This window comes from Rattus norvegicus, chromosome 9 (assembly GCF_036323735.1).
Source record: "Rattus norvegicus strain BN/NHsdMcwi chromosome 9, GRCr8, whole genome shotgun sequence".
Taxonomy (NCBI): domain Eukaryota; kingdom Metazoa; phylum Chordata; class Mammalia; order Rodentia; family Muridae; genus Rattus; species Rattus norvegicus.
This window is the reverse complement of record NC_086027.1, coordinates 83,790,655-83,851,602: the sequence shown is the minus strand read 5'-3', so window position 1 is coordinate 83,851,602 and position 60,948 is coordinate 83,790,655. Positions and strand designations below refer to the sequence as shown.

Sequence of the window (60,948 nt, the reverse complement as noted above, 5' to 3'; positions counted from 1 at the left end):
ACACTCAGACTAAGTGGGACATCTACACCACAAGGCTCAGGGATCGTTGCAGAAGAGGGGGGCTAGAAAGAGTGTAAGAGCCATTGGTGTAGGACTAGGCGTCCTCCAAGCTCAGCAGGGCAACGACACAGATGAACTCACACTGTGTGTAACACATGCACAAGCCCCAAGCATGCTCAGCCCTCAATGCAAACCCAGCATGGAAGGCGGAGCAAGCACGAGGTCACCCTTAGCAGAGGAACTGTTGGCAGTTGAGAGCTGTTGGAGATGGAGAGTCAGGGTTTGGGGGGTGCAGGCCCTGGTCCACTGACCACGCCGCAGTGGATGGCCATACAGTCAAGAATATGTAGGCAGCACAAACTGAATTTGATGGAGGGGATGGGGGGGGGGACAATGACACACAAATTGGGTGCACAGGGAAGCGAGGTAACTTTCGGAGGAATGATTAAGATCGAAAAGTATTGCCTAAAGAACTCAAAGAACGGGGTTGGGGATTTAGCTCAGTGGTAGAGCGCTTGCCTAGCAAGCACAAGGTTCAGTCCCCAGCTCTGACAAAAAGAAGAAAAAAAAAAAAAAAAGAACTCAAAGAACTAATGAAGGATGATCTCTGTATCCAACTGATGGTGTGACTCAATGGAATCTGAGGTGTTAAAATCATCAAATAAAAGGATATGAACGTTCTAGGGTGTCGATGTATGGTCCATAATGGTTTTTAAGGAGGAGCACACCAAACCACTTTGGCCAGTACTGTCCTGGAGTATGGATTTTCTCTGAATTTCCTCAGATGATTTGTTTTCTCTTTTCTTTCACCTTGACTACACTTTTGCTCATTTTGTTTTCCTTTAAATTTTTCTTTTGTGTCTATGCATTGTGCATGGCACTTTGCTACATAAAGACATTTTTCTTCTTTTTTTTTTTCTTTTCTTTTGGGGACCGAACCCAGGGCCTTGTGCTTGCTAGGCAAGCGCTCTACCACTGAGCTAAATCCCAACCCCCGAGACATTTTTCATACAAGTAGGTGTTGTATTATATTGAGCGTCTGCCCAAAGCCCACTTTCTGTCTTTTTTTTTTTTTTTTTTTTTTTTTTCGGAGCTGGGGACCGAACCCAGGGCCTTGCGCTTGCTAGGCAAGTGCTCTACCACTGAGCTAAATCCCCAACCCCCAAAGCCCACTTTCTTCCTCTCTCCCACCATGGTGGTTCCCTCTGTTCTACACAGTTTTGTGCCTATTTTCATGTATTCATACATACAGACATACAGACATACAGACAGACATAATACACACACACACACACACACACACACACACGATTTTATGTATCTATAGAAATCTAGGAAAAGAGACAAAAATCTATGATATTTATCTTTCTGAGACTGGCTTTTTTTTTTAACGTGATTCTCTCCAGTTTTCCTCCAAATGACATAAATCTTTGATTTTCTTTAGGGCTGAAATAATTCCGCTGTATCCACATACCACACTTTCCTTACCCATTCCTCTCTGCTACATTGGTTCTATAACTTACACACTGTCACTAGTGCTGCAGTTAAACATTGATGTGCGATGTCTCTGTGATTTGTGGACATCAGTCTTTGGGAGAATACAAAGAACTTTTGTACTTGACCTGTTGAGAGTAAATTGACAACGTGACACCCCACAACCCAAAACACTTTTCTCTGAATTTCCTTACTGTCTTGGTCCCTTTCAGGTCCTGTAACAGGATACAAGAAGCTAGATGGTTTATGCACAACAGAGGTTCTAGGGTCTGGGAAGCCGCACGGTCTGGACAGACTCAGTGTTTTCCTCATGCACAAGCATCTTCCCACATTTCTTTACACAGAGGAAGGGAAGATTTTAAAGACATCTTTCATAAGGGCACTAATCTTATTTATTAGGGCCCTATCGCAAGACCTAATGATTTCCCAGAGATACTGCTTCTTGATACAACTGTCTTGGTGATCAGGGTTTTAATGTATAAACCATAGGAAGGGATGTAAGCAACAAAGACATTTCAGAGGAGATTAATGTTGACACGCTATTTCAGTAACTTGCAAGATATTTTTATATTTTTTTCAGTTTCACCTGTCATCCCAGCAATACCCTCTCCCCATACCTGGGAAACCAATATGAAATCCACATTGCATTTAGTCGTGTGTCTCTTCCCTGATGATCTTACCCTTATTATTTGATGAAGGTGGTTTCCGCTAGCTTCTCTGTTGTAAAGTTACTTCTGTCTTTCATTTTTCCCCTTTGAGACTGTATTCCATTCCTCATAATGTTTGAATTAATTAATTTATTTGTGTCATTGCATTTATGGGTTCCTGTTTTAGGCAGTGTGTTATACTCGGTAACTATCTTTATTCCCATGTTCAGATTGTCCCAGATTTAGCCAATGAGAGCGCCTTCCAGCTTGTTTCTATGGTCCTTTGATAGAATAGATATAATTCTTTGAACACTTTAAGATATTTTAGGCTTATCTTATAATTTCCCTGTCTTAGATCCGGAACAAACCATTTTTTTTAAGAAGGCTGGTTTCTGCTAGAAGAGGGAGAGAAAAACGGAAGAGACTGAAAAACAAAGATTTAAGTATTATATGTTCTCACGGGCACAGCAGTGCTGTGACTTCAGGCCCCTCTAAGTGACAAAGCTAGGAAATACCCACATATCTCCACTCTCCCTCCCCCTCTCAGTGTGCTTCTCTCTCTCTCTCTCTCTCTCTCTCTCTCTCTCTCTCTCTCTCTCTCTCTCTTTCTCTCTCTCTCTCCCCCCTCCCGTGTGTGTGTGTGTGTGTGTGTGTGTGTGTGTGTGTGTGTACCTCTCTATATCAGTATGGGCACCTTGGAAACTTTATGTTTCCACTAACACCTTTTATTTTTCCAAGACAGGGTTTCACTGTGTAGCCTTGGCTGCCCTGGAACTCCCTCTGGAGATCAGGCTGGCCTCAAACTTATAGAGATCCACCTCCCTCTGCCCCCCGAGTGCTGGGATTAGAGGCATGCAACACCTCGAATCCTAACCAGCACTGCAGAGCATTACTCCTGTCTCTTCTGTACTATGACTTCCTTCTCCAGCAGTGAGAACATAGCCCCCATTTTCCTAGGTATGTTTGCCCACTACATCAATTCCTTCTATGTTCCCTGTCTTGTGTTATCATCAATTGTCTTCTTCCCCAACCTTTCCACTTGGGTTCTGATGGCATAGATCCTTTGAAAGTGATAAAGCCTTTCTCAGATTCTGGTAGGTTTAAACTCTGAGGAGCTAGAGTGCCAACTGGTGGTCAGCAAATCCACCTGAATCCAGTGGCTTCTGAGTTTGTTGTCTCAGGCCCAAAAAGAATAAGGAAACCTGGACAAAAAGAAGAGTGAATGTAGACTTGTTAAAGAAAGGTGAGGCTGAGCTCTCAGAGCAGGAGGGGCTATGTGGGAGGAATATTGCCATGTGGTACTCTTTGATGGGTCTTATGATGGGAAATGGTTAGAGACCGGGTAATGTCTGCTGATATTAAGAGTCCACACGCTCTACGCATGCATGCTCTGTAGACCCAACAGTTACTCATCAATTCAAGGGAACATCATGTGCTATGTGGCTAGCCCAGGATTTGCCATGATCAACCATGACCCCTACCCTGAGACAGCCTAAAGGAAGCTGTCTTCTGTGTCACTGACCCCGGTGCTGTTGTGCACAATGGGGAAGCTCTCCTGTCTTCTCAAGGAGTTAGATTCTCCATGCCACAGAGGGTCACCTCATCTACACACACTGATACCCGTTCCTGGGCCCTGCAATCTGTATTGAACCCTGTCCAGAGGATGCCCTCTGTACCTAGTGCAGACTCCTTCCTACACCAAGGCTAGGTGTACGCCTTGCTGTGGAGATGCTGTCCTCACCCACACTCAGGCTCAGACTCCGGGTGCGCCCATCCCTACATTAGGGTTTAGGACAATAGGGAACCTTCGTAAGCTTTCCTCACGATCAACAGAACCAAGAAGAGAATGTTGCTATCTCTGTTTCTAGTGAACATTACACTGAGATCAGAACTAAAAATAACAGACACTAAGATGGAATCAGGAAATAAAATGTGTTCATTATCCAGAGACTGCATGACATTGTTCAAAGAAAGTTAAAAAAAGACTGGAGAAAAATCAATAAATGAGTACAGCAAGATCACTAGATACAAGGTCAACATTTTTTAAACTGTGTTTATATATATTATAATAAAACACTTTAAAAAAAATTTTTTTGGTTCTTTTTTTCGGAGCTGGGGACCGAACCCAGGGCCTTGCGCTTGCTAGGCAAGCGCCCTACCGCTGAGCTAAATCCCCAGCCCCGGCACTTTAAAATTTTAATAACATCACTTATATAGCATCAAAATATGCAATACTGGCCAAGATGGATGTTGTGTGTTATATATTTGGTTGTGAACCTAGCCTTTAACGGCTGAGCCATCTCTCCAGCCCGATGTTGTGTGTTATAATCCCAGCTACTCTGGAGAATGAGGTGGATGTTGAGAGGGCTGAAGTTTAAGGTCAGCTGGAGAGACTTAGTAAGATTCTTTTTCAAGATACACACACACACACACACACACACACAGACACACACAAATAGACACACACACAGACACACACAAATAGACACACACACAGACACACACACTAAGGAGAGGGGTAGACGGGATGCACTTTAGTGGTGGAGTGTTTCTCTAGCAAGTGTGAGGTTCTAAGTCCCTTACCCTCACAAAAAAAGACAGATCTAGAAATAATATAGCAAAATACACAGAAATGCTGTCAAAAAATAATAATCAAAAAAGCCTAGATAGAAGAAAAAATGCTAATAGACAACACAACTCCAATGTTAATTTTTCCTAAATTTATCAGTAGATTAAATGCAAATGCCAAATAAAATCTCAGGGGTTCTTTCAAGGGAAATAGGCTGATTCTAAAATTTCCTGGAAATCAGAGCTGAATTGCAAAGATGACATTGATAGGAAGCTGGATATGGTAATGCTTGCTTGCAAGCTCAGGCCAACTACATAGCAAGACCCACTGAAAACGGAGGGAGGGAGGGAGGGAGGGAGGGAGGGAGGGAGGGAGGGAGGGAGGGATGGAGGGAGGGAGGGAGGGAGAGAAGGAGGAGGAAGGAAGAAAAAGAGGGAGGATGGAGGGAGAGAAGGAGGGAGGAAGGGTTGGAGGGAAGATGAGAATGGAAAGAGAAAGTGGGAGAGAGAAATGGTTTATCTACTTACAAGTCAATAATAAAATGTTTTATTAGTGCAAGGGATATTAATGCAATGGAGTAGAGAGTCCAGAAGTAGATGTCCAGATCCGTGGGCATTTGTTTTATTGCCTGGTATGTAGCAAGCACCTGTAGCACTTGGGAGACTGAGGCAGCGGGGTTGTAAGTTCAAAGTCATACAGTGAGAACTGTCTCAGAGAAAACAGCCAGTCAGGGAGAGGACTCAGTGGTAAAGGCACTTGCCACCAAGCCTGGTCACCCAGTTTTGTCACCAGAACCCCCATGGTGGAAGAAGAGAACTGACTCTTGTGAGGTGATCTCTGACTTGCAGGTGCACGTCATAGCATCCTCCCCGGGGAAATAAATACATGTAACAAAAAATTTTAAAATATGCTATTCCAGCACTCTGAGAATTATTGTTTAATTTAGTTAACTGTTTTGCAATGGGTGCTGCTGGAACAATGACAAGTTTAATTTCTACTGCACACCACAGGCAAAATCTACACATAGATCATAGAATAAACCTCCCTGCCCTCCAAAACTGAACCCAGGGCCTCACACTTCCTAAGCACATGTTCATCACTGAGCTCCACCCTCTACCTTGTGTGAAACTTCTGTAAAATAATACAGGGAGATATTTTTATAACGTGGAGGCCTGAGCTCCACCCTCTACCTTGTGTGAAACTTCTGTAAAATAATACAGGGAGATATTTTTATGACGTGGAGGAGACAGAGACTTCTTAAATGATATAAAATCATTAGCTGTCTGTGATTGGTAAATTGGACTACAGAACTTTCATTTGTCACAAGTCACAACTGAGGGCTGGGGATACAGTCGAATAGAGGAGAGCCTGCTTAACCTGCGAGGCCCCAGGTTCAGTCGTCGGGACTCCTGAAATGAGTCCTTTTTTAGAATTAGAAAAAGAATACCCATGGGCTAGAGAGGTGGTCCAGTAGTAAAATACTCACCACACAAGCGGGGACCTGAGTTCATATCCTGACACCTGGATAGAGATCAGGACATGGTGGTATGTCTGCAGTCCTAGCACTGGTGATGTGGAATCAAGAGGATCCCTGGGACTTGTTCTTCAGCCAGACTAGCCAGTCAGAGTCTGGGTTCAATGAGAGAGAACTTTCTGCAAAGAATAGAGGCAGTGGGCCAGAGAGATGCCATCGTGATTTAGAGCACTTGTTGCTCTTACAGAGGACTCAGGTTCAATTCTCAGCACTGGCATGGTGGCTCGCAACACCCATAATTCCTGTTCCAGGACATCCGGTCTCCTCTTCTTAATAGGAATGCACATGGTGCACATACATGTAGGCAAAACATTTATATGCATGAGATACATGAAAAAAATAAGGTGGCAAACAATAGAATGCTACCCAACATCACCCTTGGCAGCATGTGCACGTGGACCTGAATGGATGTCAGTGAGCACATATATGTGCATCCACCACATATGCAAGTACACACACAAATGCACACACACGCACACATATGCACACATACATGCACACACACACACACACACACACACACACACACACACAAATAAATCAGGAAGGCTGAGCATAGTGGCACACACCTTTAATCCCAGCACTCAAGTTCCAGGCCAGTCTGGTTTGTTCCAGGACAGCCAGAGCTACACAGTGAGATCCTGTCACTAAGAAATGAAATTAGGAAAACCCAACCTAACTTTTATAATGGGATGAAAGTCTTGACTAAATTCAACATTTTACAAATGGAGATGATGTCTAAATGGCCATTAAGCTTTTTAAAAGGTACTAAATTCACTAAGATTAAGGAAAAAAATCTAAATTTAAACCACGATGAGTTCCACTGTTATCTATCCATTAAAATGGGTAAGATAAAAACGGTTCAAAGCAACGCCGGGGAGAATGTGAGCAGTGAGCTGTGAGGACGGCTGGTGAGTGTGAGCTGACACTGGGGACACTCTGGGAGTGTTCACTAAAGCTGTTTGTGTGCACATCCTGTGACCCAGCATTTCCCTCCCGAGTGCACCACCCACAGAAGTGCATGCATATTCACTACAAGACATATGTCAGGATGCCCTTAGCAAGGATAGATGTTCTAAGTAGCTCCCCACGAGAAATTACTCTGGTGCCAATGACCTTAGCTGCCTATTGCTACATGTGACAAAAATCAGCTCAAACCCCAGTGGCTTTAGATGATAGCTCTTTTATTTTTATTTTGTGAGTATGAGTGCACATACATGTATGTAGATATGTACGCCATGTGCATGCCTGGTGTCCATGGACTAGAAGCCTAGTTCCTGGACGTCCTGGGCTCCTGCTAACCCCAAGCCCTTTGCACACATGGTTTCTTCTATCTGTAATGTTATTTTCCTATCTCATCTAGTTAACTCCTGCACATCCTTCATAGGGGTCTCTTGTTGCACAGGCCTTCTCTTGAAAAAGAGTTTTCTTAATAGCCCTTATCCATCACACATCTCTCCTCTCTAACACTGTGCTGGTTTGGTTGAGATGCCCCCCACAGGTCTCTGTATCTAAACACTTCATGTCCAGCTCACTGCTGCTTAGGAAGGATTAGGAGACTGGCCCTGTAGGAGGAGGTGTGTCTCTGGGGGAAGGTTTCAAAAGCTTCCTGCCCCCTCCAATACACTCTCTCTGCCTCCTGCTTGCAGATCAAGATGTGAGCTCTCAGCTGCTGTCCCAGTTGCCTGCTGCTAGCCTTTGCCACACCATTGCAAACTCTATCCTTCTGAAATCAAAAGGCCAATTAAACTTTCTTGTATACGTTGTCTTAGTCATGGTGTTTCGTCACAATAGTAGAAAGGTAACTAGGAGCTCAGCTCAGTTGTAAGCGTATGGTACTGCACTAACTGCACTCCCTCTCTCCTGTAGACTGAATCAGTAAGCTTCTGTCCTCTGGTATACCCCACACACTTAGAAGAGTACAGCCAGCAAGAATTTGCTTTTCTTGAACTAATGCAAGTGAGTCCTAAGAGGGTCTGGAGGCACTGGCAGGGTAACTTCAGTCATGAGGATGAGGTATGTGGTGATTTGAACGAGAATGGTCTCCAGAGGCTCATGTATTTAAATGCTTGGTCCCCAGTGGGTGGAACTGTGTGGAAAGGATTAGGAGGCGTGTGACTTGGGGGTGGGCTTCACCGCAGCTTCAAAAACCCTTGCCTTTCCCAGTGTTCTGTCTCAAACTTGTGGATCGGGATGCAATCTCTCAGCTACTGCTCCAATGCCATGGCTGCCCACCAAAATGGTCACAAACTAACCCTCTGAAACTGTGAGCCACAAATTAAATGTTTTCTTTTCGTGGCTTGATGCAAAGTTCTCACCTTTGCTGTCATAGCCAGTCTGGATTATCTGGGTCCTTCTGTGTGTAGATGCCTGAATGTCTCCCATATTACAAAACTTGATTCCAGCAAAGGTAGCATGGCCCTCTTGCTCTCTGACTACAGAAGATCTGACCCGTTCGTAGCTTGATCTCAGAAGAACTTGCATTCAAGGAGGGGGGAAGAGGGGGAGGAGGAGGGGGAGGAGGAGGTGAGTGAGGGGGAGGAGAGGGAGGAGGAGCCAGACAGTTTGAATCTTGCCAACTTGCATCTCTGCAGATACCCTCACACACCCTCACACACCTTCACACACCTTCACACACCCTCACACACATACCTTCACACCCCCTCACACCCCCTCACACCCCCTCACACACACATACCCTCACACACACATACCCTCACACACCCTCACACACCCTCACATCATCTTATGACTGGCAGGATCCTCTGCAGCTGGGGTGTGTGTGCTCACGTGGGGCAGACGAGAAGTTCTGTAGGTCAGAGGCTTCATACTCTTTTTTTTTTTTTTTTTGGTTCTTTTTTTTCCCCGGAGCTGGGGACCGAACCCAGGGCCTTGCGCTTCCTAGGTAAGCGCTCTACCACTGAGCTAAATCCCCAGCCCCAAAATGTGTATCCCAGGCTGGCCTCGAACTCCAGATCCTCCTGCCTCTGCCTCCTTCAGCAAATCCTACCGGCCTGTGCCACCAGAACCGGCCTCATACTCTTTTCCAAATCATTCTAGACCCAATTCAGAGGTCTCCTCAGACCTTAGACCTATATTGAATCAATGGAATTCTTGTCACGTATCATAAGGAGTCTTAGAGGTCAAGCAGCCCAGGGTTCTAAAGTTTCAACTCTACATAGGACCAAGTTCTTTCTATCCTTCATTCATTCTTCCTTTCTTCTTCCTTTCTTCCTTCTTTAATCTGTTTTGTTTATTTTTATGTTTTTGGGGAAGTGCGGCTCAGATAGAGGTCAGAGTTAGTTTTGAAGAGTTGGTTCTTTTCCACCTTGTTTTTTTTTTAATTTTTTTTCTTTTTTCTTTTTTCTTTTTTTTTTTTTTTCAGAGCTGGGGACTGAACCCAGGGCCTTGCGAGTGCTAGGCAAGCGCTCTACCGCTGAGCTAAATCCCCAACCCTCCACCTTGTTTTTTAAGGCAGAATCTCGTTTCTTCTCTTACTGTGCGGCATAGGAAAGCTTTGAATCAACTCTCCTATCTCTGCCTCCCATCTCCATAGTAACACATTTAAATAAATAAATAAGTAAATAAACAGTCTCCACTTCTTTTCTTCTTTAATAAATTATTCTGGATGAAACATCAGACGGAGTATCCAGGCAAGGCTGCCTTCAAATTCTCTGTAATACAGGATAATTTTGAACTTCCTGCCCCACTGCTTCCAGAATGCTGGGACTGGAGGCATGTGCCACATGCCCAGTGCATTTGGCCTTGGGACTGAAGCCCAGGGTTCGACATGCTAAGCAAGCATTCTGCTGCTGAGGCCTATCCCTGCCCCTGGAAACCAATCCCAGCACAGAGTTATGCTAGTCCTTGGGGCTTTTTCTATACAGAATAATATTCCATTTAAAAGAGTGTAATGTACACAGCTGGTCCTCCCGTGACAAACATTGCTGTCCAGTATTTACTCTGATGAACAAGGATGTGATTTGCACATAAGACATTCCACATGAGTGCATGAGGCTGAAGATCAAATTCTGGAAGTAAAATTCCTGGTTTATATTATGTGCAATGTTTCCTATAGAGTTGTATCAATTCGCAGTCCCATTCCCCAAATGTGCTTGACTCTTCTTTGTACCTTAACCGGAGTACAGAAACGGTGGTGGGTGTTTCCAGAGTTTCTGCATCAGGACACAAAGATGAAGGTCTGGTAGATGACTCAGTGGTTATGCATACAACATCGTTGCAGAGGAACCATGGCAGGCAGCTGCCAACTGCCTGTAACTCCAGCGCCAAGGGATTTAGTCCTCTTCTGGCCTTTAATGTCACTACACTCAAATGCACAAATCTCCACACAGACAGACAATGCATGAGAGTGCGTGCAAACACACACACACACACACACACACACACACACAAATAAAAATGTACATAAAACCTAAAATAATAAACAAAATAAACAAAAGGTGTGTGTGTGTGCGTGCGTGCGAGCATGTGCGTGTATACATGTGTGCAGGGTCTCACTATGTAGTCTTGATATCCTGGAACTCACTATGTAGACATGGCCTTGAACTCACAGAGAAGCTCCTGCCGCTGCCTCCCAAGTGCTGGTATTAAAGGCGTGCACCACCATGTCCAGCAAACAAACCAGTAGTCTGTTAACCCAATCATGTGAACTGGTTCCAACACGAGCCTCCAACCCTGAATCCCAGTAGATCCCCACAACCCTTACCGTTGTCTGAGACTGCTAGGTTATCCATGAGGAGCCTCAGCTTCGGAATTTACATAATATCTGCAGCTTGGTTGTCCTTCCACAAACCGTCCTCTCTTTTCTTTTCTCGTGTCTTTTCTCCCCATCTCCCCCTGGCAATCTGCTGGTCCTCCCTAAGATCTGAAGTGCCCTCTCCCCCATTTAACAGTATCGTGGCACTCCCAAAGAGAATTCTCAATTCATAGTACCAGCTGCTAGGAACACAGTCACCCACTGGGATGGTTAACCTTAATTGCCAGCTTGATGGGCTATGGAATTAACTAAGAGACACACCTCTGGACCAGCCTGTGAAGGTGTTTCCAAAACTAATTAGCTGAGTGGGGAACGACCCTCCCTCATAGTGGATGGCACTTTCCAAGGAATGGCCCTTGGATAAAATGAGCTCAAACAAAAAAGCAGCATCACCTGCAGACCTTTGCCTCTCGAGAGCATGTACTGCCGCCACTGCCACCGCTGCCCACTGCCACCACCGCTACTCCACTGAAGTCATACCCAGCTTCTAATCTGACCTTCTAATGAAGCACAGCAGCTCTCTGGAATCTTCCAGGCCTCTGCACATCAGGACTGCTGTCTTCTGACTCAGTGACTAGGCGGGCACCCGTTCCCAGGCTACCCTTGACCTGCTCAGCCTGGATCATGAAAGCCACTGTAAGGACATCCAGCTTTATAATTCGTATGCGTTCTGACTGTTCTGTTCCTCCAGAGAACTCTGCCTCATCCACCCACACGCCTGTCTCCCACAGTGTGCTTGAGGATAGACGCCTCTTCTTCCTCTTCAGGCCAGTGTCTCTGCACATTGTGCCTGGCACATCACCTTCACAGGAAGTCTGCTGCAGAGTGTGGGAGAGTGCAGTTGTGTGGTGCCTGCTGGTAGTTCCCTCTTCCTTCCAAGTGGGCCAGAAATATGACACTTTCAGATGTTGGTTGCTGTCGGCATCTATGGTATTTCTTCTCCCAAAATCTTCTCTGGTAAAAGCAATATCGTCAACGCCTATCATGGTGTCTGGGGGTGCTCCTTAGGGGGGCAGGTATCTGAACGAAAGGCCCTCTACAGCACAGGTGGGAACTATTCCCATGTGCCACCCCAAGCTTCAGATTCTCGAGCGACAATTTTATGTATTTTGTTTACTTGTATATGGGGGGCCGGGCACAGATCTGAGCAGATCCATTATCCATGAAGGACTATCTAGATTAGGTCATTGAGGAAGGAAGTCCTACCCTAAATGTGAGTTGTACTAGCCACAGGCTATCGTCCTGGGCAAAATAAAAAGAGACAGCGAGAGAGTGGGCACCAGCAGCCATTGCTCTCTGCTTCCTGACTGCGGATGTAATGTCTTAGCGGCCTCACACTCCTGCCGCCATGACCACACCGACCTCATGGACTGTACCCTCAAACTGTGAGCCAAAATTAGCCCTTTCTCCCTTTTTTAATATTGATTCTTTTTATGTAAAAAAGACTAAGTCAAAACTTTAAAGCAAACATACCCTAACAATGTGGCACTATTTCCATAATCAATGCCCATAAGAGGGCATCAGTAGAAAAATCTAAGCAGAGACAGCAGATTAGAGCATCATGTAATGTTGATTTTAGGAAGAAGCTTCACAGGTAAAAGAAAGAGCATATGACATAAATCAAGCATGCAATTCAAATTTACAAATTATAAAAGTTCTCCACTTTTATAGCTGGTTTCTTTTGAATGGTTAAATTTTAGCCTCTTTTTTTTTTTCAATTAAATGCCTATTAACAAGCCAATTGGATAAATATGTAAGTAGACTGAAGACATTATTCAGATGAGTAAGTTCTATTCATTTTCACCACAGCTGTGATCAGGTTGCAAAGGACGCGCTTTTCTCTTTGCTTTTCCTAAGCCACTGCTTCCTGCTTGTTCGGGAATCTGGTTCTCCTTTTTAGAATCTTTTGGGGACGGCCTGAAGAAGTCCCCGATGCCTTTTTGTCCCTTGGGAGCTGGGCGCACACAGACTGGGTTACCTCCAACATACTTATTTTCAGCTTTTCTCCATGAACTTGAAGAATTGTGACAAAGGTGGAGGAGCCCAGCACCTTCCTGGGGCTTAAAGCCACCGCTTTTCTGTAGGCTCCTGGGCCGAGGTTTGCTTTGGTCCACACCATGTTCACGCAGGAAGAGACAACTTTCACCGACTCCCCAACTGCAGATGTCTCACCTGGACAAGAACCTAAAAATGATCAAGCCCTTTCTCCCTTACGTTGCATTTGTCAAGTATTTTTCACAGCCTTAGAAAAGTAAATCATGGGAAGGCATGGCGGTACACCAACAGTTCCAGCACTCAGGAGGCTGAGGCAGAGGAATCATGGTGAGTTTGAGGCCAGGCAAGCCAGTGCCACAAGGCAAGATGTTTGCAACAAGCAAACAAATACACTCCCCCACCCAAAGTCTATACTGAATAAGCCAGTGAAAAAAGAGGAGCGGGAACAGAGAACAGATAGGACAAACAGAAACACAGCAGAGTAATGATAAAACTAACCATATCATAAAATCACATTAAATGTAATGAACTTATCAAATGATGGAAAATTTCAGACTCCAAGACTCAACTATATATTATCTTAAAGAAGCACATTTTATTTATTTTTTATATTTTTGAATTATAAAAAACAATTTTATTGATTTTCTTATCTATATTTTTTAAAGTTATGAGTTCTCCTAAGAGTAGTGGGTCTTGGGCTGGAGAGATGGCTCAGTGGTTAAGAGCACCCGACTACTCTTCCAGAGGTCCTGAGTTCAATTCCCAGCAACCACATGGTGGCTTAGGACCATCTGTAAAGAGATCTGATGTCCTCTTCTGGTGTGTCTGAAGACAGCTACAGTGTACTTATATATAATAAATGAATAAAAAAAAAGAGTAGTGGGTCTCATTTTTTAATCAAATGCTTGTCTTTCTAACAGCCCCTATATGGTTATATTAGTAAAATGCATGTAATATATTTGCTTACTACAAATGCCAACTATTTCAAACTTTTCAGAACATAAATTCTCATATAAAACTTATAAATACTCGTGACAGTATATTCTACTTCACTAGTTACTAATGACAGAGACTTGGGATTTCTTCATCTGAATTTTCAAAAGTTTTTTTTTCAATACATCCTGACCAAAGTTTCTCCTCCTTCCACTCCTCCTACTCTCCTCCCCCTCCCCTCCCATTCAGACCCACTCCTCTATTTCCCTTCAGAAAAGGGCAGGGGTATGCACCAAGCACAGCATAATAAGATTCAATAAGACCAGGCGCAAACCCTCGGATCAAGGCTGCTGGGACAGGCAACCCAGTGGGAGGAGAAGGGTCCCAAGAGCAGACCAGGAGTCAGAGACACCTCCACTCCCACTATTAGGGTTCCCACAAGAACTCCAAGCTAACAATCCACATGCAGAGGACCTAGGTTAGACCCATGCAGGCTCTGTGAGCGTCACTTCAGCCTGTGAGCCCCTATGAACCCTGCGTAGTTGATGTCTGTGGGCTGGAAACACATTCTACATATAAAGAGACAAGGCTGGTAAGATGACTCAGTGCTGAAAGACACCTGCCACAAGGCTTGACTACCCCAGGGCCCACACGGTGAAAGGAGAGAACAGAGTCCCCCAATCCCCAGAGTTGTCCTCTGGCATAAACACATGCAACTTAAGGTTAAAAAAGAAAAGACCAAGGGAACCAGTTAAAGCTAAAAGGATACCATGTCAACACAAAAAGGAAACCATGTGGCTATACTAACATCAGATAAAATAGACTTGGGGACGGGGATGAAAACAAAGAAGATTGTTTTAGAGTGATATAAAGAAGCCAGCTCATCAAGTGACATAACGGCCCAACTGTTTATGTAACTAATGGTGGTTTTAAATGCTTGATCCCTGGGCTGGAGAGATGGCTCAGCGGTTAAGAGCAATGACTGCTCTTCCAGAGGTCCTGAGTTTAATTCCTAGCAAACACAATCATCTGTAACGGGATCCAACACCCTTTTCTGGTGTGTCTGAAGACAGCGACAGTGTATACACATACATGAAATAAATAAATAAATCTTTAAAAAAAAATAAATGCGTGATCCCAAAAGATAGAACCACAAGGAAAAATAGACACAGGTACAGCTCTCTCTCTTCAGCTAGTTCAGTATCTTTCAATAGCTGATTGAACAAGCAGGCAGAAACTCACAGAACTCTAGGAGAACACTACCAACTAGCTCGACCAAAGCAGATCATATTTCAAGCATAAAGCAATTTAAATTATTATTAAAATTATTCAAGCCATACAATGCATAGTCTCTAATCACACTGGAATCACATTAGACACCATTTACAAAGAGCTCTCTAGAAAACTTCCAAATATTTGGAAATTAATTAGCAATAGTGTATTTATAAATAGCTTGTGAGTAAAATAAAAGCTTGAAAGGGAAATTATAAAGTATTTTGAGTTGGATAAAAATGGAAACATGCAGGGTTGGGGGATTTAGCTCAGTGGTAGAGCGCTTGCCTAGCAAGGGCAAGGCCCTGGGTTCGGTCCCCAGCTCCAAAAAAAAAAAAAAAAAAAAAAAAGGAAACATGCAGTAGGTATTTGGCACACAGGGTAATCACAACACTCAAGAGGCTTATGAAGTGTGAGGATTGTGAGTTCGAGGCGAGTGTTGTTGTTGTTGCTTACTTGTTTGTTTGTTTGTTTTTGAGACAGGTTTTCATGTAACCCAGGCTATCCTTTAACTCACTATGGTTAGCCGAGGATAACCCTGAGCTTCTTATTCTCTTGCCTCTACTCCCTGAGTGCTGGTACAGATGTGTATCACGCTGTATAACTGTATTTATATTGCGCTGCCAACTGATAGCAGAGCTTCCAGAATGCAAGGCCAGCGGCCCACCAAGCCAGCCGCACCTCAGCTCTAGCACCTATATTAGAGCTGCTAAAAGGTTTCAAATCAATGCCAGCTTCCATCACAAGATGAGAAGCCACACGACATGGTGTAAAACTGGAAATAAAAAGGAACAGAAATGGAGAGCAGAAGGGGAAAAATCAATAAACTAAAAATAGGAAAGTGCAAGTCATAATAGCGGCCTGGGCTTTAATCCCAGCACTCAGGATACAGAGGCAGGCAGAGCTCTGTGAGTTCAAGACCAGCCTGATCTACAGAGTGAGTTCCAGGACAGTCAGAGCTACTTAGTGAGACCCTGTCTTGAAAAAAAACTACTACTACTACTACTACTGCTAATAATAATAATAATAATAATAATAATAATAATAATAATAAATCAAAAAGGTAAAATCTCAATACAGATATAAATTATTTAAAATGGGTCCAATCATTTCTAAACTCAACAGGAAAAAATTTTAATTAACAGCTAAAAATCAAATTGAAAGTTTTTTCTTTTGAGAAATATCAACAAACTGACAAACTTCTCAGGAAATACTCTGGCATGCTTTCTGTGGCTGCGATAAGGCACCACGACCAAGAAACTTGGGGAGCAAAGGATTTACTTGGTTTACAAGTCGTGATTAGTGTCTCATGAAAGGAAGTCAAGGCAGGAACCTAGCAGCAGGAGCTGAAGCAGAGGCCGTGGAGGGGCTGCTTCCTGGGTTCCGGGGTTCCCGGCTTGCCCCCCACCCCCCCGTGGCTTCCTCAGTCTGCTGCTTGCTTACATCTCCCAGGCCCGCCTGCCCAGGAGTGGCACTACCCCCAGCAGGCTGGGCCTTTCCACATCAACCATTAGTCAAGAAATGCCAGGCCACTGGTTTGAAGTTTTTTCCTCAATTTAAGTTTCCTCTTTCCAGATGACCCTGGCCTGTGTCAGGATGACAAAAAAATCTAACCAGCACACCACACTAGTCAGGAGAAATGGATGGGAGCCTCGGATTACTGATATTAGAAATAAAAGATGCATTCGCCCCAACAGATTCTAAAACTGCCAAGAGTCTCTCAGCAACAGAAACCAGAGCTCAACCATTGTTCAAGAAACTGAATGCATAGCTAAAACATTCCCACCGAGGAGACCCTAAGCTTTGACGGCCTTTGACCACATTTAAATGAAGAAGTAGTGGGCTGGAGAGATGGCTCAGCGGTTAAGAGCACCGACTGCTCTTCCAGAGGTCCTGAGTTCAAATCCCAGCAACCACATGGTGGCTCTCAACCATCTGTAATGGGATCCAATGCTCTCTTCTGGTGTGTCTGAAGAGAGCTACAGTGTACTCATATACATAAAATAAATGAGTCTTTTAAAAAAAGAAGAAATAGGACCAATTCCTTCAATTCCAAACAATTTATTATTAGCAAGACACAGGTCATGCTAAATATTCATGGTCCAATTCAGGTTTTTCTCTTTCTAAAATCTATTTGTTTTTACTTTATGTGCATGAATGTTTCCCATATGTGTACCATGCCTGTGGAGGTCAGAGAGGGTGTCAGATCCCAGGAGCTGGAATTACAATGTTTTAAACAGCACTACATTAGGGTTCTGTGCAGGAGCAACACACTGACCTTAACCGACAGAAATAATAGACTAGACCTCTGAAACTGTAAGTGAGCCCCAATTAAATGCTCTCTAGACAAGAGTTTCCATGGTCATAATGTCTCTTCACAGCAGCAGAACACTATAAATGAGTACAAAGTTTCTGGGGTAACAACATTCTCAAATGTGACAGCTGCAAAATTGAATGTTCTAAATTGAATTGTATATGTTATATGTAAGTTTTACAGTATGGGAATTATGTCAATAAAGTTATTAAACATCAGTAAATACCAAACTTCTTACCATTAAAACAAAAACAAACAAACAAACAAACAAACAAAAAACCAGCTAGGCTTGGTTGTACACACCTTTAATCCCAGCACTGGGGAACAGAGGAAGGCAAATCTCTGAGTTCAAGGCCAGCCTGGTTTACAGAGTGAGTTCCAGGCTAGCCAGTTCTCTGCTACACAGAGAAACCCTGTCTCAACAACAACAAAAAACAAACAAAACAACAAAAACAAAGATCAAAAGATATTGGTCTCAAAGTGGTTCAGCTGGTAAAAGCTTTCTCTGCCAAGCTTGATGGTGATCCCCAGAACCCACATGGTAGAAGGTGAACCAGACTCCTTAACCTAAACACACACACACACACACACACACACACACAGAGAGAGAGAGAGAGAGAGAGAGAGAGAGAGAGAGAGAGAGAGACTAAATATTTACAGAAATAAAAGAAAGAACATTTTAGAAAACTAAACACTTTTGATAGAAAGTTCCAAAATGATAAGGTTTTTGCCTTTTTTCTTACATGTATGTATGTATGTATGTATGTGCCTAAGAGTCAGTTCATTCCTTCCACCATCATCAGGTTTGGCTGCAAACATCTTTCCCCGGGATTCTTACCAGCAGTTGACTGCTCTATCCGCTGTTGTAACTTCCAACACCAAACAAAGTCTCACAAATGGTAAGTAAAATTAAATAGTGACTGAAGGAATGCGTGCAAAAGTCCAGTGTCGAGGAGGAGCAAGGTTCACAGGTTCATCAGAGAAAAGAAAGCTCCCAGTGTGCACTGGGAGGACACTGGGAGTCTGCAACCAATTGTTTCAGTCTCACTACAGAGCAGTGAGGGGCTATAGAAGGGTTTTAGAAGAAGGTGGATCAGATTTACATTTGAAAAGAACGCTGCCAGCTGGAGAAAGCCTGGAAAGATCAGGGCTTAAAAAGTTGGACTCTGTAACAAAGAAAAGTTAGTGACCTTGGAAAACTCAGTGCAGGTGGAGTCTGAGACTGGCTGGAGGGGGCTGGAAAGCAAGTCGCGAACTCCACCAGTCTCAGCAAGGCCTCTCCTTCCGCCCCATGTCTCCAGGGAAACAGGCCCAAAATACACTTGGCTTAAAAAGTAACAAAGACATGTTCCTATGCATATTCACGCACAGCCGGCTCACTGCTCACCGGTCCATTCTGAGTCTGTTCAAGAATTGCTCGCCCTGACAGAGGGAAGATTCATAGCTCTCAGCTCCCACCAGATGCCTCCCATTGCTGGAGGAGAAAGGAGGACAAAAAGAGGCTGCACATGACAGAAAACACAAAGTGTTCCCTTGTAGTTTTACCAGGCCTCTCATTCCAACCGCACAACCTAAAACCCAAGCCAGGACACGTAGACAGTGGGAAATTCTGGAATAAGTGCTTACTACTGGTGTAACTAAATGTCTGAACTCAAAACTGAAAGGTTGGTTACTAGTTGAGTTTTTTCCAGCCACAGGCAAAACCATGGGCAAGCAATGTAACTTCTCTGGGTGTCCATCATGATATGAAGAGACGAAACACATGCCCTGCACTACTGAGAGATGTCAGGGGGAGACAGACGTTTAAATTTTGTTAGGCCAGAACTCACAGAATTTCAATGAGCTCCTTAAAAAAAAATATGCACAGCCGGGCAGTGTGGCGCATGTAACCCCAGAGACGGAAGGATCTCGAGTAGAAGCCAGCCTGGTCTACAAAGCAAGTTCCAGCACAGCCAGGGCGACACAGAGGAACCACCTAGGAGTGGGAGAGGGAGTCACAGGGAGGATATAAGCACAAAAATACAAAAGTAGATACACATCTGAATGTTTACATATAAAAGTAAAAACTTGCACCCAAAGCCCCAGACCTGAGAGTTAACACATACAGGAAACACCACACAATCTTTGTTTAAAACAGGATCTGGCCGGCTGTTTCTCAGGCCTCAACTCTCAGGCCTTTCAAGCAGCTGGGACAACAGACGCACTCCACTGTACTGGGCTAAGCAGCACCTTCTTTAATCTTTTTTGTATTTATCTTTATGTGTATGTGTGTCTGGGTGCGTATAAGGCACATGAGTGCAGACACCCACAGAAGCCAGAAGAGGGCACTGGATTTTAGGCATATATTTTTGCAGCCTACTTTTAATAAGGGTTCAACCCCTCCTCTAGCCCACCACCCAGCAGAGGTGGTGGAAGAGAAAAGTTATTAGGAGATGGGGGAGTGGACCTGTTAGCAATAGTTCTCTGGGGGCGAGCTTGATCTTCCTTCTCAGCAGTGCAGTCCTGTAGCAAACACCAAATACAGCTCAGCAGCTGCAGACCAGTCTTCTCAACAGGCAGACACCACACATGAACTGGCCGCTACAGTCCAGTCTTCTGGGCAGGCAGACACCACACATGAACTGGCAGCTACAGTCCAGTCTTCTCGTCAGGCACGAACACCAACCAGTCTGAGGAGAGGCTGCAGAAGCCGCAAGCTGCTGAAGGGGCCTCACAAGCAATTCTTGGACAAATTTCTCTCAATGGTGTCATTACCACCAGTTGAGCTCAACGACACTATGTAAAGCAAACCAATACATGCATGTCCTTAGTGACGTATCGGAGTAAAGAACTGCAGGATTTTACAGTAAAAGAAAAGACAATACAGGTGGCCCACGATGAAAACAGGTAGCTGTGTGTTGATGGAAACTCTACGATACTCCCCAGATGCAAACCAGATCAGCAGTCCTACAGTTTTGGATAAGAACTCTGGAGTAGCTTCAAGCTCAAGTGCACCCCCACATCCTACTCTAGAGGCCCTGTGCTAATAGCCCTGAGGACAACAAACGGTTTTCCGTGACCACAGCGGGCTCTTATCCTGGCTGGCAGGCATGTGGGACTCAGAAGCGGAGCAAGCCAAACCAGTGCCCAGTGCTCATCTCCCACCGTCTGTGGGGTGGTATTTATACTCTTCATCCTGGGTCCTTTCACGTGTTTGAAATATCACAACATCCTTTCACCTGTGTCTGCTTCAGGAAAACATTCTTTCACATGTCTGCTTTATCAAGAGACCCTTTCACCTGTATGCCCCAGCAAAACATCGTTTGACATAACTAACTTCCCAAATAAACTGGAAGTTTCCACTTCTCTGGATTCCCTGGAGCTGGAAGTCACAGGCAGATGTGAGCTGCCCAGTGTGGATGCTTGGAACAAACTCAGGTCTTTTGGAAGAATAGGAATTGCTCTTGACCTCTGAGTCATCTTTCTAAGTTCCATCTTTAGTGACTCTTTAATAACAACCACAATTTACGTTATTTTCTATGGAGGAAATAGGAAGCTCATTCAGTTTCTCTCTCATGATTGATCAAAACATGTTATTACAGCAGTGCAGCCCTTATCCTCAGGGGATAATCTACAGCCCCGTGGTTCCTGAGGCTGCCCACGGTACCCATCCCTCTGCACACTGTTTCCCTCACTATACACATACCTTTAATAAATTTTAATTTCTAAATCAGTCACAATGAGACACATTTCACTGAGGTACTGGAGTAGCAGCTAAGGGGCCCTGTGAGATACTGTTAAACTGCTGTTAAAATGTTGACAATAGGGCTGGAGAGACGGCTCAGCGGTTAAGAGCACTCACTGCTCTTCCAGAGGTCCTGAGTTCAAATCCCAGCACCCACATGGTGGCTCACAACCATCTGTAACGGGATCTGATGCCCTCTTCTGGGGTGTCTGAAGACAGCTACAGTGTACTCACATATATTAAATAAACATTTTAAAAATGTTGACAATAAGCTTTTATTGTAACCACCCTCTAATTAATGGTTTTTATTCCCTTCCCTGGTGTGTCAGTTGTCTTGGCCAAAGGACTGTCTTCCAAGCAGTGAGGCAAACTGTCTCTATCCAGCAGCAGTTACTCGGAACACTCCGTAGGTACCTTGAGGAAGCTATACAGGAACCACAGCTGTTTGCTGCTGACAGACAGACAACTCCAGGTCTAGAATGCAATTTCCCATTTGTGATTGCTTCAAAACAGCTTGCCCCAGACTTTTTATCATCACAGACCTTGGTGAATTCTAAAAGACCCTACAGCCATTTCCACTCAGGCCAGAAGAGACTATTTGCCCTGGCGGTATAAGAAGTGGACAGTTGCTGGTATAAATGCACTCCTCGGGCTGGAGAGATGGCTCAGTGGTTAAGAGCACCGACTGCTCTTCCTGAGGTCCTGAGTTCAAATCCCAGCAACCACATGGTGGCTTACAACCATCTGTAATGAGATCTGATGCCCTCTTCTGGTGCATCTGAAGGCAGTTACAGTGTACTCATATACAATAAAATAAAATCTTAAAAAAAAATAAATTTAAAAAAAAATGCACTCCTCTGCTTTTATTAGGGGCTGCTGTGACTGATAGGAATGTGGCTCAGAGTCTGAATGAAGGACTCGCATGTTTGGCACAGATAGACTTGATCTGTTCCGTTATGCTTTGAACCTGAAATGTCGCCCAGAGGTTCATGTTTTTTAATGGCATCTTGTCCCAGATGCTAGCACTGTTGTGTAAGGTGGTGGGATCTTCAGGAGTTGGCTCTGGCTGGCAGATATGGGTCACAGATGGGTGGTTCTTTGAGAGTTATAGACCAGCCTGACATCCCTGCTTTCTGGTTGGTAACCACATGAACAAGCCTTCACCACAACCTGTCACAGAAGAGCCACTCTGCCGTGCGTTCCTGGTTGTGACAAAGTCAAACTAAGCCCTGCCCCTCTGTTTCTGCTAGGTATTTAGTCACAGCGAGGAGGACAGTAACTGACAGACCTCCTTCTAGCTATGCAAGCAGGCCCTTAGACTAACTTTGTGAGTCACTGGGTAGACACCTCCCTGCTGACCCCTTCGCCGTGCTGCAACATTAGGCCCAATAAGCAGCTTCTCTCCAGTGGCCTTTCCTTGCCTACTTTTGACCTTCATAATTCATGGAATAAGCTGAGCTCGTAATACCAAGAGAGGGTGACAAACATGGCGGCAGAGCGCTGTCGGTGGGCACAGCAGTTGCAGGAGCACAGCAGCAGTAGTCTTGAGAAGACAGCTAAGGAATTCTAGATAGTGGTCAGGTCAGAAACTACAGGAAACAGAGGAGCTGAGGGCTGAGAAAAGCTTAGGGACAAGAGGTTGCAGGCCCTAGTGCTAGGGAGAAGCCAGGTTTTAAGGGTCAAGGGTCTCAACACCCTAGTCCCAGAGACGCAATCCTTGTACTTGAGCAGTGCGAGGCCTGTTCAAGTGAATCTGGGTTTTTTGTTTGTTTGTTTGTTTGTTTGTTTTTTCCGGAGCTGGGGACCGAACCCAGGGCCTTGCGCTTCCTAGGCAAGCGCTCTAACCACTGAGCTAAACCCCAACCCCGAGAGGCCTGTTCAAGAAGGAAGCCACTACCTTCAATCACTCGCTGTTGCCCATTGCTGCCTCCCAGTGCTGCTCAAGTCAACGGTTCACAGTGGCTGCCAAATGCCGGGCTTAAAAGCCAGAACGCTAAGCCTTCAAGATGTGCCCATAAATTTCTGGACTCTAATTCTGTAACCTAGGCCCCTACCTCAGAGCTTAATGGAGTCCAGCCTCTAGACCTTGAGTGCTTAAAGGCCAGGATTGCCAGCACTGGCTAATGTTTCCTCATTGACTCACAATTTATTCTTGTATTTGCTTTTCTTTTCTCTTCCGCCTCCCATCCTAAGATAAGTTTCATGTATCCCAGGCTGACCTCAAATTCGCTTTGGGGCCTTTAATCCTCCTGCCTCTACCTCCCAAGTACTGGAATTAAAGGCATATACCATCACAGATTTTTAACTATAATTTCTATGTGGGTAGAATAAATGAACCCTAGACCACAGATTGACAAGATACTAACAACTAATAATAAGACTAGTAAGAGTTATTTGAAACTATAGATTTCCCAGCTAGGTAGTGGCACACACTATTGATTCCAGAGGCAGGCAGATCTCTGAGTTAGAGGCCTGGTCCACAGAGCAAGTTCCAGAACAGCTGAGGCTACACTAATAAACCCTGCCTCGAAAAGCCAACCAACCAGGGTTGGGGATTTAGCTCAGTGGTAGAGCACTTGCCTAGCAAGCGCAAGGCCCTGGGTTCGGTCCCCAGCTCCGAAAAAAAAAAAAAAAAAAAAAGAGACAGAAAAGCCAACAAACCAAACAGAAGTCTATGGATTTCCCACTGGTGAATTAGTGGTACGAGCATTATGGGATAATTAACTAAGGTCCAATTGGATTTGAGGCTCCCTCCACAGGAAAAACTTCAGGCTTGGTACCGTAAACCTAGTTAGGCTAGGGAGTCATAGCCCCTAGAAGGGAAACTACTATTGTTGTTTTGTGGGAAAGACATGTCAAAGTACCTTCTAAATGTTTGCTTGTATTTGTTGGTATCCATCTGTCTCAGGTAGATTTTGACATTGCTGTGAAGAAATACTGTGAGTCACGGGGAGGAAAGGGTTTATTTGGCTTCTTCCACATCACTGTGCGTCCCTGAAGAGAGTCAGAACAGGGCAGGAACCTGGAGGCAGGAGCTGAGGCAGAGGCCATGAAGGGGTGTTGCTTAAGCTTGCTCCTCATGGCTTATTCAGCCTTCTCTCTATAGAACCCAGGACCATCAGCCAACCCACAGTGGGCTGGGTCTTCCCTCATCAATCACTCGTTAAGAAAAAGTGTTACAGCTGGATCTTAAGGAGGCATTTCCTCAGTTGAGGCTCCCTCCTCTCTGGTGACTCCAGCTTGTGTCAAGTGGATATAAAACTATCCAGAACACCATAGGTTAGTGCTGCCTCCTGCCTCAGTCACAGACGTTTCTTCCTACAGTGGGCAGTTAATTCCAAGATTCACAACTGCTCAACGCACTGAGAAGAGGTAGTTGCGTGCTACAGACGACATCTATGTTACCACCTCAGAGACTTGGGGCACCCTGTGGAAGAGGAAGCTGGGAGAATGTTATACCCATGGACGGAGGAGAGCTGGGAGGTGCTGTTTTCTGGACATGTCAGGGTTCTGTAACTTCATTAAGTCACAGCAGCCGTGGCCACCTGCACACAATGGGACCCATCAACTTCCCAGCACACACAGAGGAGGAGCACACGAGCCCCCACACTCATGAGGAACTACTTGCAGTTAATGGCTACCGGGGTGGGCTGGGGGTCACTTTTCTTGGGGTGTGGGTATCCGGTGATGAACCAGCCTCCATCTTAGGCTTTAAAGCCATCCTACAATAATGACAAAGTGGGTTCATTCTTTTCCCATTGAACCTGTTTCTCAAGAACAGGCTACACCCCACCTGTAACCTTAACTACAAATGGTTCTATACCGCCCATTCCAGGAAACAGCAACCATGTTTTTGTTTTGAAAGGTTATGACCAGGGTTGGGGATTTAGCTCAGTGGTAGAGCGCTTGCCTAGCAAGCGCAAGGCCCTGAGTTCGGTTCCCAGCTCTGAAAAAAAGAAAAAAGAAAAAAAAAAAAAGAAAAGTTATGACCATTGTCTCAGTTAGAGTTTCTACTGCTGTGAAGAGACACCATGACTGTGACAACTCTTATAAGGAAACATTTAACTAGGGCTGGCTTACAGTTCAGAAGTTTAGTCTATTATCATTGTGGTGGGAAGTATGGTGGTATGCAGGCAGACGGTGCTGGAGAAGGAGCTGAGAGTTTTACATCTGGATTTACAGGAAGAAGAGGGAGGGGAGGGAGAGGGGGAACGGGAGGGTCGGAGGAGGGTGGCAGGCAGGCACTGGGCCAGCTTGAGTATCTGAGACCTCAAAGCCTAACCCACAGTGACACACTTCCTCCAATGAAGCCACACCCACTCCAATGAAGCCACACCCACTCCAACAAAGCCCCACCTACTTAGGGATAGGGTGTGGGTTATAAAAATACATCACATTCATGATTGTTAATTATTTCTATTGCTGTGATAAACAACCAAGACAGGCATCTTGGATCTCATCTTACAGTTTGCAGTCCATCATCAGTGAAAGTCGAGGTAAAAACCGGAAGACAGAAACGGAAGCAGAGGCAGCGGAGGAGTAGGTACTAACTTAAATTTGTTCCTGTGGCTTGCTCAGTCTACTTTCTTACAGCACCTAAAGCCTCGAAGTCCACAAGCTGGACTTTCCCACGTCAATCAACAGTCAAGAAAACGCACCATCCGGTGGGGACATTTTCTCAATCGAGGTTCCTTCTTCCCAACTGATTCTAGCTTGCGTCAAGTTAGCATAAGAACCAGCCAGCACATGTATAAAAAGTTGTCAAAGAGTTAAAACAAAAGTTTCAACGATAAATTATTTCTGGAATTTCCTAAGTTTTGGACCACAGTCTCCCTTGGTAGCCAAAAGAGTAAAGGGGTTGAAATTTATGGAATTGCTAGTTTGAATTATTATTTCAAAACAGTTGTTAATTTGGGGGAAAATTCTTCTCAAGCTTCTTTTCTCTATGATCTATGATGTCAAGGATTTTCATTTTGTTTTGTGCAGTCTTTTTTATTTCCCAATTCTGATGCTGTGCGCCTAGGTACAAAGGACCTCTAGCACATTCACATCAGGTTCATAATTCAGTTCAGTGTGGATGAGAGGCTGTCCCTCCGGGCCACGTCTCCCCTGGAAACACTAGTAATAAAGTCCATGCATACACGCTACATTAATACATCCTACTAAACTCAAATTCAGAGTATTCCCTTCTTCGAAGTGCCCGTAAGCCACTTGGATGTCCCCAGATCCCAAATTCAAGCGGTTGCAATATTAGGCTCTCTACTACGTTTTAATAATTGTATACAAATAAGACCGTTTGAGAATGTGGCTAAGGCTCCTTCCATGGCCACTTAAAGGCCTGGGTGAAGGAGAGTTCAGAAAGCCAGTCACCTGCAACCCTGCACGGGCTCTTCGGGAGCTCTGTGGGCAGGAGGCCCACGGGGGCTGCAGGATTCCAACCCCATGCCCGGGTCTCCGCAGACCCAGCTCCACTGCAGCGGGTGAGCCAGACTTCCGTGGACCAGCGCGACAGTCGCGCCAGCTTAAAAGGCACTGTCGCCGCTGGGCTCGCCTCTCACTTCAGCACTCCGGTCGGAGATCTCGCGAGGTCTCGCGATAGCGAGTGTTCTCTCTCTCTCTCTCTCTCTCTCTCTCTCTCTCTCTCTCTCTCTCTCTCTCTCTCTCTCTCTCTCTCTCTCTCTCTCTCTCTCTCCCCCCCCCCCCCGGCTGGGGTCAACCCGGGTCAGCGCTCCCCCAACTCCCCCACTGTCTGCTGCTTGTGCTGGTTCCTGGGGTCGCAGCTTTTCCATGGACTGTGTGCATTAGCACGAACAAGGTTACTAAAGCCCACTGATTCTTTTTAAAGTACGACTAGCCCTAAAGATTCGAACCAGGAGGCGGTGACCCTCCTGGGTCACCTTTGTGCTTTGGGTGCATAACACTGGTCTCTCTCCGTGTAATCTAGTCCTCACAGTAACTCCTACAGAGATGCATGCTTTTTCCTCCCCTACTCTTTTTTTTTTTTTAAGATTTATTTATTTATATGTAAGTACACTGTAGCTGTCTTCAGACGCACCGGAAGAGGGCATCAGATCTCATTACAGATGGTTGTGAGCCACCATGTGGTTACTGGGAATTGAACTCAGGACCTCTGGAAGAGCAGTCAGTGCAGTCAGTGCCATCTCTCCAGCCCCCCCTCCCCTACTCTTGAATTGGAACTCGGCAAATTAAGGCTTCCAGGAGCGAAGGAACCTGCCAAGCAAGGCCTGTCGATTGCTGACAAAAGTTAAAACTTGGCCCCACCGCAGCTCTAAGACCTCGTTTTTTGTAGTGCAGCAATTATCAACAGGTCTCTCTACCTCTTGGATTTTCTAGGGAATGCCCTTGCCCAGATTTGAGTCCCCACAGCCTCAGTAGCACATGATAATCCGTGTGTGTGTGTGTGTGTGTGTGTGTGTGTGTGTGTGTGTGTGTGTGTATGTACATATATATATGGGGAGGCTGTGCAGCTGTGAACAGCTTGCTTAACCATTCTGAGATTCCTCCTTCAGCCAATACAAGGGATAATAGTAATTTATCATAGGTACATTGGGTTAGAGAAACACTCCTGTTTATTCCATAGCACGCTCTCAGTAGATGGGAACTAGAACTATTAATTCTTCTTTGGCCCCTTAAGTGTTGTACTACGTGTGGGAGGTGCTGAAACCACAAGTGAATGAACAGAGGAAGAAATCAAATAAATCTGGCCAGACACCAGCTGGTCGCCACCTCCAACCTACTCAGCTGTTTCCTCTCAGATCTGGTGTCACTCCAAAGGGCTTGAAGAGAGACATGGTTGTTTGTCTGCTTTTCCCCAAAAGTTATGTATTTGTGTCACTAAAATCACATACAGAAAAGTGTGCACCTCTTAAAGGTGCCTGCAGTTTACACAAAATAAACACAATATATAGAGTAATACCAGTTCCCAGGGCCATGTTCCCTTCTAGTCAGCCCTACTGCTGTAAGCGTAACCACTGTCCTGCCTTCTAATATGAATTTGTTCTGCCTGCTTTTGTAGGATTTAACTGGATCCTATGGTTTACACTCTGCTGCAACCTCCAAGATCTCCCTGTGAATCCTGCCTTCAGGAGGAAGTGGCCCCCAGGGAGCTGACTTTCATGTGGACAGGCCTGCTACCCACCTCAGGGTCTCCTTCTGTCCTTCTGAGGTGGGCTGTGTTCTCTGTTCCCCTCCGGCTGCCCCATCCTCTGCATTGGAGGTGAGAAAGCATTTTAAACATTTTCAGTGCACCCACTGGGGATGTACTGAACGATAGGATAGCCATGCCCAGCCTTGTGGGCTCCCATCTTCTACGTCTGGTATCCTGCCCCTCCCCCAGCAAGGCCCCATTCTCCTGTTGATTAGCTGTGAAGTGGGGAGTGGGGGTTCTGCTCCTGCCAGCAGTCCAGTGTTCACCACTCTCTCCCACCCCACTATACGTGTTTACTCAACCCCAGACCCTAAATATAGACATCCAAAAGATTCCTGGTGCCATGTAGCTTAAAGCACAAGGCTCAAGAATCCGAAAGTTCCACCAGGAGGAGGCAGTATTGCCCGACAGAACAAAGTAGTTCTGCCAAGAAGTCCCATTACATAGATGCCATTAAACCCGTGTGACACTGATAAAAACAGGACTCCCAGAAATGTAAATATGTAAGTCTCGTTCTTCATAAATGTGGAGTCCTTAGGAGTCCCACTCAATACAGACAAATGAAGACTTTTTGGCATAATATATTCAGAGTCATTGTAAGCTAAATATGATGGCTTATGCCTGTAATTCCAGTTCCCAGAAAACACAGGCAGGAGAATTAGAGTTTGTGGCCAACCTGGAATACACAGTGACCTTGCCTTTAAAAATAATTCTAGGAGAAGCAGGCAGGATAAGCAGGTGGCTTGTAGGTTAAGAGCACTGGCTGCTCTGGCAGAGCACCAGGTTCAATTCCCAGCACCCACATTATGATTTGCTATGTGTGTAACTCCAGTTCCAAGGGATCTTGTTCTCCCTTCAGGCCTATACTGGGGCAGGCACTCAAGTGGTGCATATACACATATACACACACATACGTATATACAATATACATACACAAGCACGTATACATACACATATACAAATGCATATAGATATACATACACAAACACAAACACAACATACACAAACACATATACATACACAACACATACACAAACACATAAACATACACAAACACATATACATACACAAACACATAAACATACACAAACACATATACATACACAAACACATATACATACACAAACACATATACATACACAAACACATATACATACACAAACACATAAACATACACAAACACATATACATACACAAACACATATACATACACAACACATATACATACACAAACACATAAACATATACAAACACACACACACACACACACACACACACACACATGAAGTCTTTTTTTTTTTTTGTTTTTTTTGGTTCTTTTTTTCGGAGCTGGGGACCGAACCCAGGGCCTTGCGCTTCCTAGGCAAGCGCTCTACCACTGAGCTAAATCCCCAACCCCGTCTTTTTAATTGAAAAAAATACCATGGGGGAACTGGTAAGATGACTCAGTGGGTAAAAGTGATTGCCTAATGCTAAGTCTGATGACCTGAGTTTCCTATGCAAAGGTTGAAAGAATCAATTCCATAAGGTTGTTCTCTAACCTACACACACACACACACACAGAGAGAGAGAGAGAGAGAGAGAGAGAGAGAGAGAGAGAGAGAGAGAGAGAGAGAGGGAGTAAAAACTCCATTAAAGAACTGGGGGCTGGGGATTTAGCTCAGTGGTAGAGCGCTTACCTAGGAAGCGCAAGGCCCTGGGTTCGGTCCTCAGCTCCGAAAAAAAAGAACTGGAGAGATCTGTAGTGGGATCTGATGCCTTCTTCTGGTGTGTCTGAAGACAGCTACAGTGTATTCATATATGTAAAATAAAAAATGCTTTAAGATATTATTAATAATTCTGGGAGATGGGTGCTTTTATTTGCGTATAGCAGAGGCAATAGGGAGACCTGAAAAGTTAATCTTGTCCCAGGTCATGAGGGTAATGAGAAATAGAATGAGTCCAACGCAGCCACCTCATACGCAGACCACAGAACCTAGGGTCAGCCCGGATCCAGACGGAGGAGACAGCACACAGGTGGAGGCAGGGGTCATGGGAGACCAGCTGCTGAAGGAGCTGAGGCAGGAAGGACGTGCAGTTGTGCTTCAGAGGAACTCTGTGTGCAAGGGAGAGAATGAGAGTGATCCTGGAAGATGGTGGAGGGCCCCAGCGGCATACCCAAAGGCCTATGTATGGGTGCACAGCGGGGCTCATCATCAGATCTCCTATTCTGTGCTAGACAATCCTCTGAGTGGAAATTTCTTTTTTTTTTTCTTTTTCTTTTTTCTTTTTTTCGGAGCTGGGGACCAAACCCAGGGCCTTGCGCTCGCTAGGCAAGTGCTCTAGAGTGGAAATTTCTTTAGGGGAAATTGTTCCCCTGGCCACTGGCAGGAAGGTCAACCAATGCTCCCACTCAGGACCCTGGATCTTTACAAGTGACTCAGAGAGTCATCCTGCTTTACAGTTCACTGCAGAAACAGCAACGGGCTGTGTCCAGGCTGAGGTAGCTGTCTGAGGGGTAGCTCTAGCAGTAGCTGTCACTGTAGCTGTAGCTGTTGCTGTCACTGTAGCTGTAGCTGTAGCTGTCACTGTCACTGTAGCAGTAGCTGTCTCTGTTGCTGTCACTGTAGCTGTATCAGTAGCTGTAGCTCTTTGAAGACTCAGCCTCTGCAGCCTGCTATCCCACGTCCTCCTGAGACTGGACTTGGTTGATGTTTCAGGTGCCTGAGTTTTTTTCAGCTCCTACCCACTTCTCTAGATTGATGTTTGTTTGTTTGTTTGTTTGTTTGTTTGTTTTAAAGACATTCTTTATCCTTGGGAGATGGGCCAATGGTTAAGAGCACTGGCTGCTCTTCCAGAGGACCTGAGTTCAATTCTCACCACCTACATGATACACCACCACTGCCTGTAACTCTAGTTCTAAGGAACCAGACACCTTCACAAATGCAGACAAAATACCAATGCATGTAAAATTTAAAAATAAATCAATTAATAAAAAAGATATTCTCATCTACCCCAGACTGGCCTACGACTTGAACTTCTGGTCCTCCTAGCTCAGCCTCCCAGACATGCATCACTGTTATACATAGTTTTCTGTGGTGCTAGGAATCAATCTCAGGTCTTCAGGTCAACTGCAAAAGCCCTCTACCAACTGATTTACAACTCTAGGCCACAAACTTGATTCCTGAGTTTCCCGTCAACTCTGGGAGTTACTCAATATCATTCAGGAAATTCTTCTTCCTTGTAAGTGAATCAGACTCCATTTCTGTTGTCTGCAATTAAGAGCCTTAATTAGTACAGAGATCCATTGAGAGCTTCAGTGGGAGGACACGGCATGCATGTTATGGAAGAGGAAGCTAGAAGGTTCTAATGACGATAGATTGAAGAGGGAGAAGAGAACGAGCGGTCCAGAGAGCATTGACTCAGGAATGGGATGTCCGTTGATGTGAATAAGGAAAAGAAAACAGGCAGGCGAGTCCAAGGTGACAGCAACTCTGGCACTGGGTGGTGGGAAGATGATGTTACAAGAGGAAAAGAGTCATTTGCAGGGAACTGGCTTAAAGGGAACAGGCCTTCATTGACTCAGCACATATTAAGTGTCTGTTGTGTACCAGGAATGACGAAACATCCAAAAAAAGAATAGCTGTGAGGAAAAAAGTGCTCCGTTCTTAGATTAGCAAATACACAGCTAAATAACGAATTTGCATTAATAAAGCTTGCTTTGCAGTGCTTACACATCTAGCTGGCGGGTAGCATTTCAGAAAAGATCTTAAGAAGGACAGCCGGGCCAAAGACAGATTAGCAGTCATTTCCATAGCTGTTCATTTATTTCTTCATTCAACCATATTTATTGAGCATCTACTATGTACTCAATTCTAGCCCTCATATTAGAAACACAGAGCTGGGGCTGGAGAGGTGGCTCAGCAGTTAAGAGCACTACTGCTCTTCCAGAGGTCCTGAGTTCAATTCCCAGCAACCACATGGTGGTTCACGACCATCTGTAATGGGATCTGGTGCCTTCTTCTGATGTGTCTGAGGACAGCTACAGTGTACTTACCTAAAACAAATAAATGAATCTACAAAACAAAACAAACAAACAAACAACAAACAAACAAACTCTTGATATAGGCAGACCGAAATGATGTGCTAGGATATCCCTGCTGTAGGCAAAGGGAACTATGGGAGAGCAGAGGTTCTGGAAGCCTAGAATGGAGGGCAATAACACCTGTAAGGGGAGTCAATGAAGTGACAGTGGCAAGGAGAGAGAACGAAATACAAAAGGGAAAAAAAGAGAAAGTGAAAACTGGTTTGTGGGAGAATTAAAGGTGAGGCCATTATTTTCTTCATGGGTCAGTGATGACCAATAGGTTGGATGGTTGGAGAGATGATAGCTTGACCAGCACAGAGACAGCTGTTTATATGATTAAACATATTTCCTAACACTGTCAACTGAGAGTTCTGGAGGCAGTGGCACCCCAGGAACAGCGAGCTGACCTGGAATGCAAGTGTCAGTTTCCACGTTTAATCTACCATCAAGAGAAAAAAGTGTTGCTTGTCAAAAATGACTGGTGTCAAGACTGGGGCAGAGAAAACACCAGGCCATAAGATAAGGAAGTGCTCAATAAATTCACAGAGACAGAAACCAGCTTGGCAACTGGAGCAAATCGAGGGAATTTTAAGCATCGGAATAAATAATAGGGCAATGAGAGAAAGATTTAACATCTGTAGTATTGTTGCCAAAGATGCATAACCCACATTTAGTCATGAAAACAACAGACAAATCCACATGGAGGAATGTTCTACAACACAACGGGTCTGTAATCTTCTAAATTGTCCTGGTCGTGAAAGTAAAGTGTTGCTATTATGTCGGATGGAAGGACACTGGAAAGACAGAATTCAATGGGATGAATAATTCAGGACTAGAGCCTTTTGTTCCAGAAAATAGCACTGGCCCAAAATGACAGAAGTCTAACAAGGGCTGGGAGTCCGGCAGCACTGGTGAAGCAAGGCTAATTTCCTGATTGGGAGCATCATGTTGGGCTAGAAGGAGAGTGTCTATTTGAAGAACACATATCCTAGAGCACTAGGGATGACAAGGTTACACCTGGGCAACTTACTCCTGTGGTTCGACAAAGGCACACATTCTCTGTTCCACTGTTCTAGCATTTCTGTATCCTTCAAATAGTTTCCAAAGGCAAACGTGGGACTAGCAGTGTGTCTCAGTGGTAGATCCTCCTCGCCTAGTATTTGTGAAGTTCTGGATTCAATCGCCAGTATCTGGAGTGCAGGCAGGCAGAGGAGAGTAAAGAATCCCTGAGACAGGGAAGAGTGAGAGGGAAACCAGGCGGAAGGATGTCCAAAAACACTAAAGGGTCACAAGATAGGGCAGCAGATGCACATTGGTGCAAAGACCGAGTGGACCGAAGAACAAGGAGAAAGTGTGAGACTTTTCACCAATTTTCTGTGTTGCTCCTTGTGGCAGCATCTTTATACAGAAGTCTTAGAGGAGAATAATAATTCCATCATTACAGACAACACTGGGTACATCCCTGACTCAAGGTCTGTCTCTCTTAGGGTTTTATTCCTGTGAAGAGAAACCACGACTACGGCAATTTTTATAAAGGAAGCCATGTAATTGGGGCTGGCTTACACTTCAGAAGTTTGGCAGCAGGCAGGAAGGCATGGTGCTGGAGAGGGAGCTGAGAGTTCTATATCCAGATCTATAGGATGGAAGGAGGGAGGGAGAGACAGACAGACAGACAGACAGACAGACAGAGACAGACAGAGTCAGAGTCAGAGAGACAGAGACAGACAGAGAGAAAGAGAGGCGGGGGTGAGGATAAATCTATAAATATGAGTCCATTGAGTATTGCATGTATGTATGTATTTTTTTTAGGACTGACCAGAGGTAACTGGAGAGACCGCTCTCTGGTTAGGAGCAAGAACTACTCTTCCAAACCACCTGGGTTTAGGTCCAGCCCTCATGTTGCTGCCTTTCACAGCTGCCTGGCATCCAGTTTCAGGGAATTGAAGCCCTCTTCTGGCCTCCGTGGGTCACTGCAGGCACTGTTGTTGCTGCTGTTGTTGCTGCTGTTGTTGCTGCTGTTGTTGCTGCTGTTGTTGCTGCTGTTGTTGCTGCTGTTGTTGCTGTTGTTGTTGTTGTTGTTATACACCTCCGTTAAAAAAAAAAAAAGCCAAGGTTCTCTATGTAGCCTTGACTGGCCAGAACTAGATATTTAGACCAGGCTAACCTCAAACTCATAGATATCTAACTGCCTCCTCCCCTAGAGTGTTTTAAACCTTTTCAAAAAGATAGTGTGACCAAAATATTCGCTTTTGGACCAAAATATTCAGTGTATGGAATCATTACGATGACCAAGTAAAATAGGCTCATTTTAAACAAAAGAAAAATACTGATAAACAGTGAACAAATTTTTTTTTTTTTAGATACCATGTGCTTTTAATAGCTCATCACTGGTAACACTTCATAATCAAGAGTAAGTTAACAGGCTAGCATTTAAAAATGTAGACTTGGGGGGCTGGGGATTTAGCTCAGTGGTAGAGCGCTTGCCTAGGAAGCACAAGGCCCTGGGTTCGGTCCCCAGCTCCGAAAAAAAGAACCAAAAAAAAAAAAAAATGTAGACTTGGGCTGGAGAGATGGCTCAGCCGTTAAAGGCTAGGCTCACAACCAAATATATAAAAATGTAGACTTTCATAAGTGTATAGGCCAGCTTGTGGGGAAGTGACCAAGATACATAAGGTAGGAGATTCAAGTGACCGCCTGGAGTTTCTATACTTCATTCTGCTTACAGGACATTTATTAAGGTTGTTTAATATATGACTTTTCATTTGACATTGTGGAAGTCCTTTATTGTAAAGCTAATCCTTCTGCCTGGTGACAAGCAGCAGCCACAACGACGATCACTCTGGACCCCCACGCTGGATAAATTCCATTTCCTCCTGAGACATAGGTTTCCTCCTGTATTTCTGAGGTAATGATTTTATTAATTCTGCAGTGTCTGGTGGCCCCTGATGCACCAGTAAATTTGGGGACAAATTTCCTTTAGAATGCTGGGAAATTGGGGTTGGGGATTTAGCTCAGCGGTAGAGCACTTGCCTAGCAAGCGCAAGGCCCTGGGTTCGGTCCCCAGCTCCGGAAAAAAAAAAAAAAAAGAATGCTGGGAAATTACAGAGGAGTGGGAGGGTAGCGCAGCAGATCTCAAAGCTCAAAGCGTCTGAGGCACTGAGCTTAGGTTTGTCTCTTCTATTAGGGAACTTTATTAACGGAGCATGTGGCTTCACTACCTGCACGACCCTGGTGGCGGAAGCCATCTTGCTGCCCATCATGACCCCCGAGTAGCCAGTGAACAAATTTTAAACCACCTATAATCCCTCAACCCAAATAATTCAGCTCTTGGATGCCTGTCCGATTTCTTTACATTAAAGGGAGACCCTGTATCGTGATATTTTTTGTTAATGTACCCTTTCCCAGGTAGAGCAAACACTGCATCACCAAATCAACCGCTAACTATACTTCAACCACTTCATTTAAAGGACAGAGCAAGGAATTAAATAACAAATATGTCGTTATTTATGTAACCATGTTCCTAATTTAGGACTTTTACATTAAGCTCGGGAAAGCTGGGGGTGGGCAGTCATCGTGGGGCGTGAAATGACATCCTGAAGTCAGAGCTTGCGACCTTAGCTAAGTCACTAGGCTGGGTTTTAGGCACACACGCATGCAGAACAGAGGGTCAGCAAGATCGTGTCGGGCAGAAAACAAAGAGCCTGTATGGTAGGATTTTTGGAGCGACGCGAGTCAGAGTGTGTAGGGTTTCCCACAGGCAAAGAAATGATTGGTACCCGAGGCCAATGCATCAGGAGTGGAAACCCTGGACCCTCTGCCGCAGAGGAACACAACACAGGCCTGAAAGCTAATGCTTCTCCAGTTCGCACCAACAGAGGGCGCCATGTCCTCAGTAGTTTGTGGTGGGCGGTTCCCAGCTGCCAACCAGATGTGAGTAGCTGGACTGCGGGAGGCGCGAAGCTTTACTGGAGCCCCTGCAGACTGGCCCGCAGGATAGAGAGAAAGAACGGCAGGGGACAGGGTGGTGGCAGAACGCTCCAATGGATTCTATGCAGACTCCCTGATTGTTTTCCTTTGCTGGACAGAAAGGGGGAAAGAACTCTTAAGCCCAAAGAGGGCGCCGTTTAGGGATTTCCACAAAACATCAGTTACTTGCTGGAGGCTGCCCTGTGGTTGGCTCAGCAAAACCAAGCTGGGTCCATCGGTCAGGGCGTGGGGCCAGGAGAGACCCACGCGGCAGCCTGCGGTGGAAAAGAGAATAGGCTACAGGAGCCTTGAACTTTTTGAGTACACACAGCCTTGGATCCCAGACGTTGCAACACACACACACACACACACACACACACACACACACACACACACACAGCTGCAGCCCGAGTTCCAGATGAGGACCCTGGGGTCAAGGACACCCTCAGGATCTCAACCTCGTGATGTGCCTGCTGTCCCCATCCCCCAGCCTTCTCGAGGTCTCCAAGATATTCCTGCTGTGCAGGCAGAGGCCGGGCGGGTGGCACAGAGGCGGGCAAGGGGCTTAATTTCAGGGCAATGGCTAGAAGTCTGGGCTTCAGCGCTACTGGGAGTGGAGTGGGACAGGCCTCTTAGCTCCACAGGCCCGACAAGGAATAGTCAAAACCCCGACCAGGAATAGTCAAAAGGGGTTTGGTCGATTATTGGAAGTTCTTTCCTTGGAAACGGAGGCCTCGGGGCTTTGAACCCCAAGACGGGTTCAGCAGCAGGAGGAGGACACCTCAGAAGAGCAGGAGTAGGAGAGAGGACAGATTCCAAACTCCCCACCCCAACCTTAGAAACCCTGGTTCATCTTGTCCGAAACTCCTCCCTTGTTCTGACCATCCTCTGCTCCCCTTTCTGCCGCCCCCGTCACCCCCCTTCTCGTGTCCCCAGGGCGCTCCCACCCTGGGGAAGAATGTGCCCTTCTAGCTCACCCTTGCCATGGTAACGGCACACCCCCACCCCCGCGCACCACAGCAGCGGGGCCTGGCCCTGCAGGCGGCGTGTAAGAGGGGGGGGGGGACATCTCCCAAGCCTACGGACACACCTCGGCTGCCCTGGTTGCCACGGCAACCGGGGGCGTTGCGAAGTGCGCAGTCTCGAAACAGCAAAGGGTTCTCTTTGGTACCCCTTACTCTTCGAATTCATTCTGGACAGGATCCAGAGAGGGATTCTGGGGTGTCCCGGGTTCTTCCCTCAAGCAACTCATGCCTTTTCAGAAAGAAAAGGCAGCCCAAGGGCCCCAGAGATCCTACCACCTGAACAAGGATCTCCGGGTCGCCAGCCTGTCCCCCTCCCCCAGCAGAACCCAAGGCGGGCGCTGGCAGCAGGAAGCTGGGAAGGACCGGGAGGTAGGCAGGCCCCACAGTGGAGCTGTGATTACAGGGACCTGTCCCTCCCGCCCCCGGCTCCCACTCTCATTAAGTCATTTTTTCCCCTGTTGGAAAGTCCCCGTGCCTTGAGCACAAGGGATGGGGCGACCGCAGGCAGCTGCCGGCAACCACAGGAGAGGAGGGGGGAGGGAGGAGGGGGGCTGCGACTGGAGCCTGGCCACTCTCCAGGGTGGAAGGCCCCCTGCCGGAGGCGAGCTGGGGGAGCATTAATTCAGAGAAAGATTGAAGGAGCTCCTGGATGATGGCCTTGACCATGCTTCTCGCCCAGGTACTTCCTCTACAGATGGCAAGTCTATTGTTGAGTGCCCTCCTCCTTGAGGACCCCTGGCGACTGAAAAGCCAGATGCCTGGATCCTCATCCTACTCCAGCCGGCCGTTTCTCCCTGACCTCTAAAGCCAGCACTCTGTCCATCAGTACACCATTTGCTGTTAGTTAGATCCCTACCTCCCTCCTTTCTCGACATTAGTCCTCAGTTCTGCCTTTGAAAAAAAGACAACCAGGTCGAAAGTGCACGGGAAGGAGGGAGGTCTTTTCTTCCTTGGAAGAATCCCTGGTCACTTTCTGTTCCCATTCCAAATTTCGCAGCGGGCGAGTTCTCCAGCCCACCTTCGCCCTGGGCTTGCATTCATTTCAGAATCCCATTTCCACTTGTTTTCAACCAGTACGCGCTTCCCGCTGTAGGCTCCAGCCAGCGTGCGCAAGCACAGCACCCACCCTCCCACCTGCATCGCCTCCACACCTCCCTCTAAGGAGTCCCATAGGCCACTCTGCTATCACAGGCCCAGCCTTGTGGTCCAGACCAGGGAGGCTGTGTGACGGTGGCTTGGGGAAACAATAATTTTGCCCCTTTCCCAACTTTACAGGTCACACTAGCATACATCAGACCATTGATTCTGACCACTGGGGTCCCTTGAAGCTCAGTGTCCAGTTCCCTGCCCTACCTCTGCCCTTCTCTCTCTCTCTCTCTCTCTCTCTCTCTCTCTCTCTCTCTCTCTCTCTCTCTCCCCAGGCAACATGTTCTACAGTGTGCAACTTCCCCCTTATTCCCAAACTCCATCCGATAACTCACTTCCCCAAGCCCCAAAAGGCAGAGGTCAAAGTTAATGCTGCAGTGAATGCTGCTAGGGGTGGGACTATCCCTCTACCCTCCAATTCCCCCAGCGCACCTCTCTTCCTCCCTAGGATGGGAGGGAAGAAGGGGGGAACCCAGCCCCTAGAGTTCTCTCCAGGATGAACAAGAGGAAAGGAATGAGGCAGGTGTGTCTGTCTGTTCCTGCCTACCCCTCCTCCCTCTGAGACTCTCACCCACCTGCCTTTGGAACTGTTTAGGGGTGGGGGTGGGGAGAGAACCCCAAGTCTCTACTGAGGCAACAGAACTAAGCACTGGAGAGGGCCCGGTGCCTTAGGCACGCCTAGGGGCTGCTGAAATGGAGCAAACAGCAGGGAGCTGAGAGCAAGTTAGAGAGCCAACAGGACGAGTTTGGTTTCAGAATCAACCCCTCAGGGGATAGCAGCAAGGAAACAGTGGGTGGGGGTGGGGGTCTCTGTGCAAACTGGCCTTTGGGATAAGACTTTGTTGTGCTTGGCTTATCAAGATGGATGCCATTAGGTGATAAATAGAGACATCCAGCAAGGGCCGTAACTGAGCAATAGGCTGGATGAAGTAGATAAACCTGTGTGAACCAGATCCTGGGGGTCTGTTCTAGAAAGTCGTCAGGGTTGAACCACAATGGATACAAGCAAGCACGACCCAATTCTAGCTTAGCAGAGTCCTAGTGGGGATGTTTTCACTAACTGGAGTTTCCTCTGTGGCTCTGGGGGAATGAAGGGCTCGGAATGGCTTCCTATGCACCCCAAGCTTCCCTGCCTAGACTCCAGAGCCCAGCTCCAGACGGCGGCGAGTCTGCCACCACCCTATTCCCAGCCGCACCTCCTGGCCCCACCTGCTCCCTGGGGCGCTGACTGGGTTGAGCTGGGTCTTGCCCGGGATTACTTCTCTCAGAGTGCCTCCTGTCTCTGCCATCGGTTGCTGCTGGGCACAGCCACTCGTCCTGGCTTGTGGCAAAGAGCTCCGGTACAAAGTGGGCGGTTAGAATCCTGGCACTGAGGACTCTGGGTCCCTGGGTCCTTCTAGACATCCCTACTGCTGCCATCCAAACTCAGGCCTCAGCTAGGTATTAGTCGTAGTCCCCATCCCATAACATCCTTTCCGGCTGTCATCTTTTCTCCATTTCAGCCAGACCCCCATACATGTGGGAACCAGTGCACAACCGCTGTCTACTTAAGAGACTCTGCAAATTTCTCTTCAATAAAACCTGGTACTGATGGCTACCCTGTCCTCTGGCCTCTCCTATCAGTCCTTGATTTCTAATCTCCAAAGGCAGAGGCTGCTCTGCTGATCTTTCAACTCGTGGAGGTCTCTCTCCCCTCAGAGCTTTGGGTTTCTATAGCTGGTCTGAAAAGCCCTTCCCCACCTTCCCATGGCTCTCTCTCCCCTTGCAGGTCACAGCCTGTCTATCACAATTCAGAAGTCTCCCTGGCTGACAGTTTCAGCACAAAGGTCTCTATTTCCCACAAATCAGTGTATACCCCCAGCCCTGATTAGTTTTCCCCATAACCCATAACACTGCCTGGAATAACCTTGTTTGTGTTTACTGGTTTATTGTCCATGTCCCTTAATCAGCCTGTAAACTCCCAGAGGCTTCTTTTTCCCCAGAGAGTGTCAAAAAGAGAGTGTAAAATAAATATCCGTTAAGTGAAAAAGACAGGAGCAGAAGTCTGTGGAGGGGGAGATCTAGAGCCCTTAGAAAGACACTTCAGCCTAATGACGCCCATTTCTGCGTTTTCTTCCCAGTGCCCACCAGCTTCAGTGCATTGCCCAACACTGCTGGAGAAGGGGAGAAGAGTTGACAGGCGGTGGGCCTGCCAGGCTGGGCTGCTTTGGTGACATGTCCTAGGGTGTGGGGCAGTCTCCACTACCACCCCCACCTGCCTGAGCTAGGAACAGAAAGAGGGGAACCCACAGAAGTGAGTAGATGGACGTCAGTCAGATCTGGACTGTCCGGTGATTGCAGACCCTCAGGGCTGTTAAGAGTCAACCATCTCTCTCAGGAGCCAAGGCTGCTGCTGCCTGGCCCAGGTCGCTAATGGCAGAAGCCAGGCACCAGGAGGAGAACCTTTCTTGAGACCCAGAGGAGCTTGGGCCCGCTCACTTGCAGACGCTGACCCACTCAGTGATGCGGCATTCTTCGCAGACCACGAAGCAGCACCAGTGGAAACGACAGTGGCAGCGCTCGCTGCGCGTCTGGCGCAGAATGTTGTGACCGCGGCCACAGCACATGCTGCCGCAGCTGTCTGGACCCGTGCTGCTCTTATTGCACAGGCGCCCCACAGTGCCTGCCGAGTCCAGACGAGGCTCGCGCTCACAGAAGTCGGGCGATTTCTCAAAGTAGACCAGGTCGGAGTGACTGGCCCTACGGCGCAGCCCTGGAGTACCCGGTGCTGGCGAGGGTGCTCCCGCGAGGCCGGGCTCCAACTGGCCACCGTTGCGGTTGTGCGGCCGGATGAGCGTGGCGCGGTGGAAGCGGTTGCGCAGCAGCGCCCCCACTGTGCGGAACTCCGGCGTCACCTGCCAGCAGGTCTTGAGCTGGCAGCTGCCTGAGGTGCCGTGGCACTTGCACTTTCGCCGCATGTTCTCCATCACCGCCTGCAGAGGGAGGCACCGAGAGGGATGAGGACGGCGTCCACTGTTCCAGCCCTCCTCCAGCCATAGAGGCTGGAAACCGGCTCCCATTGCACCGAAACAGAGGCTTAGAATTTCTTCCCGCTCTTCTGCAGCCCATCCATTCACCACTTCCTATCCGGCTCGGCCCCGGGGGAATTCCCTCCTTCGAGCTCCTTCCTTCCCTGCCAGTCTTTCTAGCAACTAACTGCATGGGGGTCCTTGGGCCTGGGGATTCTTGCTTCCTGAGCCCTGAGGATCCCAAATGTTCAGGGAAATTCCCTCTCCCTTCTCCGGAGCAAGGAATTGCCTGCTCCCCTACATCTCAACCCCAAAGCCTTTGGCCTCCCTCCAGGCAGTGAGCAAGAAAGATCCCCTCTTCCACCACTCCCACCACCATCCCCAGCTGTGCCCTACAGGTCTTTGCAGGGAGTTGAGAAGGAGAAAGGACAGGAACTAAGGAGTCAAACCCCTCCCATTATACCAACTTGAATTTGCCCTGTTTATACTGAGTGACAGCAGGTGCCAAGGATTCCCTGAGTGCAGATCCCCCCCCCGCCCCTCCCATCCGACAACCCAGACAGTCAAATTGTCAGCTCTATGGAAGCAGAAGAGTTCCCATGTCTCTAAAGGAAGCCTGCTTGCACTCACCTAGTATTCAACTTGTTCTATAATAATCTCCTCCATAGAACCCCTTAGTGTTACCCTCACAAGGTACCCCACATTGAAATTTGTTCACATTCTCCAACCATGGCCCCCAAATACTCTTAAGAAAAGCAAGCTCTGGGGCCTTCAAAACTGGTTCAGAAGGCCCTAAGTGAGGGTTCCCACTGTGCTAGGTATTAGGGGACTGCACAGCCTGCATGTGTGGCCTGCGGTGTCAGCACCACGTGGGAACCCCCTCCCCCATTCTATCCCACCCCACACCCCCACACCAAAGCTTCCCTGGGCCAACAGCCCCAGAACATCTGCTTCCCACAGGCCGCAGCCATTAATTAACCAGTTTAACAAGGACAAGGAGGAGGCACTTTTGGTCTGGGCTGGGTGGTATCAGGAGCTTGGGAAAGGAGCCCCTTGCACAGGGCATGCCTGGGTGGGAGCTGGATAGGACCAGAGGGTAAGCCTGCACCTCAATTCACCTCACTCTAAGTGAAGATGGGAACTGCTGAATCAGCTGTGGAGAACAAAGGTGAACCGGAGTGGGCTAAGAAGCCTAGGGGGAAAGAGCAGAGTGAGAGGAAGCCCAAAACTGGCTCGAGCAGACAAGGGAGGATCAGACGAGGAATGAGTACGGGAACTGCCAGGAAAGTGCTGAGATACAACTCCATTGGCTGGGGATGGAGTCTGCCTCTCTGCCACCTTTCCCACCTCCAGCGAGGTTCTTAGTCATTCCCTGCCTTGGTTTCCACATCAGAGCACTTGTTATTAGGAGGGTTGACATCATAGGTCTGCATAAGTAGACTGAGAGCTCAGGAAAAATGCCTGAACAGTAAGGTTTGATAACTTAACCAGCTATCCCTTTCCTGCCTTTGTGTTTGTGTGTCTGCATATGTGTGTATTATTAGCGGTGTTCCTTTTACACTTTAAGGTAGTTATGAGCCGTCCAGAAAAAGGAAAGAGAAGGTCCTCAGTCTGTGAGAATCCCCTCCTGGGAGACTGAATCGAAAGCCGAAGATGGTGACCTCAAGCTCCTAGAGACACTCAGAGCTGGGACACATGGTGGATGATTTTGTTCAAAGTTCTGCCTCCACAGAGAAGGAGACTGTATTAGCCCTGGTTCTGACTGCCAGCCTACTCCTTTCTGGGTTGGTCATCAGAGAAAATAGAGAAGGAGTGGGGTATGCCCTCTAAGGAAAAGGCTGTTTCAATCCCATCTTCCAGGTGCTCAGAGCACAGCAGTTGCTCCCCACTGCGTTCTTGCAAGGAGATGACTGTGAGGTGACTGGATTGGGGAAGTAGAGTGATTCCAAGAAGGGGAGTTACCTGAGTGGATGCTGAGCCCGCCCGCTTTGCCGCGCGGGGACGCGCAGGGGTTGGGGGACTGACCACGACTCTCACCTGCCTGCCCACACGGTTGTTGTGGAGTCTCATGCGTGCGTGGATGTCTCTGTGAGGCTCTCGGGAGTCCAGAAAGTCCTTGGAGAAGCGTTCTCCAAAGCCCACATCCGGACTGCAGCCACCCCACTCCCAGGAGTCCTGCAGGCCTGGGCTGGCAGGGGGTATGGCAGGGTGCTCCGGGACCCCGTGGCTCAAGCCCTTTCCGCGCTGTAGGGCGTCCAGCTGCAAGCGGTGCAGCTTCCGACGAAAGGCCTCTTCGTCCCCACGCCTGGAGGCATCGCAACCGCAAGCCTTCAGTTTACCCAGGGCGCACGCGTTGGACACTGCGTGCACCACCCCGGCAGCTGCTATGGCGTAGGCGAAAGCACTCTCTCGAAAACCTGTGTGTGGAACGGGGTTGGGAGAGATGGCTCAGCGGTTAATAGCTAAGAGTACTAGCTGCTCTTCTCAAGTCCTGTGTTCAATTCCTGACACCCACCTGGCAGTTCACACCTGTGCAGCTTGTAACTATCTGAACTCTAGTTCCCTCGGGATCTGACACCCTCACACAGACATACATGCGAGCGAAATACCAATTGTGCATAAAATAAAGAGAATAAACCATTAAGGAAAAAGAAAAGCTGTGACGAGACACCAGAAAAACGTGGTCCTTACAGTAGGGCTGGGGTATAGTTGTCCGGCAGGTGGCTTACTAGCATGCTATGAGATTGAGTCACTGGGGCAGAAAGGGGGTGGACAGAGGAGGGGAGAATCACACCCCCTTCCCTTTTTCTTTAACACCTCCTTAGCAAGTTTGGAATTTGTACGTCTAGATCTCCCCTCCAGGGCAGAAAGTGCCTGGCAAATGCATTCTTTTTCAGATCAGGCACTTAATCTATTACCTTTCCAGGGTGATACCTGCCATCTTAACATAGCCTAGAGAAAGAGAGCAAAGTTTAACCCAAAGAATAAATTACAAGTGGTGGAATTCCAGGCCTTAGGAGATGCCAATGGGCAGGGGGATAAGACCACATCATCTGCCCTTACTATACCCTACTCCAGAAAATGGGCTGCTGTATACTCACTTTAAGCACAGCCTGGAACCCTCCCTCCCTGATGGTTTTTATCCTGGTTGACAAGACATAGCTGAAAGCAGAAGCGAATGCTTTCTCCTGCCCCAGCCACCCTGCCTTTGTCCTGTTTTGGACAGCTGGAAACACCTGAAGGGTGGTGCAGGTGAACATAGTGTCTTAAGTGCCATCTGGCATGTAGCAGGGCTGCAAACTGAGTGGGAAGGCAGAGTCTGCTTTTCATTGGAGGCTTAGAGGGTAAAAGAACTCTCTCTGATTGAGACACTCAAAGGCCTTGGGATGTGCTAGCTTGGCCCAGTGCATGTTTATACTGTTTTCCTTTTGGGTACAGCAGCCTGAGCCTTCTCCTAAGAGGACCCTGGACCTGTACCAGGATAGACCTACTCAAAGAGATGGTCCAGCTCTCAGACCTGTAGGCTAACTCTTACTAATTCTCCACCCAGAAAGAACTAGCTCAAAGCAAGTTTTAGAACAAGTCTCTGGACCCTGGAGAGGACAGGCAATGAGAGAAGCCCCACTCCCACCCCTGCAACCCTCCCTTCCTTCCCACATCCTTCCACACACAAAGGGAAGAATCTACTTGTGCCATGGACCCCTGTTGCAGGAGGGTGATGTCCTTGGAAAATGTCAGAGATTCAGAAAAATTGGCAGCATCCTCCCATCAAAGACTAGGAGGACATGTTCTCAGAGGCCTTACAGGATCTAGAGAGCTATCTATCTGGTCCTGGACAGAACCAAACCCCGTAGCCCTTCCTGCTGTAAGCTTCACCCAGCTACATCACAAAGCAAAATCTCTTCTTCTTGCCCAGACAAATTATAATAATGGGCTCTCTAGCAGGTAAGATCTGATTTCTGCAATCATATTGCCAGTGTTTCAGATCTTGACTCTTCTACTGGCCAGTTATTAATAACCATATGACCTTGGCCAAGAGAACTAATCTCTTTGTACCTCAGTTTCCTTCTTTGTGAACAAGTGTTATCATTATCTAGACAATTGTTGTTTCGAGAATTGAACGTTATTAAATACAAAGCGCTTGGAGCACTGTCTTGTTGATAATAAGCTCTACATAAACACTGCGATTATTGAACTGTTCTTGCGGTCTGATCTCATTCAACCTGCCACATTTTCTTTTTACATCATTGCTTTTTGTTTCACCCCAATCAAAGACAAAGGCTAGCAGCTCATGACCCATGTCTAAAACAAATCATTTGGATTAGCAGAAGCCTATGAAGCAGATTCTCCCTCTTCTCTTTCTGGCTCTTGACATCCTGGTAACAGGAGCCTGGCTAGGACCAGACAGGAGGGGATAAAGATTGATCTGTAGCCTTCAAAGAGGATGCTGGAACTTGGCACAGGCTTCAGGGGAGCAGAAACTGCTGAGAGCTGGTGGAGCCTAAGGCTAAAGGGTAGACCCAAAACTCCAGGACATGTACCCTGCATTTATCCCCTGCCTTTTATCTTTAGAGCTCTAAGCTTGTCTCCTATTGCTGCCAGCCATCAGCCTGTCTGCTTTAGGACACGTGGCAATACTCAGACCTCCAGAGACAGCCTAGACCTCAGGCTAAGCACAGAACACACACACACACACACACACACACACACACACACATACACACACACACACACACACACACACACACACACACATGCTACCAACTGGGAAACCCCTGGGGTCACAGAAGTTATGGAACTGAGACCCCACTTAGCTCTCCCAGCTCCCTGGGCCAGCAGCTTTCTGCTGAGGGACATTGGCTCCAACAGAATCCTCCTGCTGAGAAAGAAACCCAGATATCCCATTCAGAGATAATTCAGGGGCAATTACACCTTCAAGGTTTTATCATGGTTAAGACAAGTGTAGAAGAATCTGGGGAAATGTAATTCGCAATCTTGGAGAACTCTATACCCCATACAACCTTTCCCTATACCACTCCAAGTTTCTGACAGCTGTCACAACCACGTGTACAGGTGACCAAGGCATGCCTGGTCACTCTTTAAGCATCCATGCTCAGAGAAGTCCTGCCCATCGGGTCTGCCCCAGCTCCCATTCAGGGCCCCAGTTTCGGTCTTGGCCCCAACTGTCTGGGGCAGATGCAGGCACAGTGCCATCTGGCCAGCTGGAGGGGGAAAAGGGTGGGGCCATGGCCAGCTGGGCTGCCCTGAGCAGGGGGGGGGCTTGTTAAGATGCACAATTAGCCGCCCTGCCTTTGATCTGGGACAGAGACTGCCAGCATCTAAGTGGAGTCAGCTGCTACTATAGGCCACAGCCAGCCAACAGGCCAGGAAGGGGGCGGGGGAGTAAGCTTGGAAGACAGGGGAGTATGAAGGGAAGATGATTTAGGGGCCAGTGGGAACGAGGACTGACCAGAGCAGTTTAAGCTCTTCCCATTCAAGTCAAAGAAGGAGGGGCCAAGAATAGAGGTCTGGTTGCCATTCACTCCTTACAAATAACCTATGCATGCTCCTAAGCTTGGGGGGAGAGAGAGAGAGAGAGAGAGAGAGAGAGAGAGAGAGAGAGAGAGAGAGAGAGAGTTGTGTGTATGTGGGAACACTTAGGCAAGATACAGAGTTTGTTCACACAAACATAGGTATGTGGGCTTCACTTCTTGGAGTACTTGGAACGCACTTGGAACACACATACAATGGTGACATTCATATTAGCCTTGTAGTTTGGAAGGCAGTGTAGGTGAACTGCATGAAGTAGTCCTGGCCCTCCAGCTCATTTATAGCCTGTATGACTAATGACAAATTATCCAACCTCTTTCTGCTTCACTTATAAAGATGGCAATAGGACCTACAAAGTGGGGACAACTTGAGGACCCCAAAACATGATACCATGTCTTAGTGCAATTCCCAGCACCAACTACATGCTTAATACAGTTTGCTAATTTATTGGAACATCATCAGAATACAAAGGCTTTAGATGACCCTGAGATTTGATCATCTGTGCCTTCATTTCCCAATCCGAATGTCACTGCATTCCCTAAACCCTGGATGCCTGCTCTTAAAATTCCGGTCTCAAACGAAACTAAAGCCAAGTCTCTAAAACATTAGGAAAGAAAGAGCAGTGGGACAGTGTTGTGGCTACTTAAACTGCTAGTTTCTCCTGGGCAGGGAACCTGGTTTGCTGGTTGGATGACAGGCCCCTTCTTTCATCCATTCCAAATGTGGCTGGGCCTTAGGGACAGCAGCTCTTAATAGTGGTAGCTCCCTGGACAAGCTTTGTGGTCTAACACACTTTCCCCATCCCTGTCTTGTCTCTCGTGCCTCTCATTCCTGCCACACAAAGACTTAAGCCCCCCCCCCAACCTTCTTCCTCAAATCTCACCCAGCCTCCTGAGGGACAAGTGGAGGGAGTTCTCTGTTCACCCCCTGTCTAGTCTGGGTTCATAGGACCAAATGCTGAAGGTATCAGTGCCCCAGACACCAGGTCATCTTTGCATTTGGGGGATGGGCAGAGAAGCCAGCATCAATTTAGGGCCCTCTCACAACTTTCTTCCCCCGACTCTGTCAAGCCTCTTAGAGACTTGTGCCTATCCCCCACAGTTCCCTCTGGTCCACAGCACCTCTCTTTGGCCAGGTTATATTCCCCGGTTTGTCTCCCTCAGTACCCTTTACCCTCCTTTCTTCCTCAGACACATCTATATGTCCAGTTCAACCTATCTTGGGGAGGTTTCTGTGAAGATAGTGTGGCAGTAACATCAGTGCCATAGAAAAGCCTAAGGAACCTCCCCACTCACCCTCAGCAGTCCCTGAAATTAATAATGGCAGGGTGGATTTTTAAAGAAGCTCCTGGGGGGGGGGGGTGTTGGGGATTTAGCTCAGTGGTAGAGCGCTTGCCTATGAAGCGCAAGGCCCTGGGTTCGGTCCCCAGCTCCAAAAAAGAGAACCAAAAAAAAAAAAAAAAAAAAAAAAAAAAAAAAAAAAAAGAAGCTCCTCGGATCAGAGGGGTCAGCCCTTTGATAGCATAATACTGGTGTGTGTGTGTGTGTGTGTGTGTGTGTGTAGAAGCAGGTCAATAGGCTCCACAGTGATCTGGATGAGAAAGAGAAAGGAATCAGATAACCAGGGGCTGGCCTCCACCAAGAGATGGCTGCTGGGATTCAAATTTTAGTTGGTCCTGAAGAAGAGGGAAAAGAAAAAAAAAAAAAGGACTATGAGCCAGAAGGAGGATGGACCTAGCTAGAGATGAAGGCAGGCTCAGTGACAGTAGTAAGGCAAACGGGGTTGGGAGAATGGCAATTGCCTTGCCTTTCCCACTAAGGAAGGAGAGGTAGAAATGAGGTGTTGCAACGGATGGAGGGGGGGCACAAGCCACTGAGGTAGGGCGGGGTTCCAAGCCTAGGGATGGAACCCAGCCCCACTGGCTGACTGAGTCCAGGAGCCTCAGTCCCGCCCCCCTCTCAGTACTGGGTGCCACCCCGCCCTGGCTAGCCCTGGCAAGTCTCCCCCTCCACCCCTAACCTCTCTCCCCACCGTCCCCCCCAGCTCACCTCCCGCTTATTAAACTGCAGGTGAACCCAGAGCATCTGGCCCCATGCCAAACTCGCGCGGCTCTATCGCTCCAAACTTGCCCCTAACTTTCAGAGACCCTAGGTCCTTCACCAGGTAGCAGCGGCCTGATGGGGAAATCCCATCAGGACGCCTGGATTCACGCTAGAGAGGTCAGCAGGATTGGTGGTGGGGGCGGAGGGGATAAGGCCAAGGAGAGAACTGAAGAGTTAGCCCCGGCTCATCTCTCTCGGTGTAGCAAGGGAAAGACCCTCAAAGCCAGAGCCCCTCCGTGTGCAGAAGCGGAAGCAGAGTCCAGGAAGAAATGCAGCTGTGGGGAGCATAGGTGACCTAGCAACCCTAGTGTGGCAGAGGGTGGTTTGGAGGCGGTGAACACCGGCCTAGCCCAGCCGGAGCCTGGAAGATGCTGAGGCCTGTCTGCTACTGGGTGTCAGACAGCGCGGGTGGTAAGGGGTGGGTGGTGGGGGTGGGTCATGTCCTGCAGAGGGAGTGGAGCAGGCCTGTGGACAGGGGATCGCTTGCGGTATTCCCCAGCTGGCAAGAGGGGATATCACTGTGCAGGGCGGGAGGGACGCTAGCGCGGGGCGAGAAGGGAGGGGAGTGCTCTCAGAGCCGCACGGAGCAGTCTGCCGCGGCCCGCGGGGATTAGTTCGCGGCTGCATGCCGCCACACGCGTCGGGCTGGGCTCCGCCGGGTAGAAACAGCGCCCGAGGCGCGCGGGGGAGGCAGGAGGGAGCGCGCAGGGGCGGGGCAGCGGCCTGGGGTTGAGCAGGGGGGAGGCTGAAGTGGCCCCTGACTTGGGGGGCCCAAGGGGTTCAAGCAAGGGTCTTACTGAAAGGGGACGAAAACCTGACTAGGTTCTTTCTAAAGTTTGGGTACCTTAAAGCCTGGCTCCCCGCAGAAGCCCTAGAAGCTAAGGCTATGCCCCTCCTCCACTACCAACTAGAATCTGTCTGACCCTAAGGAGCCAAGGCTACCAGGTCCCCACGCTGTCAATAGCTGAGAGAAGAAACTGATACCTATCTTGCCCCCAGAGACCTGATTCAAGGCCTCGGCTAGGAGGTGAGTGGGAGTTGAGACAAACAACAAAACTACCTGCCACCCACAGCTTAGCCATTCTGGGGACTGTCTAGGAGGACCTCGGTCATCAGGTTGGGGAGAGAGGACAAGGCTCCTCAGAGCACTAGGGGGAAGCAGGGCTTGATGAAGCTGTTAGACTTGCCGGGCAGGAGCCACTGCTCACAAGCAGGCACACACCCAGTACTCTGATTCAGAAGGGGCTTAGGGGGCGGTGAGAAGGACCCTGCCGCAGCGGGCAGAGCCTCTACAGGAGTCCGGGCCGTTCACCTGCCCAGGCTTCCCTACTCGTCCCTGTGACAGAAAGGTCTCACCCCCGCCCCTTCTCTACACTCCTCCCCCACAGGCTCTCCAACCTTAAGGCCATTTTCTAAGTAAAAGATAAATTGGGGAAGATGATAGGGTTATTTTCTGGGTCTGAAGCATGAGGTACGTAGCATAGAGGGATAAGCCAACAGTATTGTTCTCAGGCTTGGGACCTGTCACCCTCAATTAGAGGCGATTCTGGCCCATGTTTCTGACCCCACTCCCCAGAAAGCACATGACTGGTAGATACACGGGTCTTAGAGATAGCATCCTGAGAGTTCATTAGGAACAGCTAGCAAGTTCTAGGGTACAGGTCCTCTGCTGGAAGGACAAGAGTTTGGAATGAGGGGCAGCTACCTCTGCTGAAGATGGGGCTCTCGTAGGGGACTTTGTTCCGAGTCTCCAGGCTGGAACAGTTCCAGCGCTGGTCCCGGAACTGATGCTGGCACTCATGGATGGCGATCTGGATGCCCTGGATAGCAGAGGCGGCCACGTCAGGGTGACGCACACACACCTCCATCTGCCGCCGGCTCAGGCCGGGCAATGTCAGGCACACTGTGTTGGCGTTGAGCACAGGCTCTGGGGGTAGGCGGAGGCCCAGGATGTCGTTGGGTGCTGACCTGCAGGCATATGGGGTGGGGTGGATAAGCATTTTGTGGGAGACTGTGAGGGCCTGTTTAATAACACACATTCTGTCCTACAGGCCATAATCACTCTCCCCCAACCCCTGGTTCTTACAGTCAGGCCCAGGAATACATGCCTCTCCTCATCCATTCCAACACAACCCACCCAGCTGCACACCCACGGAGGTAAATGTATGTACTCAGTATTTTAGAAGTTCCTCTCCAGGCACAGATGCCTCAAAGGGAGCCCCAGAAGCCTGCTCCAAAGCTATGTTTCAGCAACTGGCATTTCTTCAGGCACACTCCTGCACACGTAATGGTGGGAACAGAGACCCAGAGCACTTACCACTACCATACTTCCTCAGACAGTTATAAATACACACATGCACACACACACACACACACACACACACACAGAGGAATATTCACACACATGCTTGCCCTAACATACATTGGCCCATAGTCTCACAGGCATACATGGATATATGTAAACTGCCGCTTACCCAGCCCAGCTTACACACACACACACACACACACACACACACACACACACACACACGTCCTTTTAGTGGCAGTCTCTCACTTGACCCCACCTGAGATGCGGAAACCCCCTCCAACCCCTCTGTTCTTTCTCTCATGGGGGTGGGGGTGGCCTGCAAGGTGAAATGAGTAAGTTTGAACTTAGAATAGGGGTTCATTGCCCGAGGGTGGGAAGAACTCCTAACCCGCACTCATTCCCCGAATACCCACCTCCCAACCTAGCTGCCATCACTCACCTGGGCACTTCCCTATCTCCCTGGATTGCCCATATCCTGTCACCAATCCAACCTCTTCTTTGGAGGCAGCTCACTATCTTTGATTGGACACCAGCACTTTTCTGTGGCTCTCTCCCCGTTCATTTCAGGGTCCCTTCCCCAGCAAGAGCACCGGAGCGGGCCTGGGGGGTCCTAGCTCTCCAAGAGGGCGGAGCATGAGGTGAGGGCTCACCTGGGCACAGCAGCAGCCAGCAGCAGTAGGAAGAACAGGAGCGCCCAGAGCTCAGGCCGCGGCTGGGGCCCTGGTGGGAGCCGCAGCCAGGGGCGAGGGTGGGCGCTGCCCATGGCGCGCGGGCCGTGACAGGCCAGGAGTGGGGGGCTCACAGCCCAGTGGGACTGGCGAACCAGGGTCGCCGGCGCATGATCGGCAGGGGTGGGGTGGCTGCGACACACAGCTCCTACTCAGGTCACAGCTCCCGCAGCAGACGGCGCCCGCCTCCCCGCTCCATGGGGCAGCGCCCCCGGGCACCGCCCTCGGGGGGGTGGATGGGGAGCGGGCGAACCGGGCACCTCCTGGCACAGGGGTCCAGGGAATTTCCCAAGGGCCCCTTGCGACAACTCCTGATGCCTCTAGAGGGTAAAGGGGGGCCTCTAGAGGGTAAGGAGGTACAGCGGGCTGGGGACTGGAGGCCGAGGTTCTGGGGAGCAGCCCCCCCCCCAGCGCCGCGCTGCGAGCCTGCGCTTCCGAGGGTGTGCGAGGCGGGCGCGGTGGGGGCGGTACTGTCTGGCCCAGCCCCACCGCTTGGAGAGTGAGTGACTGTCCTGACTCTGGGAGCTCTGCTCCCCCCAACCCCCATGTAGTGTCTAAGGGTTCTACCCCAAGTGACGTCACGACAGGGGGTGGCACGCTCCGTCCCCGAGGCCACTGAGTCCGTATAGGACTAGCGCCCTGTGTGTTGGGGGGAGGGGAAACGCGTGCAAAGGGTGAAGGAAGGAAAGGTCCTGGCGTCTGGGCTATTGGCCCCATGCACTGGGAGACTTCGGGCGCCGGTCTGTTTGTTAACCCGAGTTGTGTGTGCCCCACTGAAGCTGAGACACAGCTGCAGGGGAGTGTCCCAACCCACCCAGCACACACCTGCGGGGCTGGAGGGGCGAGGCCAGCCCCTCCGTTTTGCCTACTCTGCTTCAGGAGGGACTTCCCCCAGATTGCCTAGAGAAACAGGTGTGCATGAAGGTCCCAGAAGGGTTTGGCAGCCCCTGGCTTCTCCCCTGCTTTGCAAGGTGACCTTCCACAGGTGCTCTGAGAGCCAGCTTCTATCCCTTCATGAAATAAGTAACAGAACCCACCTCATCTAGTCAGTGGTCTTCCAAAAGCAAAAGAGTCAGGACTCTAGTAAATTCTTGTTGTGACCTAGGTGCCTATGTGCATGTGGCTCTAGCTAGGAGCATGGATTAGAGGACATTCTAATGAGGTTTGAAGTCAGGACATTTTATTCACGGCTCCTTTTACTTCCCAAGAAAACAGAGACCCATAAGGTCCACCAGCAAATTAGCCAAAGGGCTAAACTGGATTAGTTGTCCTGACCCTCACCACACCAGCTGTGTCCCCAACACTAAATGGAGCTTGCCCAGGGATGCTTTGAAGCATGACCTGATCCTGGTACTGCTCTTACATGGGCTGTCTGAATGGTCTTCTAGGGTCTCTTCCTTTCTTCTCGCACTCCTGGTTGAACACTAGTCTCCTGCTCTATGTCGAGCATGGATCTGTGACCAGAGAAAGGGCTTGAGAACCAGAGGCTGTGGTTCTAATCTGGGTCCTGACAGTGAGTCTGCTGTGTCCTCAGCACCATCCTCTGTGAAATGGGCACAGGTCTCTTATTATACACACCACCCACAGACCTCATGTCCCATGACCCTCTCTATCTGAAGAGAGCCCCTTTCGGCTTAAGAACAGAACTGTCATAGCCTATGGGCTCAGAGACAAAGGGGCCCATTCCAGGAATTGACCATCCTTGGAGAATTGGAGGGGAGGTGCTTTTCTTGCCCCCAGACTGTCAGGTGGTGGGGTTGGCCAGAGGGCTGCAGGCTGATGACACACTCTCCCTCCTTCCCCCATCTCTGCCGGCAGCCATAGAAGGCAGCTGTCAGGAATTAAGAGCTTGGGGCTGCTGGGGGTTGGGGCGGGACAACAAGGGAGCAGTCTGGCTGGATAGCAGGAAAACAGCCGGGGGCAGGAAGCAGCCTGTGTCATCAGAGCCTTGTTTGACCCTGGCCACCCCAGTCCTCCTAACTCTTCCCCCACCGTTGGTGTCACAGGAACAGGGACCACTTGACATTACAGTAGGGTCACACTGGAAGGAGGCACAAGCCCAGGACATGTATCTGCAGGCTGGACATCCAAGTTCCGATTGGCTCCTGGGGAAACTGAGGCCCAGAATAGATTAGAAATAGACCCCTCCCAACCCAACAAGGAAGCCATACTCAAGGTACAGACATCCTTGCCCACATCCAGAGCTCACCTTAATGTCCACACTTGAAGCAGCATATGTATCTTTTAGCATATGTATGCTGGGTTACGCTATTGTGGGGATACTGACTCTCGGTTCCAAGGCACTAAATCAGGGGTCTCCATTCCCACCCATCTCCCAAATGTTTAGGGCACACTGCCTTTGCTGGTGACCTGACAGAACATCTGTTTGTTTCTCCTTTTGGCCCTCCTTCGGGGAAGGAGAGGAAGGGTTTCTGCTATAGGACCCACACTATTCATGGAACACAGAAGTACAAGGGAGAAAGATTTTCCCCCACTTTGGAAACTCTAGAAGGCAAATATCGAAGCCCATAGCCTATGCACCCATCCTGAGTCTGGCCCAAGATCATGAGGCCTAGCAATGCCCAAGTGTGTAAGTGGCAGGCAGATTTTGGCCTATGTGTAGATGAAGCCCAAAGACAAATGTGCATCTGGGGCCCTAACCTGAATGACCCATATCATGGCCAAGCCTCTACCAGCACCAGCAGCCCGCAGTCTCTACCTCAGACCTGCCCTGGGCCCTGGGCCCTGGCCCTCAGCCCAGCCCCAGCCCCCGCAGCAGCCTGCCAGAGACCACAATTACAGGGGCCACAGGGGGAGGGGGCGGGAAGCTGGGAGGATGAAAGGCAGCTGGAGAATGGTTCCAGCTGTGGCAGCTCTGGGGGAGGTCTCCTGGAGGAGGGCTGGGGGAAGCACAGGGTGAGAACAGGTGGGACCCTCACAGCTCCAGCCTAGCCCAGTCCAGTCCTGCTCTGCCTTGATGCTCAGCTGGAGAAGAAGTTGGTCTTGGTGAAGAAAAGAGAGCAGATGCTCTAGATGGATAAGGGACCCTCCTTTCTGTTGTCCTGCCTCGGCAAGGTAAGGAGAAATAGCTCACTGCTTCCAGGTCCCCAGATTCCTAAGGTGTGGCTATCAAGGGTAAAGAGAGTTGGGAACACTTGGCCTCAGACTCATCCTAGGCCCTCCACTCAGTCTTCTAACCCTTCTGCCTATGTGCTGCCCTTTTCCTGATGCAGACACACACACACACACACACACACACACACACACACACTCTCTCTCACACATCTGGGGTGCCTCTGTGCTCTTCCCCTTTGCCCAAGTTCCACGTGTCCCCCACCCCTCAGCCAGCAGGGGACCTTGCCTGTGCCTGGGGCTGAGCAGCTGGGTAAGCTAAAGGAGGGGGAGTCAGTGGGCCCTTATGAGAACGTCTTTCACTCCATTCTCAGGCATCAGTGCAAGGGCACAGAGCCACCTCCGTGCTTAAAGAGGAATAGGCTCATGACCTCTAACCATGCTTCCTGTTCAGAACCATCACCCCTCTGGATCGCTACTGTGGGACTAGCAATTTAAAGACCGCTGGCAAGCCAGACATGAAGGTACACGCTTTTAATCACTGCACTAGGGAAGCAGAGGCAGGCAGCTCTCTGAGTTTGAGGCCAGCTTGGACTACAGAACTAGTTCCAGGACAGCCAGGGCTACACAGAGAAACCCTCTCTCTAACCCCCTCCTATCAAGACTGTAGTCAACACAGAATGACTGTGTATTCTCACAGAATGAAGCACACAGGTTAGCTGCTTAGCTGACTTGCTCAAGGCCTTTTTTTTTTTTAAACTACATCTTACCTTCCTTTTTGAACTGTTTGGAGTAACGGCAGTCCTTATCATTTGCCTTAGTCTCTGCTTTTCGGGCTCCAGAGAGGATTCAGCATCATCTCATTTAAGAATACCCTTCCAGAACCAGGCAGGCGTAGAGACACATAGAATGGAGTCCCAGTTCTATGTGTGCTCAGCCTAGAGGTCCCAGACAGCCTGAAACCCTAGCGGTTTGACCCAAGCTGTCGGTGGGTCTGTAGGCTTCCCTTTTAGTCCTACCGTTGGGGCTTCCTGATCTTTGAGTTCTCTAGACATCCTGCTCCTGCTGCAGCTGTCAATAGAGAAGTTGGACCCTGGATGCCCTCTGGTGGCCTATTTGAGAAGCACAAGAGATTGAAAAAGCGCGTTGTTAGCTCCTGGGTGACTTGCACAGCCTGTACTAGGCTTGGGGTCTGCCTGCACTGGGGACAGGAGGGGAGGAGAAGGAAGGGAGGAGAGAGGAGGCACAACAGCACCCCCTCCCAAGCTCGGGGGAAGACAGATTTGTGACTATAAACCCCATCCCTCAGAGTTTTCCTTTCTCTTCTGTGTGCCCCTTAATGTCATTTCGAATCTCTCTTAAAATATTAGAGTCTGCTTCCGTCAGGAGGTTCTGAGTTCAAATTCTTCATGATGGTACCCTGAAACTCAGGCATTTGTGGAAGAGAGCCAGGAGAGACAAGAAGGAAAATACAAAAAGCCCCTTCCTTCTTCCCAGCCTGACATCCCACGCCTACAACGATGACCCAGTGGTTAATGGGACACCATCAGAGTAGATGTATATACTAGAAGCCACCATTAGTGTCCGTCCTGAGGTTCCCTTCCTCGGTTCTATTTGAAGAACTCTGTACCCCCATTCTCTGTGGTCTTAGGCCAATATGTCATAGTAGCATGTCTTCTTGGGAGGGATTACTGGTTCAGGGATGAGCAAATGACCAGGCTGAATTTGTCAGTGTCTTTCTTGGGACTACAATTGAGAAGGCTTTTAAAAGCAGATTTGTTTTTTTTATGTGCATGCTGGTTTTGCCTGGATGTATGTTTGAGTGCCGTGTGTATGTCTGATGCCTGCAAAGCCAAAAGATGGTTCCTGATCCTCTGGAGCTGGAGTTAAGGGCCATTGTGAGTCACTAAATAAATACTGGGAATTGAACCCGAACCATCTGGAAGAGCAACAGTACCCTTAACCATTGAGCAATTTCTCCAGCCCCATAACACCCTTCCTTTCTCAGTCCTGAGCATATAGGCACAAACCTGTCATTTAGAGAAAATATACAAGGGGAGAGAAGAGGATGGCAGACACACAGTGACCTGAAATGAAGGTCACAGACGTAGGGGTTAGGGACTAAGGATTGAGAAGAGGGACAGAAGGGGTGGAGGAGAGAGACCGACCTGTAATGATACCACTTAAGTCTGTGTGTTCAACTTAGCTGTGGCTGAATTCAACCAAGTTCTGTACTTCCCTTTAGCCTAGTCTGAAAGTTAAATTCTTCATTTGCAGTCCAAGCTACCCAATACCTGTCGAGCAACAGCTCTCTCTATCCTCTCACAGTAACTGCCCTTTGCCAAACATAAAATTGGCATAATTCATGTGTCAAATGTCAGGCTGAGTGTTTTTCATATCTCAAGAAAAAAGAAACCCTCCAAACATTTCTCCAGAGGTGTGGAGTGGGTCAAGATGGCTGCAAATTCTTTGTCATTCCTCCCATTGCTAGGCAGTCTACTTCCCCTCTGTAAATCTTGGCTGACTCTGATCTGTTCTAGCCAAGGGGGAGTGACACTGATACTATGTAACTTCTATGCTTGGATTCTCAGAAACCTGCCTGGAGGTGTGACATACTCTCTTTTCTTGAAGTCTTTTCTGCCTTCAGGCCACCATGCTGAGAGAAAGCCCAAGACAGTCACAGGAAGAAGAGATCTTGGAGAAACACTGACCTTAGGCATGGAAACAAACCCTTAAAAACTCCCTAGGTCAGCACATCTTCTAGCAGAATGACCCCAGCCACTCTGCTGTTACATAGTATCACTGAGACCTCTGGAAGAGCAACAATGCCCTTAAAGTTTTTCGAGCCCCATAACATCCCTCCCTAAAATGTGCGAGGGGAGAAAAGAGGATGGTAGACAAACAGTGACCTGAAATGTAGGTCCCGGATGCACATACTATTTCCTATGAACAGAACCACCGAGATGAGTTCTGATGCATAGCTGTCCATAAGGTAGTACTGAGTAGTTATTTTGAGGTTGTTGCTATAGCTACAGTAGCAATGGCTAATTGAAATAGATTGAAAACCCATAGGTAGAGAAACAGGCCACACTGTCCTTTACTATACCAGCTTCAAACCTGATTATCGGAACCAAAAGCTCATATCTTTCCCTGCCTAGCTGAAGGGGAAGAGTCACCCACCCCCCATATGCAACATTTGCACTGGGGGAATAGTCCGCAGTTGGGCTGTGCACCCTATTCTCTTGGGTTAGAGATGTGGGCATAGGGGTTGGGGATTTAGCTCAGTGGTAGAGCGCTTGCCTAGGAAGCGCAAGGCCCTGGGTTCGATCCCCAGCTCCAAAAAAAAAAAAAAAAAAAAAAAAAGAAGAACCAAAAAAAAAAAAAAAAAGAGAGATGTGGGCATAACCTCAGTTCTAGAGAACCCAGAACTATGCATGTGTTCTTTAACTTCTCACAATCATCTTCCTGAAGGGAACCAGGTTAAAAAGAATGTGTGGACACCAAACAAGACCTTGGGACAAACTTGTTTCCTCTGAGTGTGTTTAAAAACACTATGTTGGGCAGTCTACATGGTGTCTGTGTGTGTGTGTGTGTGTGTGTGTGTGTGTGTGTGTGTGTGTGTGTGTGTACATATGGGGACCAGAAGATAAACTTAGATGCTGTCTTTTGAAGTTATTATCCATTTACTTACTTATTCATATAAATGTGTATATATTACTTATATGTATGCATGCATATATATCAAGAGTGTTTTCTCCCTCCATAGTGTTGGGTTTGGGAGATCAAATTCAGACCACAGGGCTGAGCGGCAGTATACACCTTTATCTATTGAGCCATCTGGAAGCCCCCTTCCCCTTTTGAGACAGTCTTTCATTCCTGGGAAATCACCAAATTGTCTATGCTGACTAGTCAGCCAGGTCCAGTGATCTTCCAGTCTCCCTCCCTCTCAGAAACAACTTATGGGTGGCTAGTTTTGATGGTAACAAAAGCAGGGTTTCCTCACAAGTAGTTTCCGTTGTATTTTACAGTTTATGGCGAGCTTTTAATCTCATGACCTTTAATTTCTTCAAAAGTCGCTGAAACAGACATAATGCCCGAAGAATTAACACAAAGGCCTGAGAACTAAGCACACTACTAGAAACTTCTGGGCTCTTTGTGACCCTTTAAAATGGGACATGTTCTCAAGAGTCAAGAAAGAACAAAAAGGGCTAAAGGAGGGATGCGAGGTTTCCTCACCCCGTTCTGTCTTTCCACAATTCCTCCCTCACTCCTTTCTGCCTTGGTAACCGGTGGAATGAGATAGTCTCAGAATGAAACGCTAACTCTACCGGGGCCACCATATCCTGACCCTCTATCCTATCCCAACTTCCTCTCAAACTGTGGATTTAAATGTCTTTATTAATACTAAACTCACCCATCCACCCCAGTAATTCTGAGGAGTACTATTTCTGGAGGCCAGAGTCTGGCTTTTTTATTTCCATCTGGAAGGCCAAAGGGAGGGAGATCCTGCTTAGTCTCCTGCAGAAAGTAGCAGAGGGCCTTTCTGGGGAATGCTGGAGGGGTATGCCCCCCCACCCCGGCTTTCTTGAGCTGGTGTAAACCCCAAGTTCCTGTCTGGCCCCTGTAATTTCCCAAGGCCTAATAGGTACTTTTCCTAGGGAGCTGCTGGACACAGACAGTGCCCCCTGCTGGAATCTAGTAGTCCTGCAAATTGAATGCAAGCAGTTCCAAGACCAGTGGCGAGTCAGAGGCACAGGCTGAGCTCCTTGCGCACGCGGCAGCGGTGGCATTGCACCACGCAGCACCAGTGGAAGCGGCACAGGCAGTTCTCCTCGAGCTGTACGCTCTCCTGGCGGTGTCCGCGACCGCAGCACAACAGGTCGCAGCCGCTAAGGTCCGGGGCACTGCTGTTGCAGGCGCGGCCGCGCGTGCCCGGTGAACCGGTGCGCCGGTTGGGGGCGCAGAAGTCGGGTGAATCGGCTGCGTAGAGGAGATCGGCTCGGCCGGGAGGCTTGAGGGTGCGGACCGCAGGCAACAGAGCTTTGCCGTCGTTGGTGCCCATGACGCGTGAGGCGCCGTGGAAGCGCTCCAGCAGCCGTGCGCCCACCTCGCGGAACGGTGGCAGCTTCTGCCAGCAGGTGCGCAGAGCACAGGAACCCGAAAGCCCATGGCACTTACACTCGGTGCGCGTGTGGCTCCGCACCGCCTGCGGGAGCAGAGGGGCGGGGCGATGGGCGGGGCGGAGAGCGGCGGGGAACCGACAAAAAGTCAAGGAAGCAGGAGGGGGGGCGAGCAAACAAGGGAGGAAGGAAGGAAGGAAGGAAGGAAGGAAGGAAGGAAGGAAGGAAGGAAGGAAGGAAGGAAGGAAGGAAAGAAAAAGGGAGGGAGGAAAAAGGGAGGGAGGAAAACGGAAAGGGAGAGAGGGAGAGCAGGTAAGCACAATTTTAGAAAAAGAACATCAAGAAAAAGAACCGCTCAGAAAGGAGGAAGAATGACAAGGATGGAGAAGTAAGAGAGTGGGAAGTGGGAGCAGTAGATAGAGCAGAGATT

General features: G+C 48.2%; 2 protein-coding genes and 1 pseudogene across 2 annotated transcripts in view; all 3 read right to left on the bottom strand.

Moving 5' to 3' along the window:
- Positions 1 to 8,964: 8,964 nt before the first annotated feature.
- Positions 8,965 to 26,837, bottom strand: LOC134480386 (PCNA-associated factor-like; annotated as a pseudogene).
- Positions 26,838 to 40,542: 13,705 nt separating this feature from the next.
- Wnt10a (Wnt family member 10A) lies at positions 40,543 to 53,009 on the bottom strand. The gene is made up of 4 exons (NM_001108227.2): positions 52,249 to 53,009; positions 50,996 to 51,258; positions 43,676 to 44,055; positions 40,543 to 41,602 (listed from the first exon to the last, which is right to left on the bottom strand). Exons 1-4 carry the CDS (start codon positions 52,359 to 52,361, stop codon positions 41,105 to 41,107), a joined length of 1,254 nt encoding a protein of 417 aa, NP_001101697.1. The 5' UTR covers positions 52,362 to 53,009; the 3' UTR covers positions 40,543 to 41,104.
- Positions 53,010 to 59,416: 6,407 nt separating this feature from the next.
- The window catches only part of Wnt6 (Wnt family member 6), a 13,635-nt gene continuing 12,103 nt past the window's right edge, over positions 59,417 to 60,948 (bottom strand). The window contains exon 4 of the mRNA NM_001108226.1: positions 59,417 to 60,604. Coding sequence (NP_001101696.1) covers positions 60,143 to 60,604 — 462 coding nt within the window. The 3' untranslated portion in view covers positions 59,417 to 60,142. The remainder of the gene's footprint in view (positions 60,605 to 60,948) is intronic.

Bases quoted from the DNA above. Each gene is read 5' to 3' on its own strand.
- Wnt10a (NM_001108227.2), bottom strand. From the start codon at position 52,361: ATGGGCAGCGCCCACCCTCGCCCCTGGCTGCGGCTCCCACCAGGGCCC. The intron at 51,259-52,248 runs GTGAGCCCTCAC...ATATGCCTGCAG, and splicing joins CTGGCTGCTGCTGTGCCCAG to GTCAGCACCCAACGACATCC. The intron at 44,056-50,995 runs GTAGCTGCCCCT...TTCCACACACAG, and splicing joins GAGCCCCATCTTCAGCAGAG to GTTTTCGAGAGAGTGCTTTC.